Below are 72,089 nucleotides of genomic sequence, written 5' to 3'. Positions count from 1 at the left end.
GACGGGGGGCCCACCTGAACTGGGGGTGGGAATACACATGTCCTGTCAAGGTGAATTCTTTGAGGCATTGAAAGGATATAAACCAGTCTAGCAGGGCTGTGGGACCCTAAACAGCAGTGCGGCAATACAGAGGCTGGCACAGAAGTTCAAAACAATAATTTAAATAGACAGGGCAGGGAAGGATATGAGGGAAAATTGATGAATTAAATTGCATTTATATCAACACAATGGACTGGGCAGGTAAGGCAGATAAACTCAGGGCATGGATGGGGGCATGGGACTGGGATATCAAAGGTAATGCAGAAACACAGCTGAGGGAAAGAAAGGACTAGCAAGTCAATGCTGCAGGGGACAGTTGCTACAGGAAGGACAGAAGAGGAGGCAAGGTAGGAGGAGATAGGTATTTTTGAATTGGGAAAACATGACAACAGTGTTTACAGAGAATATTCCTGCGGTTTGCACATTGAAGCTACAAGTGTGGAACACAAAAAATAGAATGTGTGATCGCTTTGATGCAATTGTCCAACAGGACCCCAACAGTCGGTGAGAAAATGAGGAGCAAATATGTTGAGAGATCTTCGATAACTGTAACAATAATAAGGGTGTGATGGTAGGGGATTATAATTTTCCAAACCTAGGCTGGCACTTCAATAGTGTGAAGTGCTTTGATGGGAGGAATTTGTTAAGTGTGTTCAAGAAAACTCAAACAATCCGCAGATGGACCGAGGAGATGGAACAAAACCTGACGTCCACATGCGAAACAAGGTCGGGCAAGGGACTGAGGTGTTATCAGGGCAACACATGTTTGAAAATAGCTCTGGAAAACGATTGGCCTGGTCCACAAGCTAAAATTATAAATTGGGGATAGACCAATTTTGATGGTATTTGACAGGAATTTTCAAAAGATGATTGGGCAGACTATTTGCAGGTAAAGGGGCATCTGGCAAGTTGGGAGCTTTTAAAAGCAAGATAAAGAAAGAGGTCAGGGCCAGCATGTTCTTGTTAGTGTGACGGACAACGCTGACAAAAACAGGAAACACTGGATGTCTTGTGATAGAGGCGCCCTGGTCAAGAAAGAGGGGACAAGGCTGGGTCAATGCATCCCTTCAGGAATATGGGAGTGCAGGAATACACCTAATGAAGGAAATCCAGATGGCAAAAATGGGACGTGAAATAACAGTGTTGTGCCAACCTGTTATCCTACTGAGGTCAATCTACCCTGCACAGGCTACATTTTACAATCCTCCATTTGCCAATCCAAGAGTCAGTTAAAAGTCTCTAAAATATCTGACTCCACGACCATTGGTGGCAGTGCATTCCACATGCCAAACACTCTGTGTGAAGAATATCCAATTCAAATTTGAACTTATAAAATGAATCACTTGGTGCTTTTTTGGTTTGAATTCCATCTGCGACTTCTTTGCCCAACTCTGCATCCTGTCATTGTCCCATTGCAACCTACAATGCTGCCCACAACTCCACCATCAGCAAACTTACTAACCCCCACCCTTCCACCTCCTCATCCAAGTCATTCATAAAGATCACAAAGAGCAGAGGTCCCAAAACAGGTAAGAAGAAGCGAGGTGTTTGAGATCTTAAACAAGATTTCACGTCAGTGCTTACTGTGGAGAAGGACTCATAAATTCAGGGAAATAAAGAGCGATGCCTTGAAAAGAGTCCACACGACAGAAGAGTGCTGTTGGAGGTCAAGAAAAGCTTGAAGAAGTGTATCTGAGGACGTTTGGGAAATCAGGGATGAATTTGTTGTAACCCGGGCAGAGGAGGCTGTGGAGTGACCTTTTAGAGGTTTATGAATGCTTGAGCAACATATAAAAGGTGAAGAGACAAAGTCTTTGCTCCCAGACTAGGGGAGTCCAAAAGCATAAGCTTGAGTTGAGGGGAAAGATTTAAAACAGATCTGAGGGGTAACGTTTCCCACACAGAGAATGGTGCAAATATGGAACGAGATGCCACAGGAGGTGGTTGAGGTAAGTACAATTACAACAGTGAAAAGACATTGGGGCAGGTACACAGACAGGAAAGGTTTGTAAGGATGCAGGCCAAACGCAGGCAAATGTGACTTGTTCAGTTCGGGAAACCCGGTCAGCATGAGCAAGTTGGGCCAAAGGGTCTCTTTCCGTGCTTCACAACTCGATGACTCCAGTTACTGGAGGAGGAGGCTCCCGAGATAAGGCATATTGCACAGACCGAAGCAATTTACACAGATAGGGATGGTGGTCAGGATTGGAATATGTTTCAAATTTATGGAGGGATTGCAGAGAGGAAAGGTGGTGACAGAAATAGGAGTTAGAATGATTGAAGACACTGGTCCACAAGACATGACACAGACACAGTCATGGAGGGAAAGCACAGAACAGGAAGATCAGAGACAGCATTACCGCCCTATCGTGGGAGATTTGCTTTCACTTCTGTTGTGCTGATCCTCACAAAGACAGCACAGGCCTGGATTGATAACCGTGAACTTCCTCTGTCGTCTTCGGAAGGTACAGTATCTCAAAGCTGAAAGTAGGCTTCCCATGACAACTAATGATTGAGTCTGACTCAGTAATTAGGGGGGAAATTCTGCCATCTTCACTTGGTCAGGCCTACATGTGACTTCAGACCCACAGCAACGTGGTTGACACACAACTACACACTGAAATGGCACAGCAAGCCATTCAGTTCAAGGGTAGCTCGGGGTGGGTAATAAATGCTGGCCAGCCAGAGACACCCACATTTCATGAGTGAATAAATAATAACTGGAACCATGATGGGACCAGTGTCCTGGCCAATCATGTTATAATGTTTATGGACAGGGCTTTAAACTGACAGAGAGAATGTAGGGACAGGGTTCAGGGGAAAGGAGATGTCCAAACCCAAACAGAAAGAGTGAATGGAACAGCATGATGATGTGGCTGAAGACAAGCAGAAAGGGACAGGAAGCACAGAGTTTCACGAAAACTATGCATCAGTTTGTGACAGGACATTGTAGTATAAAGTGCATGATAATTTACTCCTTGGAATGGACAAAGTACGTGCAATAAAACAGTGGCATTTGAAGAGGAGCTCAAAGGATATTTCTGTCAGCATTTCTTTGAATAACATGTTGTGCAACTGGCTAGGGATGTAACTGTCCCAGACTGACTGTTGTGTGATGAAGCTGCGTGAATGAGTCATGTCATACTGAGATCCGAAGGGAAATTATGAAAAAGTGGAATTCAAAAGGGATCATGAAGTTTTAATGTGAGCATACAAAAAACAAGCAACAATTAGACACAGAAACAAAACCAATTGTATGACATTGAGAGGAGAAATGACCAGTGTAAACAGGTGAACAGACTGAAATGTATGGCTGTAAATGAACAGTGGAAATCATTTGAAGGAACACTGTAAAATATCCAACAAAGAAGGGCATTCCATTGACAAAAGCTCTGCAAAAAATTCCTACCTGTGACTTACTCAGGGTGTAAAGGAATATATTGAATTGAAAGAACCATAGAAGACCACACAAAAAACCCATCAGAACAAATCAGAAGAAAGAGACTGCTTAACAAAAGAGGGCTCCCAAAGTATGGACGCAGGTATTAAAGGGATTTCCTAGCAGAGAAATGCGGTAGGAACAGGAAACATTATCGGGATTTATTGAGATGATAGGAACAGGGAAAGTTGAAGGTGCTGGAGGTGATGAGAGTGTTACGGAAAGTGGCAAGGGCCTGAACGATGTTACAAATCCAGGAGGAATTGCTGAGCTGGAGGTGTCTGGAGAGGTAGGGAGGGAAATATGCACTTTTATTTATTCATTCATGGCATGAGGATGTCACGAGCTTGTCGAGCAATCGTTGCCTATCACTAACTGCCAGAGCACAGCTCAGAGTCAGCCAAATTGCTGTGGGTCTGAAATCACATGTCGGCTAGAGCAGCTAAGAATGTCAGATGTCCTTCCCTCAAGGACACAGGTAAACCAGATAAGTTTTTCCTGATAATTAAGAATGCTTTTTTGGTAGCCTCATCAATGTCCTGTACAGCCACAGCATGACGTCCCATTCTCTTATTAACAATGCTCAAACAACGAAAGCAAACTATGCCAAACATCACCTTCAAAACCCCGTCTAGTCTACCTGTGACGCCGCTTTCAGGGAACTATGGATCTGCACCCCTAAGTCTTTCTGTGTGACAACACCATCTCGTGCCTGAACGTAAGCTGTTTGTGTTCTGCTTTGGTTTGTCTTTCCAAGATTCATAATTCACATTTATCCACCTTAACCTCCATCTGCTGTTCCTCATCCCATCAACCTGATAGGTCAAGGTCTCATTGAATTCTTAGATAATCTCCTTTATTATCCACTATGCCACCAATTTTACTGTCACCCACAAACTTACTAACCATGACTCCTGTACTCTCATTCACATCATCAATATAAATGACACACAACATAACCGAACCTGGCAGCACATGCATAGGCCTCCAGGAAGAACAACAAACCTCAGGCAGCACCCACTGTCAAGCTCATCTTGTGCACAACTGGCAAGCTTTCTCAGGACGCCATGTGCTCTAACCTTTCTGAGAGCCACATACCAATCTGCCTTCATCTATCTCCTGGCTACCTTTGCAAAGCAAAATCAATCAACTTTCTGAGCCACGATTTTCCACACACGAAGCCGTGCTGACTAGCCTTAAATCACTCCTTGTCTTTCCAAATGCTTGAAGATCCAGTCACTCAGGATCTCCTCCAACAACGTACCCAACACTGATGTCAGTGTTAATGGGAACTGCAGATGCTGGAGAATTCAAGATAATAAAGTGTGAAGCTGGATGAACACAGGAGGCCTAGCAGCATCTCGGGAGCACAAAAGCTGACGTTTCAGGCCTAGACCCTTCATCAGAGAGGGGGATGGGGTGAGGGTTCTGGAATAAATAGGGAGACAGGGGGAGGCGGACCGAAGATGGAGAGAAAAGAAGATAGGTGGAGAGGAGAGTATAGCTGGGGAGGTAGGGAGGGGATAGGTCAGTCCAGGGAAGACGGACAGGTCTCGGAGTTGGGATGAGGTTAGTAGGTCGGAAATAGAGGTGCGGCTGGGGTGGGAGAAGGGATGGGTGAGAGGAAGAACAAGTTAGAGAGGCAGAGTCAGGCTGGGCTGGTTTTGAGATGCAGTCGGGGGAGGGGATGAACTGGGCTGGTTTTCAGATGCGGTGGGGGAAGGGGAGATTTTGAAGCTGGTGAAGTCCACAGTGATACCATTGGGCTGCAGGGTTCCCAAGCGGAATATGAGTTGCTGTTCCTGCAACCTTAGTGTGGCATCATTGTGGCACTGCAAGAGGCCCATGATGGACATATCATCTAACGAATGGGAGGGGGAGTGGAAATGGTTCGCGACTGGGAGGTGCAGTTGTTTATTGTGAACCGAGCAGAGGTGTTCGGCAAAGCGGTCCCCAAGCCTCCGCTTGGTTTCCCCAATGTAGCGGAAGCCACACCGGGTACAATGGATACAGTATACCACATTGGCAGATGTGCAGGTGAACCTCTGCTTAATGTTGAAAGTCATCTTGGGGCCTGGAATAGCGGTGAGGGAGGAGGTGTAGGGGCAAGTGTAGCATTTCCTGCAGTTGCAGGGGAAGGTGCCAGGTGTGGTGGGGCCATCTCCAGCACATCCTTCACCTTCCTGGACCTCTCAGTCCCCATCTCAGGCAACCAGCTTGTAACTGATGTCCATTTCAAGCCCACCTACTCCCACAGCTTGTAACTGATGTCCATTTCAAGCCCACCCGAATGTCAGTGTCACTGGTTTGTAGTATCCAATCTTTGCCTTGCGCCCCTTGAGTGATGCAACAACATTAGCCACCCTCCAGTCTTCTGACATCTCACCGTGGCTGTTGACGACTATAAATATCTTGCTAGAGCACCTCACAATTTCTTACCTAGCCTTCCACAATGTCCTGGGATAGACCTGATCAAGGCCTCAGGATTTATCTGCCTTTGTGCATTTTTAGACTCCTGGCACCTCATGCTCTCAGTTGTGGATTCTTTTCTAGTGATCACTATTTCTTTCACCAAGCTCCTGAGGTGCTGTGTTTTTCTCCACAGTAAATACTGAAGAGAAATACTTGTTTATGATTGCATCCATCTCTAGTTGTCCCACATATAATGGCTTTGTTGATCTTTACGAGGCCTTATTCACCCCCTAGATACTCTCCAGCCCCTGTTCAAACGCGTCATAGTGATTTTGAAAATTCAATTAACCATATGCCCCAATGCCAATCCCCTCCCTCACCTTATTTATTCTGCAATTGACAGCCACACCAAAAAAAGAATCGAACAGGATGATCAAAAAAATTTCCTTTCATCAACTCTGACATCTTCTGTTGTTTTGAAGGGTGCAATTATTGTTTGTTGTCATATCCTTTGTAATACTTGCACTTCAATAAGGCATTTGATAAGGTTCCCCATGGTCGGCTCATTCAGAAGGTCAGGCGGAATGGGATACAGGGGAACTTAGCTGCCTGGATACAGAATTGGCTGGCCAACAGAAGACAGCAAGTGGTAGTAGAAGGAAAATATTCTGCCTGGAAGTCAGTGGTGAGTGAGGTTCCACAGGGCTCTGTCCTTGGGCCTCTACTGTTTGTAATTTTTATTAATGACTTGGATGAGGGGATTGAAGGATGGGTCAGCAGGTTTGCAGACGACACAAAGGTTGGAGGTGTCGTTGACAGTATAGAGGGCTGTTGTAGGCTGCAGCGGGACACTGACAGGATGCAGAGGTGGGCTGAGAAGTGGCAGATGGAGTTCAACCTGGAGAAATGCGAGGTGATGCATTTTAGAAGGTCGAATTTGAAAGCTGAGTACAGGATTAACGATAGGATTCTTGGCAGTGTGGAGGAACAGAGGGATCTTGGTGTGCAGATACATAGATCCCTTAAAATGGCCACCCAAGTGGACAGGGTTGTTAAGAAAGCATATGGTTTTTTGGCTTTCATTAACAAGGGGATTGAGTTTAAGAGTCATGAGATCTTGTTGCAGCTCTATAAAACTTTGGTTAGACCACACTTGGAATACTGCACCCAGTTCTGGTCGCCCTCTTATAGGAAAGATGTGGATGCTTTGGAGAGGGTTCAGAGGAGGTTTACCAGGATGCTGCCTGGACTGGAGGGCTTATCTTATGAAGAGAGGTTGACTGAGCTCGGTCTCTTTTCATTGGAGAACAGGAGGAGGAGAGGGGACCTAATTGAGGTAGACAAGATAATGAGAGGCATAGATAGAGTTGATAGCCAGAGACTATTTCCCAGGGCAGAAATGGCTAACACAAGGGGTCATAGTTTTAAGCTGGTTGGAGGAAAGTATAGAGGGGATGTCAGAGGCGGGTTCTTTACACAGAGAGTTGTGAGAGCATGGAATGCGTTGCCAGCAGCAGTTGTGGAAGCAAGGTCATTGGGGTCATTAAAGAGACTGCTGGACATGCATATGGTCACAGAAATTTGAGGGTGCATACATGAGGATCAATAGTCGGCACAACATTGTGGGCTGAAGGGCCTGTTCTGTGCTGTACTGTTCTATGTTCTATGTTCTAATACAGGCCAGCACATTTCTAACTTACTGTCAGGCTCATAGTGTTGGTTTCAGACTGACTGCACAAAGGTTTTCGGGAATCCATAAGTATCAATCTGAAAAAGGGAGCTTACACGTTCAGCAGGTAATAGAGAAGGCAAATCAAATTCTGACAATTATTAAAAAGGGAATGAAGTTTTAAAATGGAGAATCTTTGCTAAAATAAATAAGGTGAGTCAGACTACACCAAGAATATTATGAACAGCAGGGCTACCCTTTGGAAAGATATTCTTGCATTTGCGAAAGGCCAGTGAAGTTTCACTCAGTTGATTGGGGGAATGGAGGGATTTTCGAATGAGGACAAGTTAATTGGTCTGAGCTTGTCCCATTGTCATTTTGAAGAATGAGGGAGAAATAATGAAATATCTAAGATTCTTAGTGCTCTGGATGCAAATTTGCTCACTGAGCTGGAAGGTTCGTTTTCAGACGTTTTGTCACCATTCTAGGGAACATCATCAGTGATCGTCTGGTGAAGCGCTGGTGTTATGTCCTGCTTCCTATTTGTCTGTTTCAGTTTCCTTGTGTTGGTGATGTCATTTCCTGTGTTGGTGATGTCATTTCCTGTTCTTTTTCTCAGAGGATGGTAGATTGGCTCCAAATCCATGTGTTTGTTGGTGGAATTCCGGTTAGAATGCCATGCTTCTCGGAATTCTCGTGCGTGTCTCTGTTTGGCTTGTCCAAGGATGGATGTGTTGTCCCAATCAAAGTGGTGTCCTTCCTCATCTGAATGTAAGGATACGAGTGATAGTGGTCGTGTCTTTTGTGGCTAGTTGATGTTCATGTATCCTGGTGGCTAGCTTTCTGCCTGTTTGTCCAACGTAGTGTTTGTCACAGTTCTTGCAAGGTATTTTGCAAATGACGTTCATTTTGCTTGTTGTCTGTATCGGGTTTTTTAAGTTCATTAGCTGCTGTTTTAGTGTGTTGGTGGTTTTGTGGGCTACCGTGATGCCAAGAGTTCCGAGTAGTCTGGCAGTCATTTCCAAAATGTCTTTGATGTAGAGGAGTGTGGTTATGGTTTCTGGGCACGTTTTGTCTGAACCCAAAAAAATTTACCTGCTTCAACCTCTGCGCCACCTGCATCCACTGTGTAAATACGAACACACTCACTGGGGAATCTCTATACACACTGACTCATTACCCCACAAATCACTTACAATTATGAACACACTCGCAAAAGGCACGAAATCCTGACACCGTCCTTGGGCACACCTGAAAATTACAATCAGTCACTGCAGACTCACTGTGGTCTCTCCGTGGAAGTCTGTTACACGGACACACTGCCCCCAGACCCATGTAAACGTGGACACCATCTTAAGTAAATGATGACACACTGTCAGCAGCATTCTGTGAAATACGCCCTGAGAGTGTCCTGGCAAATACTAACAATTTCCTTCGGAGAAGCCATAAAAACTGAGACACTTCGTGGTGATTCCTTTTAAACTCGACCACATTACATTGGAACACTTTTTTAAAAAATACTGACACATGCACAAAGATCCCCTGTAAATACTGACAGTCCCACTGAACTCAAACATCATCAGAGTCACGCTGGACCGGTTGTAAATGCTGACAGACTTACCCGCAGACCCACTGTAGATACTGTTGTATTCCCTCTTGAACACCCAGTGATTATTGACACATTCCCCTGGATTCTCTGCAGATACTGATATACTGCCCACAGGTACCTCAAAATTCGAACACATCGTGTGTGAATTCCCTGTCAACATTACTCACTCCCCAGGCCCTCCCATAAATAGTGAAACTCTCCCAGTCAGATTCCCAGAAATTGTTCGCACACTCCCGATGGATTTGTTGTAAATATTGATGCACTCTCCTGGGATTTCTGTAAAAGTCGGTCACGCTTCTTAGGAATGCCCTTTTAATATTGATGCCCTCCCCAGAAACACCCAGGAAATGCTGAAAATCCTCCCCGGGACATGCTGTAAATACTGATGCATCCCTTCTGGAACCCCTGTAAATATTAACACACTCATCCTGGATTCCCTGTGGATACTGCTTTTAGAGATACAGAGACACATATCTCAGAATTGGATTCTTCAGTCCAACCAGTCCATGCCGACCATAAACCCAAACTGAATTGGGGCCAAGCACAGGAAGGTGGGACATATCCCTCCAAATACTTCTTATTCATGTACTTACCCAATTGCCTTTTAAATGCTGTAACTGTACCCGCACCCAGTACTTCCTCCGGAAGTCCATCCCATACATGAATCCTATGTAAACAAAAACAAAATTCAATGCATTTATTATTAAAATCTTTCTCCTCTCACCTTCTGAGTATGCCCCAGCCTTGAAATCCCCACCCTCTTGAATTGAAATCTGCCATCCACCTTATCAATACCGCTTAGGATTTTTAAACCTCTGTCGTGTTACCCCTCAATCTGCTTTGCACGGGATCCAATAAAATGCTGGAACGATTCCCTGTAAATACTGACGCACTCCCCAGGGATACTGTATTAATATTGGCATTCTCCCTGAACACCCCCTGTAAATAGTGATACACGGCCAGGAAACCCCATGTAAATAATAACAAAGGCCCCCTGGACACACTGTATGTGTTGAAATGAATACCCCAGACAGACTGCCAATACTGTCACACTCCCCAAAGACACCTTAAATACCTTTCACTCACTGCAGTGAGGACAAACTCCCCAGCAACTCCCTGGGGTACTGAAATAGTTCCGAGTGATCATTCTGTAAATAGCACTCCACACCAATCACTGGAAAAAGTCTATAGATACTGAATCATTAACCACAGGCTCACTGTGAATACTGACACACTCACTGGGAAACCTGCACAAGTACTGATTCATGCAGGACTCCGTGAAGAAATAAAAAATCGCCAATAGTAAACCATTTTGATGAACCTTGTGTTGCAGTCCAGGATTCTGCCCATCCAAAACTATTCAAAGAGACAGTTGGACTGAGTCTGTGAAAAATACACAACACAATAATTATGCCTGGGAACGGAGGTTGCTGTGTGGGGTTATTGAGATAATAAGGCGTAGGGCTGGATGAACACAGTAGGCCAAGCATCATCAGAGGAGCAGGAAAGCTGACGTTTCATGGTTTGACCGTTCTTCAGAAAATTATTTTTAGTCCTGGAATCCCATTTTGCCCCTCTTCTCTTAAAGGACATCTGACCGAAACCAACTGACCCTGATCGATGAGATAGTAGGAACCGATCCAAGACAACTTTTACACCTCAGGTTACTCAGCACAGTCAGTCTGGAGCTGAAAGAGATACTCGACATTCAAATCCATTCAAACACACTCTAACCATCGGAAAGCTAATTAACCTCAGGGGAGAACATCAAGAGCAGAGTGAAAACTACAGATTGAAGATAATGGGACGCACAGTCAGTATAACTGCCAGCCCCGATCGTACGGGAGGAGGAATCTGAACAAAGTGCTTCCGAACACGGGTCTTTCTGAAACGAAAACACCAACAGCAAGAACCTGATCCAGACCATCCAAACCAGACACCGACAACATGATCAATCACTGACTTCAGCGAAGCCACGTGTCCTCAGTCACAACGTGAGGTGAAAACCCGTTCACAAACCCAAAGGTGAAGAGAATCGGGAACTCATCAAAACACACCTTAGCGCATCAGCTGACTCACCCAAACGTAAAAAACTCATACAGTCCAAATCCAGGCTCCAGGTGTGGTGATCCAGAATACCACTGGGACTTCAAAACCACATTCTGGGATGGGAGCATAAACCCCAAGATCCCAAACTCTAACATCGATAGCTGTACATTGGGACCCTATTGGGAGGAATTCAGGCAGACAGTGTAAATGAGATATAATGGGAACTGCAGATGCTGGAGAATTCCAAGATAATAAAATGTGATGCTGGATGAACACAGCAGGCCAAGCAGCATCGCAGGAGCACAAAAGCTGACGTTTCGGGACTAGACCCTTCATCAGAGAACAGTGTAAATGTTTGTTTTCTGTATGTCAGTAAATAATGTCTAATAGTGGTAATCTCTTTTCATAGTATATTGTGTTAACTTCATAGAATTTACTGAGGTACCCATTTCTCAAATTATAATTACCTCTATGCACTGAAATAAAGAGAGATTCCTTTGCCCTTAAATACCTGTCTAAAGTCTTCTCATTCGCATCCCCATAAGTAGGCCCAGTGTTCACAATCAAAGGTCTGGAAGGCGCTTAAAGATCAAAAAAGTAACCGCAAACCAGAATCCCATACTAATTCTCCAAAGGCACTCTGTAAATACTCTCACACTCACTGGGGACCCTTAATAAACACTGGCACCTTCTCCTAGGCGACGCCCCCACCTCCCGTAAACGCTGACACCTTCCTCTAGGCACATTCTGACCCTCACCGTAAACACTGACACATTTCCCCCTCAGAGTCCCCAGTAAACACTGACACATTTCCAAGGAGCTCCCTGTAAACACTGATATGATTCCTCAGAAACATCTCTCAGGGCTGACACATTCCAGCTCCCACTTCAAATGAAAACTACAGGCACATCTATAAATGATTAAAATGAACAATCCAAATAACAGTTCAATTCTGTATGTGAGAACTGTAACTACACTTCAAGCAGTCTCGACTTCCAGTGATTTTACCTGTTCCAACGATTCACTAACTAAATCTTGTGCTGGGACTGTTCTGAGAGAAAATGTGGATTGTCTCATATATAGGAAATGTTTCTACATCGAGATTCTCTGACTCAGAATCATGAAGCTGGGGTGTGATGAAGACAGGACTGTGTGAGTACAGTATGCCACATCTTGACTGTGTTAGTCACAAAAATAAATCTCTTGGTTTGAGCCCTGTTATGGTCAGTGAGGATCATTGTGATCTGATTCCTAGCATAGCAGAAAGTCTCCCTGTTCTTCAAAAAACAGTATTTTATGTTGACTATTGCAGTCTATCAGAACTCCCGCCCAGTCTCAGTGATGAGCAATAGACACCAATTTATCAACGAGACATAGAAAGTGTCCTTTCTACTTCAACAGCACAATCTCAGTGCCACTATCAAACAAATGGGGAGATCATTTCTCTGCAAAAGAATTTCAAAGACTGGGTCAGGTTTACATCATTTAGCACCTACAGCCTGACTTGCAGTTTAACAACATTGTTTGTTCTGAAGAGGAGGCACATCAGGCGTGAAACTTGAACTCTGTTTCTCTCTCCACAGATGCTGCTAGATTGGCTAGGTTTCTGCAGCATTTTTTGTTTTGTTTCAATTTGCCAGCATCCACAGTTCATTTCAGTGACATCATTGTTGACTTCTTAGCACTCATCCAGTTTTTGCAACATTTTTTGATCCCCTTAGCACAGCAAACATTGCAAGCCATTTTCTGGAATATAGTCAGTGATTCAGTCCTTGAGGTGGAAATGATCACAGATTCACAGGCATTTGCGTGCAGTCATTTCTGCTTATCTCAGTCACTCAGGCTGTTCTACCGCTGAGACTGATCCATTATTCTAGATTCCTATCAGCAAAGATAGCTGCCAACATTTATCCTGTCACTGTCTTTGGTAATAACATACAGTTCAAAGAGAACGCCTCTTTATTCCCTCGCAATGTCAGATATTTAAATCTAGCCAACTTGTCGCACCTCAGTATAATCCGCAGTTCCCAGAATAAGTCTGCTGCCCCGTGTTACAAACACTCGTATGCTAATGTGTGCTTCCTTCAGTGAGGAAAACAAATCTGCACACATACGTGTACCTCTGGCTTCAGGGGGCTCCACAAAGTGCATTGATGGAAGTCACACTGCAAGGAACACATCCTTTTCCCAGGTGTTCAAGTAACTTCATGCGTAATTTGTTGACAAAAGAAATCTTGTTCCAGGGAACATAATCCCATTAATGACAGGCTGTTGCACACAGCAACATGACCCTCTCACAAATACAAGCCATCGTCTTATGTTTTAAAATCAAAATATTAAGCAGAAAAAACGTCATGTTAAAAAAAACTCACTCCTGGTCCCTTTAATAAAAGAATTTGCTGATACGATAATGCTAAAAAAATGTATAATACGGTGATACGGGGGTACGTTACTGTGGCTAACTGGTGAGACTGGCTCATAACGGCTCTTAGACTGCACACAGTGAAGCAATAGATTTGTCAAATCATTGAGAAAAATAGCTCAGAAACAAAGGGTTGAATTCTCATAAAAGTGACAAACAAGATGTACCATCAGATTGACAGATAGAGATCGGAATTGTTCAGAAAATAACTTAGCAGGTACACTGATTGATGGTGCATGCTGGAAACCATTCTGAGTGAAATAACTTTAGCATCTACCACTTATTCACTAAGAAATGAATCTCTGCTTCACCTGAGAAAAGCAGGTGTGGGGTTTACTGGCTGCCTGATTTGCAGACAAAGGAAACTTGATCCCAGGACTCTCAGAGAAATTACACTGTTAGTGGCAGTCCATCACACACAAGAAGAGCCTCTTGCATGGAGAATGGAACAGATTATAGTTAAACAGACAAGAATCCCAACATGAAAATCTGCCACTTATTCTGAGGTCATCTGCAAACCTACCTCCGATATGCACATCCAAATCATTTATGTAAATGACAAAAAGCAGCATCCTTTTGTCCCCTAACCGGTTCTTCCTCTCTCCCATCCCTTCCTCCCACCCCAAGCCGCACCCCCAGCTACCTACTAACCTCATCCCACCTCCTTGACCTGTCCGTCTTCCCTGGACTGACCTATCCCCTCCCTACCTCCCCACCTACACCCTCTCCACCTATCTTCTTTACTCTCCATCTTCGGTCCGCCTCCCCCTCTCTCCCTATTTATTCCAGTTCCCTCCCCCCATCCCCCTCTCTGATGAAGGGTCTAGGCCCGAAACGTCAGCTTTTGTGCTCCTGAGATGCTGCTTGGCCTGCTGTGTTCATCCAGCCTCACATTTTATTATCTTGGAATCTCCAGCATCTGCAGTTCCCATTATCTCCTTTTGTCCCCGACTGTCCGTCCAAGGTTTAACTTTGATCCACATGTTGCCTGTTTGAACAACATGAACACGTGCCCAAACTACTCAGAATTTTAAACTGTCAGGTATAACTATGGATTCTTTCTTAATTCATTGGTCATTTGGCTTCCATGTATATTTCAAGCTGCTTTGATCTGCGGATGTATAATTAGCACCTGGGGGAAAATATCTCTTGAGTATTCTGTTGAATAAACACATGTACAACGTGTATGTCCCTTGGTCCAATTATCTGACCAAAATGTAAATATTTTAGCCAATTACAGTAATTGTCTTTTAAGTAGCTGATTCGTAATCACAAATTATTTTTTAATTATTCCTAGTACAGAACACCTTGTAAACTAAATTGTTTTTCTCATCACAGCCAATATTAGATATCTAACAGTTTAGAGTGCAGTCATCCAACCGTATGTCCAATTATTGTATTAGTCGATTATAACAGTAAAACTAAAACTAAAATCTATTTTTACTGACATCATTTCAATGCTGTATTCTTGAATTATAATGAATAGCGAAATATTTTACAAGCATTAAACAAGCTTGAATTTTCAATACAAGAATCAATGCAAATGATCACATTGCTTATCTCATGAATTGCAGTTAGTACCTGATGATTCTTTTGCTGTGATCACATCAATAACACTTCAATAATCAGTCTACTTTTCAGCTTTACAGACAGAGAAATTCAAAGTTATTATTAAGTGAAGTTTAAAAAGTCAAACTTTGTTCTTCTATATTCTGATAATCACAGAATATGTTTCATTATTATCAAATTCATGAATCAGAGTAAATATGTTTCACTGTACAATTTAATAGGCACCATGAATATCCATTCATTGTCTCAAGACCCCTCTTTTATATTTCTCCTCCGACAATATTAAACCAGTCAATGATCAGCTGTGTCGAATCTAATCATGCAAGTATGTTTAATATTTAGTACACTTTAGGGAGTCAGTAAACCCCAGAATAGCTCTTGGCAGTATAAAAAGTAACAAGAGGGAGAAGGGAATTGTGCTGAATTCAGTGGACAATTGATAGACCTAGTCCACACCTGGGAGGGGTTGGGCCACAAAACAGGACATCATGGTGGAAAATTGGGGCACGAGGTGGGGGGGGGGGCATAAGCGCAAGGCGGCCAAAATGGATTCTGAATGGGTCGTATCTACGGATGATTAAAAAAAAGAGGTCCAGAGGGGTGGTTGTTACAAATTGTACCGGATTTCAGAAAGAAACTGATCACGAAGATAATCAGGATGACCCAAACCCAAAGCAGAGAACCTGGTGGAATGGACAAAAAGAAAAATTGCAAATATGAGAAGGTGGCTGTAACTCTGACAGCCTCCATCAGAAATATGGCCAATGAGAAATGGGAACAAGCAAAGATGGCAGCTCTCACACGAGGGCTTAAAGCGAAAGAGCATGATGATACTTAGAGTAGGGGAAGCGCCGAGTGCCCTCGTCTTCTTAGAAGGCCGTGAGGACAATGACACTGACTCAAACGAGTTGGATGACAAAACACCCACTTAAGCGCAGATGGACAACAATGGGTGCGATGACCTGGAAGTATGAGAACGCAATGCCAATGGCACCGTTGTGGATCAAAGTTAAAGCTTGGACAGACAATAGGGGACAAAAGGACTTTGTTTTTTTGTCATTTACATAAGTGACGTGCACGTGAATAGAGGAGGTATGTTTGCAGATAACATCAAAAGTAGTGGTGCAATGGAAAGTGAAGGAGTTTATTTCGAGAGTACAATAAGACCCTCATCACATGGGCCAATGAGCTGAGGGGTGGCAGATGGAGGTTAATTTGGATTAATGTGAAATATTTCGTTTTAGGAAGGCAAATCAATGCAGAAGTTATGGACTCAATCGGAAGGCCCTGGGAGTGTTACCACTTAAAGAGAACTTGGAGTGCAAATTCATAGTTTCTTGAAAGTGGAGTTGCAGGTAGACAAGGGAGTGAGGAAGGTATTTGGTACGTTTGCCTTTACAGGTCAGTGCCTTGAATCTAGGAGTTAGTGTGTCATGTTGCAGACACACTGGACATCGGTTAGGCCACTTTTAGAATAGTGCATTCAATTCTGATCTCCCTGTTACAGGAAGGATGTTGTGAAATTTGAAAGGTTCAGAAAAATATTTACAAGGACGTTGCCATGATTGGCAGGTTTGATCTGAAGGGAGAAGCTGAATAGGTTGGGGCTATTTCCCCTGGAATGTTGTACGCTGGGGGGTTGGGGGGGGGCGCTTACGGAGGCTTATACTGTCATGACAAACATGCATTGGGTGAATAGTCAAGATCTTGTTCCAAGGGTTTGGAGTCCAAAACTGGAGGGAATAGGTTTAAGGTGAGGGGGAAAGATTTAAAAGGGATCTAAGGGGCGACATTTTCACGCAGAGGGTGGTGCATATATGTAATGAGCTGCCAGAGGAAGTGGTAAGATGCTAGCTCAATTACAACATTTAGAAGTCATCTGAATGGGTATATGACTAGGAGGGGTTTAAGGCGACATGGGCGAAATGCTGGCACATGGGATGAGATTAATTTAGGATGTTTGCTTGGCATGAACGACTTGGACTGAAGGGTCTATTTCCATGCTGCACATCTCTATGATTCTGTGACAATTGACGGAATCAAATACCAACATAACCATATAGATGTGACCCTCACCACCCCAACCACTGCAATGAAAGGAGCTGCAGGAGGAACTGAGGAAGCGAGATGAAGTGAACCTTTTCAGATGCACGTTTGGAATGTGACGTGTGTGAAAATGAGATAAGGATAATTCTGGGAGTTGATCTTTGAAAACAACAAGGAACATCTTACGCTGTAGAAACCCGAACTATGACGGCCAGGACAGGGGCAGGAGGAAAAAGACAGGCTGCATCTCCAGAGTACCTACACTGTCGGGAGACTGGGACAGTCAGGCAATCTGGGGAGTTACACCTGGGACCCACTCTCAAACAGGAATATGGGTTATTATCTGTAAACCCTGTAAAAGATCAAGGGCCCTCTCATTCCACCACACAAACAGTACCCCATCAAAGCTGGGGCTGAGGAGGCAGTAATTGTGATCATGAACAACTGGATGAAGGAGGTCAGAGTCAGACTGACAGCATCCCAAACTAATTCACTGAAGCCTGATGACTCAGATTGCCTCCCTATTGATTATACCTCCCTGAACACATCTGTCACTGAAGAGTATCCTACAGTAGCAAAAGCACACTGTACATAATGGGCTGAAATCGCAACAGGGTACTATCTCAGTCCAGGTCCGTACCTGTGGACCTGGAATCCCAGAACAGCTGTTGTTTATTCTGAGGAAAACAGTATACATGGTCACAGTTGTTTCAGCAATTCCACAATGGACCAGTCATATTCCACCAACATATGGCTCATGGAATTAGCCAAATTGATCTTACCAAGACCTCATCACCTCAGTCGGTCAGAAAGAACATATCCGGATCTTCAACAGAGAATTGAATCACATCAGCCAGGCAGGGCTTAAAATTAAACCACAGAAAGTGCAGTTGGGCCAACAGGGAGGAGGGTATCTGGGATATCGTCAGGTAGGGATTTAGGATAGTCCCAGGGGGATGAAAGAATGCGATTTTAAACTACCCAGTCACTGACCGTGAAAGGAGTAAGACCATCTTGAGGGTTGTTTAATTATTGTGGGAGTTATGCAGAAAAGTTTTAGAACTAGCAGAACCATTAAAAACCCTGACATCAGCCAGGAGCCAGTGAGTCAACATATACACTGACATGCCTTATGTCTTTGGTACAGTTCATGGCCATATATTGGCCTGGCCTCAGCAAGGGTACGTCACCTTGTCTGGGGGGGCACATACAGCACGAAGAACGGATTAAAGAGTTGAGGGAAGCAGCTAATTTTGTGACTGAAGCAGCAGTAATGAAGATTAGAGCTCACAGGAAAGGAGAAACCCCACAACAACAGGGCAATGAGTATGCGGGTCAGGCAGCTAAAATACTTACTGAAACAGTACAGATATTTGAGGAAGTGGCAGTGGCAGCAGTTACTGGAGGAAGAGAAGTAAGTTTGACGACATTTCAAGAAACAGCCCCACAACACGAGAAATGTGAATGGGAAAAGGGTGGGGCAATGAGAGAGCAAGATGGAGTCCGGAAGATGAAGGATCAGATCGTGCCACCACATATCCTCGGCTGGCCCATACTGGGTGGGATAAAATGCAATATCAGACGACTCGTTGTTGGTGGTGGCCTGGAGTAGGGAACGATATAATAAAGTGTGATCAAAGACATGGAGTCTGTGCACACAGAGTCAGGGAAAACAATCAAGATTAAATGCAGACAGCAGCCATAACCCAGGGGGCTCATGGGAACAATTGCGGATGGATTCTTTGGGCTCCTTACCCCCAAAAAAATGCTGAATGGGCTAAATATATAGAAACAAAAAAGTAGGAGGCGGCTATTTGGCCCTTTGAGCCTGCACAACCATACAATATGATCATGACTGATTGTGTAATCTCAGTAACCCATTCCTGCCATCGCTCCATACTCCTCCTTCCCTTTAGCCACAACGGAAACGACCAGCTCCCTCTCGAATAAATCTAATTAATTGGCCCCAACATCTTCTGTGGGAGAGAATTCCACAGGATCACACTCGGTGAAGAAATTCTTCCTCATCTCAGTCCTGAATGTTTTTTTCTTGGATTGTGACCCGCCCAGTTTTCTAGATTTCCTGATCATCCGGAACATTCTTTCTGCATCTAGCCCATCCAGGGTCATTAGAATTTTATGTTTCTATGCCGTCCCCCCCCCCAACCGACCCATTCTACTAAATTCAATGAGTACACACCCAGTCGATCCAGTCTCTAACCCTGCTGATCCAGTCTTTCCTCAGATCATAGATTTATAGAACACCTACATTCAGGATGGGTCATTCAGCCCATCAAGGCCACACTGACGCTTTGAAGAGGGACCCAGTCCACCCTATGCCTGTAAGCCCACGATTACCACATCAACCGATTGAGACTGCACATCCCTATCAGTAATTTAGCATGGTCGCTTCACCTGAGACTTACTGGGTGGGTGGAAGCATTTCCCTGCAGATTCTGAAAAAGGGACTCATTTTACAGGGAAAGAAATTAAACAGGTACGTGTGCTGTTTGGTACTGAAAACAAAATCCATCTCCCATACCAGCCCAAAAGTTCAAGGAGAACAAATTAACCGAACACTGAAAACTGGTCGAAGGCCCTGAAAGAGACAAGGCAAGATTGGTTTAGTGTACACCCCACCATTCTCATCAAACTGAGGTTAACCCCGGCAAAGCGAACGAGACTGACCCCTTGTGAATGTGTGACTGGACAGGCTATGCAGCTGCGAGAGGACATGGTAGGAGAACAGACAGATATGTGCAATGGAAATGATAGGGTGAAACGATCTGTGAAAGAACTGGCAAAACAGCTACATGAGCTGAGAGGGGAAGTTGCAGACGGACAGGGAATCAGAGATTGGGAAAAGGAGCTTAGAAACATCTGAGCTGGTATTCTTAATCCAGGAGATCAGGTCCTGGTGAAAATATGATCTGATCGTGTGGCACTGCACCATGATGGGTCAGACCCTACTCGGTGATAATTACAGGTGAAATGTGCACTCTTGTTGATATTAAAGCGGGGTCCAAAATGGAAGCAATGGTCCCAACTGAAGTGATGCAAAGTCCAAACATGATCATGAACCATTTCGGCAAGTTGTGTTGGGTTCCTGTCCTTTACAGGCTGGTGGTCACCTCCATCACCCACTTTGGGAATTATTCCTGGATTCTGAAAGCAACTGAACCAGAGGGAGGGAAGTTTGATTGTATATGTGGCTATGTAATGGGAATGTTAAATTGTGAATCCTGTGCAGGGCATGACCCTGGGAGCGATAGTGATGGAAATGTGTTTTATGGCAGTATGGAAAGGGAAGGGGTGAAGCTGGCTGTGGCAGGCACGCAGCGAACTGAAATAAGAATGAAAGCAAATCGATTAATATGGACACCAATAAGTATTCCATATAATCAAGCCTGAATTATGGGATTAGGACAAAGACCAGTCAGGTTTGTGTGCGGACAAAGTGGAATGGCAATATGCTTTATGTGTCCAGAGTACTTTATGTTACCTGCAAACTGTATGCTCATGTATCGCAATGGATTTAGTGTAGGTATGAGCCTGAAAGGGGAAGAATTGAATTTGTTAGTAATTGGTTTAAACAGGCTGCGTGGTGGCATACTTTACACAGGGTCTAAGGATTCTCACCAAGTGTTACCAATGTCACCATTACAAGGCAAAATGTGACCATGACTCCAAGCCCGGAGACTGTAACTTTCACCTCTGAACCAAAACATTGCGAAGGCCAGCAGGATCTCTGGTCTGGGACAGTAATGGAACATACAGGACAAAGTGTGACTGTTGTGCATGGATATAAGCTTGTGCATGTCGGTTTTGACCTGACAGGAAGTACAAGTGCTCGAGTGGTGTTCTACTACCACAGAACAATTGTCTTCCAAGCTCTTACGATTACAGCTGGGTAGGAGACGGTTTAAATCTGAGAAAGGTCTGCAGGCTTTAAAAGAAAGGATAATTGGAAATAGCAAGAGCAGGTGATAGTGACAGTAAACACATTAGATAGAGAGCTACAATAGATGAGCAGTTTCAGAGTCTGCAGAAAATGCACAGAATTGTAGATAGAGGTTATAAAGATCAGTCTAAAACAGGTCATCTCGACAGAAAGACTTCCCACATTATATTAGATGCCTTTGAAATTTTGAAGCCTCTGTAAAATATGACCAATTCAATCAATGACCGACTGGCTAACACATCTCAGGAAGAACATATCATGCAGACATGCACAACCTACGGCAGCTGGCTGTTGACAATGATCAGTACGAATCTGATGAAATTGGACATGCACCAAATCGCCAACTGGGTGACCAATGAGCAACTGTGAGAATGGGTAGGACAGAACATATTCCTGGCACACCTTTGGTGTTTCACCCTTGCCAGCAGATTATTGGGCACGCAGGCCATTGATGAGGAGGAATATTGTATCAGGGTAATGTTACACATCCCCAAACATGGGTCAATCAAAAAGTACCCCTAAAGAAGGTCAACAATATTAGGAGATACCATGAAGGGACTTGGATATCACGAAAAGACACTCCCACTCACATGGTTATCATAATAAAATGAAAAAGGGAATTGACTAAACGAGGCGTCACCAAGGAGGGGATCACTGGTCATGTCGGGATGAAATGACGAAAGATTTACAGCTTGTGGTTTTGTAAGTTATGGCAACTGTCCACAATCTATTATTTGCTGGTGATCAACTGGTCCTTCTTGTAGTACACCCTGGTCAGATCGATGTATTATCTAGTGATGGCAGCCAGCTATTAAAGGAAGGATCCAAGCCATGCAAGGTCAATGTTGCTGTCAACACCCAACAAAGAACATTACCATCAGTGGATAGACCGGGCCTAAGCCGGTGAGACAGGCAGTGATTCATCTTACCAACCAGCAACATGAAGTGGATTGAGATTCATTACAGTCCATGGTGACGGATTTACCACTGATTCCACATGTGACTGCAGATTGGTTAAAGGCTGTGGAAGGAGCTGAAGAAGTTATTCAATGATCTGAACAAACAAAAGATTTGAACTCCTGCAGCTCAAGCAGACAGGGAATTAAAACAACAGAACTGGATAAATCAGACAAAGGACAGGGGACTGATTACCCAAATACACACCCATGATCCAGATCATATCCCATGTACTAGAAGGAATACAATTCAATGTTTTGATTGTGTTCATAACACTGGTGTGTAAGAATAATGATGTACCAAAGGGCCAGAGCACAGGGAAACATGGGCGCTGAAGGATTTCCCCATCAGGTAAAACACCAGGGAGAGTGAATATATCCCATAAGTTACATAGGCCTGCTTAGCATTTAAGTCAAGTGCTTAGAGGAGCGAGTTGCTGGTGCAGCCAATGATTAAAGTTGACTAAAAATGGCTGTTCGGGGATTTTAGCTGTCATAAAATGGTCAAAAGGGATTTCCAGATGTGCATCACAGATTTTCTCAGCTCGACCTGTACTCTCCATACAGAGATACCGTATAAGATTCTCTGTAATTTCTGTCAACAGGTAGTTCTAAACGTGCAAGCATTTTAATTGGGGACATTTTTGAAAAGCTAAGCTAAGCCACAGTCCCAAGTTTGTTATTTAGTAAAATTTAAAAAGAAAAGTCTGATCCTACAGCATTCTGAACTTTTTCGTTAGTTGTAAATCAGAAAGGCAAACAAAAAACTAGTGTCAAAGAGTTACCTAAGCTTCTGTGAGTAAATGTTTGTAGGCACTGAAATGAGGCCTATTTCATTGCAGGAAAGATAAAGTATTAAATGGTGTAAACAGAACATCGAAAAAGCAACATAGCCAGGAGTGGGGACGAATGACGGCTGTAAAAATGCAGTAATTAGGACTGCAGAGAGCGAACCATCCAGTGATCAGTGGAAAAGTGACAGAGACAAATTACAAAATAGAGTGAAAATGCAGTTATGTCACCTAGAAATTTGAAAAATATAAACAAGTTTCTTTTAATGACTCGGTAAATTTGTGAAGAGATTAAATTTCACTTATCTGTGTAATTCGAATAGAGGCTGTCTCACTAAGTAAAGAAAATTAGTGATGCAGAGTGTTTAGAGAAGAGACAGTAAAGATTTATCCATGAGTTACATACTGATTCAAAACTCACTGGCCGATCTGTCAGCTCTCACAGAACTGTCGTAACCTTAAATTAGAGTTTATTTTAAAGAACTTACAATAAGTAGTAGAAATTGATATCATTTCTAATCTTATGAATTCGGGTCAACTGTGAAAATAAAGCCCAACACAAAATTTGGAAGAGTCCTCAGTGATAAGGGAGTATTGAGGTTATTGGTAATTAATGTGGTGCAGTTGGTAAATGTTTGGGAAGGAGTATAAAACTGTCAGGATTGAAATGTGATTTAACAACAGGTATTCTAAAGGCAAATAATAAAGGAATCAGGTAAACATCAACAGACTGTGGGAGCACCAAGTTCTGTAGAGCCATTAGCCATGTGTTTACTGGACTGGATGCATCGATTCGGCAAATGTGGCTAACAGTTACACTACACGTTACAGTAATGACATACAATGTCAATGTAAAAGAATGCTGCACTTGGTTTGAGGATGGGGGAGTGATAGTGCACCAGAAACTCTCCCACAATGCATTGTAAAGGAGCTGCGCATTAAGGTTGCTTGTGCTGCTCAACACAAAACACAAGGCTTCTGTTTGATATTTCACCTGTCAACAGTTGTGGAGTGTATTTTTCTGACTGGAGATCAGGGGCTAGTGCTGTCCCACAACGATCAGAGCTGAGACCATACATACACGCGCACGTAACTATGAGGTCATGCATTCTGGGAGGCCAATTGCAAGGGGAGTGTAGACAAAAAATGGAAGAACCCTGAGTAGCACTGATATACAGACGTATCTTCAGGTCTAAGTCCATAGCTCTCTGATAGTGGCAGCGCATGTGCATAAAGTGGTAATGGAGGATGACAGCATGCTTGCTTTCTTCTGTCAGAGGGCTGAACATAAAGTTGTAATTCAGCCACCTTTGGAGTGACGTGTGCAGTTTCGATCACTACGTTACAGGAAGGGCGCAGAGGCTTTGGAGAGGTTGCAGAAGAGGTTTACCAGGATTTTGCCCAGCTTGGACAAACTTGGATCGTTATCACTGCACAGAGTCAACGGCTGATGGGCGACCTGAGAGGGAGCGAGTGGACAGTCTGAGCCTTTTGACAAAGGTGAAAAATGACAAATTCTGAGGGCAATACGATGAAGGTGAGAGGGGGGAAAGTTTAAAGGTGGTGTGTGTGGCACGTTTCTTATACAGAAGGTGATAGGTGGCCACAATGTACTCTCTTGGGAGGTGATAGAAGCAGAAACGATCAATCACAACATTTAAGAGGCATTTAGGCAGACATATGAACAGGCAGGGAAGAGAGGGATATAGATCACGTACAGGCAGGTTGCCATTCTGAAGTAATACATCAGTATTAGAATAGACGTGGTGGGCCAAAGGGCTTCTTCCGGTGATGTACTGTCCTGTTGACTGCATGGCAGGAATAGTCGAGCTGCAGTTAATATTTTGAGTAGAAAACATCTCTTCTTTAGAACACACTGAGTTTATGCATTTTGAGGGAAACAACGTGGAAGGGGAATGTATATTTGAATGGCTCAAATGCAAAGAACAGGGAGCGGGAACTTACTATGTGCAAATCTTTAATCGGAGAGAGAATATAATCAAAATGCATTGAGAAAACTGTATGGGATCTTGGGCTTCATTAATGGAACCAGCAGCTTCATCAGAGTCCGACATGTGTTCAGCTCTACAACGCAACAGGATCAGTCAGATAGTTGAGTGACTGTTAGGATAAGTAAGAATGTCTCCAGAATTATTGTTGTAGGGGGCTGTCCTGTCAGAGGCTTAAACAGGAGATTCTGTGGCAGTGAGTGTAAGTTTAGGATGGTTTGTTAATTGCCTGGTGCTAGAATTAAGGATGTCTCTAAACATTTCAAGTCTCTTGTGGAAGGTCAGATTGAGAGGCCAGAAATTATTGTACATATTGATAGCAATGACATTTTTCAGGGAAAAGATTAAAAGCAGTGAATTTGGCACGTTAGGTGATTTTTTTTTAAAAACTTGACAATTAGTACTTTCTTGTTTACTCCCAGTGCCAAACGAGGTAGGGGGAACAAGGTTAAAGGAGACAAAGTCATGGTGAGGAGCTGGTGTATTGTCCAGGGAATCAGCTTTTTGGATAATTCAAATGGCTTTTGGGATAGAAAAGACATGTTCCAAAAGAATGGGTCCGACATAAACTGTAAAGGGATCAATATCTTAGCAAGGAATTTTGCTCATTCAATTGAAGGACACTTTATACTGACAGAGATGGGGAGTGGGGGAATTATACGTAGCAGCGTAAACAGGTGATTGATGAGGAAGGTTCTGAATGCAAGGAGAGCACATCAATTACAAAAGAAAGAGGAGAGATTCAGAATATGCAGTAACTCTGAAGAACTTTTCTTTTCAATGCAAGGAGTCTTAAAGGTAAAGCTTATGAACTCATGGCTATGGCAGAAACTTGTCTGTGAGATGGACAAAACAAGCACCGATGTATGGCTCATGGAATTAGTCAAATTGATCTTACCAAGACCTCATCACCTCAGTTGGTCAGAAAGAGCACATCTGGATCTTCAATAGAGTATTGAGTCACATCAGCCAGGCAGGGCTTAAAATTAAACCACAGAAAGCATGTTGGGATGACAGGGAGTGACGTGTCTGGGATATCAGTCAGGTAGGGGCAGAGGATAGTCCCGAAAAAACAAAAGAATGCGATTTTAAACTACCGAGTCACACACTGGGAAAGGAGTAAGTCAAGCTTTAGGAATGTTTAATTATTGCAGGAATTATGTGGAAAATTTTCAGAACTGGCACAACTATTAAAAGCTCTGACATCAGCCAGGAGCCAGAGAGTCAACATATACACAGACAGTCCTGATGTCTTTGGTATAGTTCATGGTCATATATTGGCCTGGCCTCAGCGAGGGTACGTCACCTTGTCTGGGGGCCACATACAGCACGAAGACCAGATTAAAGAGTTGATGGAAGCAGCTAATTTTGTGACAGAAGCAGCAGTAATGAAGATTAGAGCTCACAGGAAAACGAAAACCCCACAACAACAGGGCAATGAGTATGCCGGTCAGGCAGCTAAATAATAACTACTTATGCACTAAAAATGTTATTGCTATCAATATGTCCATTAATTTCTGGCCTCTCAATCTCACCTTTCACAACAGACTTGAGATGTTTAGAAACATCCTTAATCCTAGCACCAGGCAATTAACAAACCATCCTGAACTTACACTCACTGCCACAAAATCTCCTGTTTAGGCCTCTGACAGGACAGTCCCCTACAACAATAATTCCATTAAATCTTGTGAAATGCTGCGTAACACAAGAATCATTCCAAGTGTCCAAAAAGCGAGTGGTCTTTCCATTTCCTCAGAGAGACTCCGTCCTTCAACAGTCCCAAAAGCTGAATATCTGGCAGAGAGATAGCCGCTGGAGACAGTCACACGTCTATCCTAACTGTGCTGGGTCATAGAGCTGAACACGTCTGGCTCTGATGAAACTGCTGGTTCCATTAATGAAGCCCAAGGTCCCATCCTATCTCCTCAATGCATTCTGGTTCTGTTCTCTCTCCAATAAAGATTTGTACATAGTAACTCCCCGCTCCCTGCTCTTTGCATCTGTGCCATTCAAATATATATTTCCCTTCCACGTTGTTTCCCTCAAAATGCATAAACTCACTGTGTGCTCTAAAGAAGAGATGTTTTCTATTCAAAATATTAATTATAGCCCCACAATTCCTGCCACGTAGAAAACAGTGCAGTACAGCAGCAGCAGAAGCCCTTTGGCTCATCACGTCTATTATCATATTGATGCCATTCTGAAGTAATACAATCTGCCTGGACATGATCTATATCCCTCTCTTCCCTGCCTGTTCCTATGTCTGCCTAACTGCCTCTTAAATGTCGTGATTGATCGTTTCTGCTTCTATCACCTCCCAAGAGAGTACATTATGGCCGCCTGTCACTTTCTGTATAAGAAATGTGCCTCATACAACTCTTTTTAACTTTCCGCCTCTAACCTTAATCCATTTGCCCCTAGAATTTGTCATTTTCACCTGAGGAGAAAGGCTCAGACTGTCCACTGGCTCCCTCTCAGGTCGCCCTTCAGCCATTGACTTTGTGTAGTGATAATAACCCAAGTTTGTCCAAGCTGGGCAAAATCCTGGTTAACCTCTTCTGCAACCTCTCCAAAGCCTCCGCACCCTTCCTGTAATGTCGTGATCGAAACTGCACGCGTCACTCCAAAGGTGGCCGAATTACAACTTTATATTCAGCCCTCTGACAGAAGAAAGCAAGCATGCCATAGTCCTCCTCTACCACTTTATGCGCATGCGCTGCCACGATCAGAGCGCTCTCGACTTGCACTTGAAGATCCGTCTGTCTGTCAGTGCTATCTTCCATTTATTGTTTACATTCCCCTTGCAATTGGCCTCCCAGAATGCATGACCTCATAGGTACGTGTGCGTGTGTGTATGGTCTCAGCTCTGATCATTGTGGGACAGCACTAGCCCCAAACTCCAGTCAGAAAAATACACTCCACAATTGTGGACGGGTGAAATATCAAACAGGAGTGTTGTGTTCTGTGTTCAGCAGCGCGGGCAACCTTTATCCGGAGCTCCTTTGCAATGCATTGTGGGAGATTTTCTGGTGCTGTCTCACTTCCCCCCCCCACCAAGTGCAGCATTTTTATACATTTCATATGACAATAGTGACATACAATGTCAATGTAATTGTTAGCCATATTTGCCTAATCGATGCATCCAGTCCAGTAAACACATGGCTAATGGCTCTACAGAACTTGGTGCTCCCACAGTCTGTTGATGTTTACCTGATTCCTTTATTATTTGCCTTTAGAATACCTGTTGTTAAATCACATTTCAATCCTGACAGTTTTATACTCCTTCCCAAACATTTATCAGCTGCACCACATTAATTACCAATAACCTCAATACGCCCTTATCACTGAGGACTCTTCCAAATTTTGTGTTGGGCTTTATTTTCGCTGTTAACCAGAATTCATGACATTAGAAATGATATCAATTTCTACTACTTATTGTAAGTTCTTTAAAATAAACTCTAATTTAAGGTTACTACAGTTCTGTGACAGCTGATAGATTGGGAGCGGCCCCTCTCTCACTTGGCCTGAGAAATCAAACAAAGTCTCTCCGACTTGCAGTTCTAGTTTAAAGTCCTCGCACTCAGATGCGGCCAATGAGTTTGGAACCAGTATTTAATTCATGGATAAATCTTTAATGTCTCTTCTCTAAACACTCTACGTCTCTAATTTTCTTCACTGAGTGAGACAGCATCTATTCGAATTACATAGATGAGAGTGAAATTCAATCTCTTTACAAATTTACTGGGTCATTAAAATAAACTTGTTTATATTCTTCAAATTTTGAGGTGAGATAACCACAACTTCGCTCTATTTTGTAATCTGTCTGTCACTTTTCCGTCGGTCACTGGATGGTTATCTCTCTACAGTCATATTTACTGTGTTTTTACAGCCGTCTTTTGTCCCCACTCCCAGCTATGGTGCTTTTTCGATGTTCTGTTGACACCATTTAATATGTTAGCCAGTCGGTCAATGAGGGAATTGGTCATGTTTTACAGAGGCTTCAAAATTTCAATAGCATCAAATATAATGTGGGAAATTTTTCTGTCTGGCTGACCTGTTTTAGCCTGAGCTTGATAACTTCTGTCCACAATTCTATGCATTTTCTGCAGACTCTGAAACTGCTCATCGATTGTAGTTCTCTATCTAATGTGTTTCCTGTCACTATCACCTGCTCTTGCTATTTCCAGTGATCCTTTCTTTGAAGGCCTGCAGACCTTTCTCAGAGTTAAACTCCCTCCTACCCAGCTGTAATCGTAAGAGCTTGGAAGACAATTGTTTCGTGGTAGTGGAACAACAATCGAGCACTTGTACTTCCTGTCAGGCCAAAATCTACATGCACAAGCTTATATCCTGGCACAACAGTCACACTTTTTCCTAGACATTCCACGACTGACCCAGCCCAGAGATCCTGCTGGCCTTCACAATGTTTTGGTTCAGAGGTGAAAAGTTACAGTCTCCGGGCTTGGGGTCATGGTCACATTTTGCCTTGTAATGGTGACATTGGTAACACATGTTGAGAATCCCAAGACCCTATGTAAAGTGGGCCACCACGCAGCCTGTTTAAATCAATTACTAGCAATTTCAATTCTTCCCCTTTCAGGCTCATACCTACACTAAATCCATAGCGATACATGAGCATACAGTTTGCAGGTAACATAGATACTGTGGTCACATAAATCATATTGCCATTCCACTTTGCCCACACAGAAACCTCACTGGTCTTTGTTCTAATCCCATAATTCAGACGTGATTATATGTAATACTTATTGAGGTCCATATTAATCAATTCGCTTTCATTCTTATTTCAGTTCACTGCGTGCCTGCCACAGCCAGCTTCACCCCTTCCCTTTCCATACTGCCATAAAACACATTTCCATCACTATCACTCCCAGGGTTATGTCCTGAACATGATTCACAATTTAACCTTCCCATTACAATGTCATATATGCAGTCAAACGTCCCTTCCTCTGGTTCAGTTGCTTTTAGAATGCATGACTAACTCCCAAAGTGGGCGATGACGGTTTTCCACCAGCCTGTAAAGAACAGGAACCCAACACAACTTGCCGAAAGGGTTAATGATCATGTTTGGCCTTTGTATGCTTTCAAATGGGACCATTGCTTCTACTTTGGCCCCCACTTTAACATCGACAAAAGTGCATATTTCATCTGTAATAATCACCTACTCGGGTCTGACCCATCATGGTCACAGTGCCACACGATCAAGTAATATTTTCATCAGGACCTGATTTCCTGGATTAGGAATGCCAGCTTGGATGTTTCTATGCTCCCTTTCCCAATCTCTGATTCCCTGTCCATCTGCAACTTTCCCTCTCAGCTCATGCAGATGCTTTGCCAGTTCCCTCTCAAATTGTTTCACCCTATCTGTTCCGTAGCACATTTCCGGCCGTTCTCCTACTGCGTCCTCCTGCAGCTGCATAGCCTGCCTAGTCGCAATTCAAAAGGTGTTCACTTTGCTGGGGATAACCTCAGTTTCATTAGAATGGTGGGGTGTACTCCAAACCAATCTTGCCTTGTCTCTGTCAGGGCCTTTGACCAGTTTTCAGTGTTCGGTTAAATTGTCCTACCTGAACTTTGGGGCTGGTATGGGAGATGGAATCTCTGTTCAGTTCCTAACAGTACGCAGGCCTGTTTAATTTCTGTCCCTGTACAATGTGTCCTTTTCCAGAAACGGCAGGGGAATGCTTCCACCCACCCATTAAATCTCAAGTGAAGCGATCATGCTAAATTAGTGACAGTGCGCAGGGATGTGCAGGCTCAATCAGTTAACTGGGTAATTGTGGGGTTACAGTGATAGGGTGGACTGGGTCCGTCCTCAAAGGGTCAATGTGGACTTGATGGACTAAATGACCCATCCTGAATGTAGGGAGTCTATAATCTGTGATCTGAAGTAAGACTGGATGAGCTGGGTCAGAGACTGTATCAACTGGGCATGTACTCTCTAGAATTTAGGAGAATGAGTGGGGGATGGCAGAGAAACATAAAATTCTGATGAGCCTGGATGGGCTATATGGAGGAAGAGTAATCCAGATGATGAGGAAATCTCGATCTAGGGGTCACAGCCTTAGAGTAAACCATTCAGGACTGAGATGACGAAGAAATTCTTCACCCAGAGTGCCAACCTGTAGAATTCTCTCCCAAACAAGGCTGCTGGGGCCAATTAATTTGATATAGTAGAGATGGAGCTGGTTGTTTCCCTTGCGGCTAAAGGGAGGAAGGAGTATGGAGAGAGGGCAGGACTGGGATAATGAGATTACAAAATCAGTCGTGATCATATTGAATGGTTGTGCAGGCTCAAAGGGCCAAATAGCCTACTCCTGCATCTATTTTCCTTTTTTCTACATGTGTAGACCATTCAGCATTTTTTTTCTCGGTCAGGGGCCTGTACAATCCATCTGCAATTGTTGCCATGAGCCCCCTGGGTTATGACTGCTGACTGCATTTAATCTTGATTGTTTTCCCTGACTCTGTGTGTCCAGACTACATGCCTTTGATAACATTTTATTAAATCGCTCCCTATTCCACGTCACCACCAGCAACGCCACCATCTGATATTGCATGTTTAGGGAAAAGGTTAAACCAGTACAAAGTGAATTTGATCGGTTAGGTAAAATGTTTAAAAAGAAACCTGACAAGTTGTGCTTTCTTGTTTACTCCCAATGCCAAACGAGGTAGGGAGAACAAGGTTAAAGGAGGCAAATCGATGGTGAAAATCTGGTGTATTGTTCAGGGATTCAGGTTTTTGGATAATTGGAATGCCTTTTTGGGATAGAAAAGACATGTTCCAAAAGAATGGGTCTAATGTAAACTGGAAAGGGATCAATATCTCAGCAAGGAGCTTTGTTCATTCCATTAAAGGAGACTTTATACTGACAGAGAGGGGGAGTGGGGGAATTATACGTAGCAGTGTAAACAGAAGGATTTATGGGGAAGGTTCTGAATGTGAGGAGAGCACATCAATTCCAAAAGAAAGATGAGAGAGTCAAAATATGTAGTAACGCTGAAGAATTTTTCAATGCAAGGAGTCTTAAAGGTAAAGCTGATGAACTCATAGCTATGACAGAAACTTGTCTGTGAGATGGACAAAACCGGCAGCTCAATGTTCCAGGTTTTAGGTGATGTAGGAACAATAGAAAAGGGGTGTGTGTGTGTGTGTGTGTGTGTGTGTGTGTGTGTGTGTGTGTGTGTGTGCGTGTGTGTTTTATTAAGGAATACACAACTGCTTTAACTAGGGAAAATATTTTTGAAAAATTGTCCACTCCCACACAGAATGAATGAAGAAAGGGAAGATCACTTTGATGGGATTGAACTCTCAGCTCACCAATAGTAAGAGAGAAATTGAGAAACAAATATGTCGACAGATCTCAGATTATATGGATTCTCTTACAAGAAAAGGAGTAAAACTGGACTTCTTTTGGACAGTAAGGCAGGGAAAGTTACTGAAATGAATGTGGCAGAACACTTTGGGTCTAGTGATCATAATTCTGTTAGTTTCAAAATGGTCATGGGAAAGGATAAGCCTTCCATAAGTGTTAGAGTTTTGAACTGGAGTAAGGCAAATTTCAATGGTATGAGACAAGAACTTACAAAAGTTGATTGGAGTAGACTGTTGGCAGGCAAAAGGGCATTTGACAAGTGGGAGACCTTCAAGAGTGTGATGACGTGAGTTCCTGTTAGAGTGCTGGGTAAGGCTGGTAAGATTAAGGAACAATGGATGAATAAGGATGTTGAAGTTCTAGTCGAGAATAAAACAGAACTTTATTTCTGACATAGACAAGTTGATTCAATTGAATCTCTTAATCAATATAGTGCGCGGCATTGTTAAGAGACAAATCAAGGAGACAAAGAGGGAATATGAGATAAATTTGTAAAGGTAAAGGATTAATCCAGAAAGATTCTACAAATACTTTAAGAGCAAGAAGGTAACCAGAGAGGGGGCAGGGCCTTTTAAAGATCAAATACATCATCTTTGTCTTGAACCCCAGGAGATGGGAGAGATACAAAATGTATATTTCTTGTCAGCTTTTACTGTGGAGAAAGAAATGGTGTCTGGAGAATGCAGAGAAATAAACTTTGATGTTCTCAAAAAAACTTCATGTGAAAAAAAGGGGAAGTTTGGGAGCTCATGGAGAATATAAAGGTCAACAAATCTCTGGGACTGGATCTAATGTATCCCAGAATGTGTGGGAAATAAGGGAGGAAATTATTAGATTCTTGGCAAAAATATTTGCATCATCTGTAACTACAGGTGAAGTACCTGATGACTGGAGGGTGGTTAATGTTCAATCTTTCTTTAAGAAAGATGGTATGGTGAAACTGGGGAACTATAGACCTGCGAGACTGACTTAAGTTGTGGGTGAATTGTTGAAAGTGAATATAAAGGACAGGATTCATGGACATTTAGAGGCAAAAATTGATTAGGGGTAGTCAGCATGGTATTTTCTGAGGAAAATCATGATCTCAAACTTGATTGTATTTTTTGAGGAGGGTACCAAAACAATGGTTAATGGCAGAGCAGTAAACAAGGTTCTGCATGGTAGACTAATTAGTAAAGTTAGGATTCATGGTGACCTTGTCAATTGAATATGGAACTGGCTTAACGGCAGGAGCCAGACAGTAATGGCGGAGGTAACAAAGTGTGAAACTGGATGAACACAGCAGGACAAACAGCATCTCAGGAGCACAAAAGCTGACGGTTCGGGCCTACACTCTTCATCAGAGAGGGGGATGGGGAGAGGGTTCTGAAATAAATAGGGAGCGAGGGGGAGGCGGACCGAAGATGGAGAGAGGAGAAGATAGGTGGAGAGGAGAGTATAGGTGGGGAGTTAGGGAAGGGATAGGTCGGTCCAGGGAGGACGGCGGAGGGTTGTCTTTCAGACTGGAGGCCTGTGATCAGGAGGGTTCCACCAGGATCAGTTCTGGGTTATCTTTTGTCATTTCATATAAATGATTTGGATGAGAATATAGAAGGAATGGTTAGTAAGTTTATGGGTTACACCAAAATAGTGGCATAATAGACAGTGAAGCAGGTTATCTTAGATTACAAAGGGATCTTGATTAAATGGGCTTAAAAACTGGCATATTGTATTCAGTCTGAATAAATGTGAGGTGTTGAATTTTGATGCAACAAACAAGGGCAGGACTTATACAATGAATGGAAGGGCCTTAGGTAGTGTTTGACAACAGGGGACCTAGGGGTGCAGGTACATTTCTTTTTAAAAGATTGCAACATATATACCCACAGGGTGGTTAAAAAGGCATTTGGCATTCTTGCCTTCATTGCTCAGTCCTTTGATTATGAGTTGGGATGTTATCTTGAGGTTGCACAGGTCATTGGTGAGGCCTTTTCCGGAATACTGTGTCCAGTTCTGGGTGCCCAGTTATAGGAAGGATATTATCAAACTGTACACTGTTCAGAACAGACTTACCACGATGTTGCCTGGCATGGGAGGTTTGACTTATAAAGTTAGGCGTGCACCTTCTTCATTGAAGTGTAGGAGGCTGAAAGGCGATCTAATAGAAGTTTATGAAATAATGAGAGCTACAGATAGAGTTGATGGTAGTTGTCTTTAGATGGGGAATTTCAAAACCAGGGGACACACTTTTAAAGTGAGAGGAGAAAGATGTCAAAAAGAAAAATGTCATGAGGCATTTTTTTAATACATAGAGGGTGGTTTGTGTGTGGAATGAACTTCCTAAGGATGTGGTGGATGCAAGTATAATTACAACATTGAAAAGGCATTTGGATAGGTGTATGAATGGGAAAAGTTTGAAGGGATAATGGGTCAGGAGCAGGCCAGTGGAACTAGTTCAGTTTGGGGTAATGGTCAGCATGGACTGGCTGGACTGAAGAGTCTGTTTCTATGCTGTATGACTCTGAATTTAAGAAGTAATAGAGGTAATGAGCATACACTCACAGAAAAGATGCTGAACCTTGATAAAGCTCGGGTGAGGTCAGTCAATTATCGCATCCAACTCTGGTCAGGAAGGATACGAGGGCTCTTGAAAGTGTGGAGTACACATTTACTATAGTAGTTCATTGAAAAAGAAAACATCTCCAACCCCCAGGTGCTCAGTGAAAAGCAGGGACCATTCTGTCCTCAACACGTGGGACATTGGGGCCAATATTCTGGCGGTAAGCTGGGCCTCTCGCCGTCTGAAACCTGCATCCCTTTTCAGTTTACTGCAAAATGCATGAACAAGAAGTTCTAATTCGGATCTACAGTTGTACACAAGTGGTGATAAAGCCTCCCAGACCACACACACCTTCATCCCAGGTCCCAAGATGACTTTCCATATTAAGCAGAGGTTCACCTGCACATCTGCCAATGTGGTATACTGTATCCATTGTACCCAGTGTGGCTTCCTCTACATTGGGGAAACCAAGCGGAGGCTTGGAGGCCGCTTTGCAGAACACTTCCGCTCGGTTCGCAATAAACAACTGCACCTCCCAGTCGCAAACCATTTCAACTCCCCCTCCCATTCTATAGATGACATGTCCATCATGGGCCTCCTGCAGTGCCACAATGATGCCACCCGAAGGTGGCAGGAACAGCAACTCATATTCTGCTTGGGAACCCTGCAGTCCAATGGTATCAATGAGGACTTCACCAGCTTCAAAATCTCCCCTTCCCCCACCGCATCACACAACCAGGCCAGCTTATCCCCTCCCCCCACTTCACCCCAAAACCAGTCCAGCCTGTCTCTGCCTCCCTAATCTGTTCTTCGTCTCACCCATCCCTTCCTCCAACCCCAAGCCGCACCTCCATCTCCTACCTACTAACCTCATCCCACGTCCTTGACCTGTCCGTCTTCCCTGGACTGACCTATCCCCTCCCTAGCACCCCACCTACACTCTCTCCACCTATCTTCTTTAGTCTCCATCTTCGGTCCGCCTCCCCCTGTCTCCCTATTTATTCCAGAACCCTCACCCCATCCCCCTCTCTGATGAAGGGTCTAGGCCCGAAACGTCAGCTTTTGTGTTCCTGAGATGCTGCTTGGCCTGCTGTGTTCATCCAGCTTCACACTTTGTTATCTTCATTATTTCCCCGATGTCCTTGTCCTTTGTTCCTTTACGTGCTCCGACAAAACCTGCAATCACCCGCTTACGTCAGTCAAAATGACGCTGCGCCTGCGTGCAAACACCAGCCGGAACGTTACTGCTCTGAGGAAGGGACACCGGACACGAAACGTTAACTCTGTTTTGTTTTCTTCACAGCTGCTGCCAAACCTGCTGAGCTTTTCCAGCAACTTCTGTTTTTGTTCTTAATTTACAGCATTCGCAGTTGTTTCAATTCAGACTAATCTCTTGTCGGCGCTCAGCCCCACCCCTTGCTGTTTCCGATTGGGTGGAGGACCGACCACGCCAACTTGGTCCTCCAGTCCCGCCCCTTCCTTTCTATTGGCGCAAACCCGCTGTCAATCACGCGTGCGTGGCGTATGGGTAGGGGAGAAGTCACCTTCCTGTTTCCCGTTTCCCCTGCTGTTGCTCAGCTTCAGGAGTGAGAGGGTTCACTGTGAGGTGGTGAAGGAACGTGTCTCAGCTGCTCTCGATGGTTCACAGCTCCTAGACTCGGAACATAAGCTCCTTTACATTTTTGCAGTCAGTTAGAACAAAGGAAATGCTGAAAACGCGCTGGCATGATGAAGTTGTATCAGAGATATTGGGAACTGCAGATGCTGGAGAATCCAAGATAATAAAATGTGAGGCTGGATGAACACAGCAGGCCAAGCAGCATCTCAGGAGCACAAAAGCTGACGTTTCGGGCCTAGACCCTTCATCAGAGAGGGGGATGGGGTGAGGGTTCTGGAATAAATAGGGAGAGAGGGAGAGGCGGAACGAAGATGGAGACTAAAGAAGATAGGTGGAGAGAGTTTAGGTGGGGAGGTAGGGAGGGGATAGGTCAGTCCAGGGAAGACGGACAGGTCAAGGAGGTGGGATGAGGTTAGTAGGTAGATGGGGGTGCGGCTTGGGGTGGGAGGAAGGGATGGGTGAGAGGAAGAACAGGTGAGGGAGGCAGAGACAGGTTGGACTGGTTTTGGGATGCAGTGGGTGGAGGGGAAGAGCTGGGCTGGTTGTGTGGTGTAGTGGGGGGAGGGGACGAACTGGGCTGGTTTAGGGATGCGGTGGGGGAAGGGGAGATTTTGAAGCTGCTGAAGTCCACATTGATACCATTAGGCTGCAGGGTTCCCAAGCGGAATATGAGTTGCTGTTCCTGCAACCTTCGGGTGGCATCATTGTGGCACTGCAGGAGGCCCATGATGGATATGTCATCTAAAGAATGGGAGGGGGAGTGGAAGTGGTTGGCGACTGGGAGGTGCAGTTGTTTGTTGCAAACTATGCGGAGGTGTTCTGCAAAGCGGTCCGCAACACATCCTACCTCACACCCCGCCCCCGTCACAACCACCCAAAGAGGATCCCCCTCGTTCTCACACACCACCCTACCAACCTCTGGATACAACGCATCATCCTCCGACACTTCCGCCATCTACAATCCGACCCCACCACCCAAGAATTTTTTCCATCCCCACCCCTGTGTGCTTTCCGGAGAGATCACTCTCTCCATGACTCCCTTGTTCGCTCCACACTGCCCTCCTACCCCACCACACCCAGCACCTTCCCCTGCAACCGCAGGAAATGGTACACGTGCCCGCACACCTCCTCCCTCACCCCTATCCCAGGTCCCAAGATGACATTCCACATTAAGCAGAGGTTCACCTGCACATCTGCCAATGTGGTATACTGCATCCACTGTACCTGGTGTGGCTCCCTCTACATTGGGGAAACCAAGCGGAGGCTTGGGGACCGCTTTGCAGAACACCTCCGCTCAGTTCGCAACCAACAACTGCACCTCCCAGTCGCAAACCATTTCCACTCCCCCTCCCATTCTTTAGATGACATGTCCATCATGGGCCTCCTGCAGTGCCACAATGATGCCACCCGAAGGTTGCAGGAACAGCAACTCATATTCCGCTTGGGAACCCTGCAGCCATATGGTATCAATGTGGACTTCACCAGCTTCAAAATCTCCCCTTCCCCCACCGCATCCCTAAACCAGCCCAGTTTGTGCCCTCCCCCCACTGCACCACACAACCAGCCCAGCTCTGCCCCTCCAACCACTGCATCCCAAAACCAGTCCAACCTGTCTCTGCCTCCCTAACCTGTTCTTCCTCTCACCCATCCCTTCCTCCCACCCCAAGCCGCACCCCCATCTACCTACTAACCTCATCCCACCTCCCTGACCTGTCCGTCTTCCCTGGACTGACCTATCCCCTCCGCACCTCCCCACCTAAACTCTCTCCACCTATCTTCTTTTCTCTCCATCTTCGGTCCGCCTCCCCCTCTCTCCCTATTTATTCCAGAACCCTCACCCCATCCCCCTCTCTGATGAAGGGTCTAGGCCCGAAACATCAGCTTTTGTGCTCCTGAGATACTGCTTGGCCTGCTGTGTTCATCCAGCCTCACATTTTATTATCTGGCATGATGAAGTTTCCAATTTGAAAATGATTGTGGCCGTGATGGTCCGAGAATGTAAAGCCTTAGAGTGATAATCCTGTTCCACTCAATGTAAGCCAATAACAGCAATGATTTGCATTTGTGTGGACCGTTTTAGATATTCATCAAACTAAAATGTTTCAAACATTGGTGAAAAAAGTTTATTTTACATTGAATATCTTAAAGAAGGTTAGAGAGGTTTAAGGAGGCAATTCCGGATCTTGTTGGCTCACCAGCTGAAAATGGTGAATGCTGTGTTGCGTGGGGTTTCGGAAAACGTTTGTAGCAAGTGAAGATTACCTACATTGTGGAAATAGGCCCTTCGGCCCTGCAAGTCTACACAGCCCCTTGAAGCATCCCACTCAGACCCATCCCCCTGTAACCCACACACCCCTGAACACTACAGGCAATTTAGCATAGCCCATCCACCTACCTGCGCAGCTTCGGACTGAGGGAGGAAACCAGAGCACACCCACACAGACACAGGGAGAATGTGCAAACTCCAGACAGACATTTGCCGGAGGCTGGAATCGAACCTGTGTCCCTGGTGCTGTAAGGCTGCAGTTCTAGCCACTGAGCCACCATGCTGCCCTAGATCTTAAGACTGGAAGAGTTTAGAGGAACTGTAACAGACAGCACCACAGCTGTACAAGAGGTGTCTGCTGTTGGAAACAATGTAATGAATACTGTTCGGAGGACAGGTCAGCCGAACCAAAACTTTAACCATGATTTCGGTCTACAGATGTTGTCAGATCTGCTGAACTTTTACCAGAAAATTCTGTTGTTGCGTTAATAATAGATACTGTATCATGCCCTTACAAACTGTCATTGATATCTGGCAAAGAGGTCTTGGTCTGCTCGATCGTTACTGGTGTTCCAGAACAAGGTGTTGACCTGGGCACAGCGTTGTAGCCAGGCACATTCAAGGTCTAGGACTTCATGATGAAGACTCTGTAAAGCTTGGGGGAAATTGCTGCCAAGGTGCAGTGGGCAAAGGCCAGTGTACAAAGCTTCCTGTCAAAGTTAATTGGGTGTCCATTCAGTTATTGGACCTCCTGGTGCCTGGAATGCATGTAAATACAGGTTGGGTGAAGTAAATTATGTCTTTGGTTTGTTTGGTTTGTCTTTGGATGCAGACATAGAGTTGTACTGCGTGGACACAGACCCTTCAATCAACCCATCCATGCCAATCAGATATCCTAAATTAAGCTACCCCCATTTGGCCCACAACAAAACACTTACTCCTTATGTACCCATCCAGATGCCTTTTGAATGCACTTGCTTCAGCTTCTAGCATGTCCCTGCTAGCTCATTTCATACACGCACCACTTTCCACATGAAAACATTGCCCTAAGCCCCATATATTTACTTTCCCTTCACCTTAAACATATAGACCTCTATAAGGTCACCCCTCAGCCTTTGACGCCTCTCTGACAAATATACCCCTCCCCAACTCAGGCTAATCAGTCTCTCCCTATAGCTTATACCTAGCAACTGTGGGAATATTATTGCAATTTTTTTCTCAACCCTTTCAAGTTTCGCTCAACACCCTGATGGTAGCAGGGAGAACAAAAGTGCACACTGCATTCCAAAAGTAGACTAACCAATGTGCTGTGAAGCAACAACATGACCTCCCAAATCTTATATTCAATGCAACGACCAATAAAAGCAAGTCTAGCAAATACCTTCTGCCCTATACTGCCCTTTGGTTCATCTGAAGCAATTGTCTCAGCAATTGGTCTTCAAAATTACGAACCTCATCTTTAATGTCAAGTATGGTCCAGCCACTTGTTAGCTTAATCCTTTATCATCATAAATTTCAGTTTTACTGGTGTTCCATGATGTCATGCAAATTCAAGTGAATCCCATTTTGTGATATCACACCACAGTCTTGTGCCAAACGTCAACATGATTTGGCGTACATACCCTTGAGTTTAAGGTTAATTTCAGTATGGCACCTCGGAATTCAAATTGCTTTTGCAAAGTTAATTGTAATTCATAATTCACAAAGAATGTAAAAAGCATGTGAATGATTGGTATCCAACAATCTTAATTATTAAATACTCACATTCCAATTTTTCACGCTATTTTATCAAATGTATTATCAGGTATGAAGTTGCAACATTAATGTTGGAAATTTGTCAAATGCAGAGCCTGATTAAAGTCGTAGCAGCTGAAGGTGTGTGGGCTGAAGACTCTACGCCGCAGAATTCTTGCAGTGATATCCAGGCGCTGAGACGATTGCACTCCAGTAAGTACAATTATCTTCCTTTTTTCTTCAGGAGTACTCCAACCAGTGTAATATTTTCACACTAATTCAAATTTTGGTCCTTGATGCGACTCTCTATCTAATGCTTCCTTGATATCACAGGCAAACATTTCCCAGCTTGCTCTAGGTCTTTCAACAAGGGTATGCAGTGAGTTGAAATGAAAGTTTGAACCCAGTCCTGCAGCCAGAGTACCTGGATGGTCTCTCCCGATTGTGAAAGTTCTGGTGCATCTGCAGATTGACTCACTGTGACTCCTTCCCTGCAGTCAAATCAGAGCTTCGGCTGGAACTAGGTCAGTGAATTCCCAGTTCAGACCAGAATGCAAATCTCTTTCCACATTTCTCACGTTTCCATGGTTTCTCTAAATCAACAATACATTTATTTCTGATCAGCTGAATCCTTGTCCAAACACAGAACATGGTAATGTCTGCTCTCTATAGTGAACAGTGATATTTCCTTTAATGTTCAAAACCCAGGTATATTCAGATAACTATGAACTAGCGATCTGTCAGATTCTGATTTGCTGTTTGGGTTGAGTTTCCCAACTGCACATCCAATCATGGAATCCTGACATTGCAGAATGAGGCCATTTGGCCAATCAAATTTGTCCAACCAATGAGAAGCATCCGACCCAGATACACCTCCTTACCTCTTCACATAGCCCTCCATTTCCCGTGGTTAAAACACCTAACCTATACATCCCTGGAAGCAACGTGCAATTTAGCATGGCCAATCCACTGACCTGCACATTTTTGATCTGTGGGAAGAACCCACGCAGGCACGGGCTCAGTGTAATAATTCCATACAGTCAGCTGAGTTCAGAATCGGCCATCCAAGGCAGCAGGGCGAAGCATTGAAACACCTTGCTGCCCCCCTCTAATATTCTGTGCAGCCTATTCATCTGAAATTTAAAGAAACAACTGGGAAAAAGTGCAAGCGAACACAAAAGCACAAGGGCAGGTTGTGAAATGGAGCTGAATGAAACTGGAAATTTTTGGGGCTGCCATGGGAGAAAGTTGTCACGAAAGCTGCTGGATTCTCATTATAAACACAGCTTGTTCACTCCCATTAGTTGGAGGACCAGCGACTCCCGCTCTGTCCTACAGTCCCACCCATCGTTCTCTCCCATTGGTTGGGCTAATTGATTGATGGCCTTCTCTGCCGATTCAGCGGCAAGGTTTGCAATCGTTATGAGCATGCTCCAACCATAAGTGAACGCGACGACGGCACTTAGAGCGGTTGCCATAACTTTTGGAATTGTGGGTATGTCCACAGTCAAGAGCGAGTCTGTCTCGTATTTGCATCTCAGTTTAGAAAGCGGATCGAGAGAGCAATATTCAGGTGAAGGTCACTCTGCAACTGACAGCATTTATGGAGCTGTTAGCCAATTATCAACAATAGAGCAAACGTTTTCCTGGAACAGAAAAATAATTTGCTGGAGAAATGCAGGAGGTGTGACAGCATCAAACAGAGAAAGCAGTTACGATTTCAAATTCAGTGGCTCTTTGTCAGAAATGAAGTTGTTTCAGTTTATTGTATTAGCTCCAGTTTGTATTTTGAATAGAAGTTCGGAATAGTGCTCGAATTTTTTTCAATGAATTCCACACGCAACAAGATGCCATCTAACCTCCGCCATCTGTCTTCATTAGCAGCATACCAATCCACTTAGATATTTCACATTTTGAAAAGCATTGTCCATCCATACTGACCCTTTCTCTGGTCAACAGATGTGAAACGTTAACTCTGACTCTTCTTCACAGATGTTGCCAAACTTGCTGAGGTTTTCCGGCAAATTCTGTTTTTGTTCCTGATTTATGGCATCCACAGTTCTTTAGATTTTTATGGCAGCGTCACTGGACCTGAAGCATTAATTCTGATTTCTTTTTCTTCCTCACAGATGCTGTCAGGCTTGCTGACTATTCCAGCAACTTTTGTTTTTGCTCCTGATACACACCATCCAAAATTCTTCAGGTTTTTAAAAATTATTTTGCATTATGTCTGTTCTCCATCTGTCTTCTACCCTCCACACCGTTTCCATTGATGTTTACTGAGGATTTCCTATTAGTACCAAGGACTGTGATTGAATCGGGGAGGTGGTTACATTGCAACTACATCTGAATCTTCTCCCAACTGAGAAAGAGCTCGAAAATTAATCACAGTTTCTGAGTAGGCTATAAATTGCACATGAATTGAATGATTTCGGCCATCTGTTGGGATGAGAGAACTGAAAAACACAGCCAATGGTTTAAATCTAAAAGACAAATAGTGAACTTGAGTGACAATCAGCAAATCAGGACATAGTCTGATGCACCCCGCCACTAAGCCCCCAACGAAATCGCCAGAGGAATGGGAAGGAAATTGCTTCATTAAACTGGGAGACACGGACAACTGCAGGAGGTTGGAATCACTGGGAAGGGAGCAATGGGAAAAAAAAGATACATCATTGGGTCAGAGAAAGATGACCTACAGTGAGGTACTGAGTTACTCACCTTGAACTATCCCACTCCTGTGCCTGGATGGGTTAACGACCAGGAAGCTGTGAGATGGAAGTTTGCTCTGAAATGGGCGTGAATTCGGGTGTGAGTGACAGGCATGTCGGGATATCAACCATGGGGTTTCGAATTGGTGAGTGTTTCTGAGTTTTCTGGCCCTATACTAGTCGTGTTGATGGGTTTCAGTTCTCTGCTAGTGTTACATGTTTTCGTTCCCCATTTTTCTCGATCTTTCTCCCATTCCCACTCCCAGAATGCAGGCTCTGGGGCCTCTCGTGAATGAGGGACCAGGGTCTACTTCAGCATTGATTTGGGTGTGCAGAAAATATTTGGTGGAAATAGCAGGAACTCCACCCCAGAATTTCTGGCAGGGGAGAATCTATTTTCTCTCCATCAGCAGGGAAGCACACAGCCCGCAAAGTCTGGGGTGAGCGAGAACATTTTTGAGGTATGTAGAAATGATGAGGGACATAGAAAGAAGAGGCATCACGCATAATTCCCCTTGTTGGATGGATCAATGACCGGGGGCATGAACCAAAGTAAAGGACAGAAAGTTTAGTACAAATTGGAGATTTTTTTCACCCGAAATATAGTGGGAAAATGGAACTCACTGCCTGTAAGTGTGGTACGTGCAGAAATCCTCAGAAAACTTATGATGTATTTAGATAAGTACTTGCAATGCCAAAATATTGGGCATGGGCCACGTGCTGGAAAAGGGATTAGAGCAGTTAGTCTCTTGTTATTTTGACTGGGACAAACTCAATGGGTCGAGGTGTCTCTTTCGTGGCTCTGGACGTGTGGACCCTGAATCCAGTCATGTCTGTGGGGACAGAAATCAGGTGAACTTTCTGACCAGTGGGGAAGGGTGGGGGTGACAGAATGAGTGGGTGAAGCACGGGAAACATTCACTGACAAAAGGGCTCATGTTGCGATATCAGAGGGTGTTGTGGTGGAGAAGTAAAGAGATTTTTTTGTTTAAAAGTGTCCAGATGAAGTATGAAATGTCGCAAGAAATCTGAAATGCAAAGTAAAGACAATCAGTGAGAAGCATAAAGAAAAGAATCAAATGAAAACCATTTAGGCTGAATAGAGATGATTTTCTTTTAACTCACAGAGTGGCGAACATGTGGAATTCTTTGCAAAGGAAGTGGCTGAGTCAAATACATTCACTGTTTTCCAGGAGGAGTTCGATATAGTTCTGAGGGCCAAAGAGATAAAATGATGTGGGGTCCCTGAGCTGGATGATCAGCCGTGATTAATTTGAAGATCAGAACAGGCAAGAAAGGATGAGTGGACGATTCTTACTCCAATTTTTGAAGTTTCCACCATTACCAGAGAAATGGAAAGGATTGACGAGGATAAAGTGAGAGCCAGGAATAACAGCACAATGTATAAATCACTGCGAATGGAGAAATGGAATAAAGACCTGGGATGGATTCAGAGAATGAGTACAGAACAGAAAGGTGCTGTTCTGCACCATATCTGCCACAGTAATGAGGCACACCAAGGTCCATCAACTATCTACAATCTGCGTTTACAAGGCTATGGGATGGTTATGGAGGAACAAGTTGAGATGCAAAACAGGGCCGGAGATCATCCATCACCGCCCTCACCCTCAACCCTTACAGATTACAGAGGTTCATCTTGGCCTGTCCCACTATTTGGCGGGACTGGGTCCAGCTTCACGAAGCTGCCAGCTGATAGTCAGCTGTGTCAACTTGGCCGGGTTGGAATGTTTCAAGGAACAGATCATGGGCGATATCGGAGCAGGCACCTTCTCTGCTCCTCTTCATCCTCCTGTTGTGGCTCTTTTACTGGAGCTCTGTTGGTGACCGTTTCTAAACTCTTATCTCCACATCCTCGTATTGTACGTGTAGGTGGCTATGGTGAGCACTCGAATTTTTAAAAGGTCAATGTCTTATCAGTGTTACTTATGCATTTGTTGGAACATTTTTTAAAATTCATAGAGAACCGCTAAATCCATTTTGCCCCTCCAGTTGTTTTTACATAAAACTCCATTCTTGGATGTGAACAAATTTAAGTAGTGTCAAACAGGAAATATTGCCAAACCGCAGCAGTCTGTTGAGCAAGTAGGAGTGGACCATGTGAACCACGAGAATCCCTATGCTTTCTTTCTGAGAATTCTCACGCTGAGATGAGGAATGAACGCAGATAGTTGTAGAAGTCAAGAAACACAATTGACATTTGTGTTGCATTATCACTATAATGAAATGTTCACTAGAATTTCAGAGATATTATATTACAAGATTTATCACAAAGAGACATAATACTGATGATCAAGAGTGTTGCAAAATGTATCAGCTTGAAGGGCAATTTTGAAAAGGAGAGAGTCAGAGATGTTTGAAGCGGGAACTACAGAACTTGAGGCCAATTATTGAGGTTATTAATCGATGGAAAAGGACAATTTCAGATGCTGCCAGGATTGCTGAGTACTTACCGCACTTTCTTTCTGCATCTGTTCTTAGTTCTGAGGACTCAAGGGATCAAATTGTTTGAGGATAAAGGTCCTTCACTCGCAAATCTCCAACCTCAGTAGTTCACTGCAAACAGTGACTGATTTTAACGGTAGTCAACTATTTTATGTGGTAATTTTTCTCCCAAGTCTTGACTTCACAATTGTCCAGATTAATTTCTCTCAATTTAACAACCTGCGTATCTTCTCTTTTCTCCTTTCTTTTCCTGTTTTGAAAGATTGATTTGCAACTTGAGGTGCAGATGAAACCATATCCAGATCTGACAGCCACTCTCTTCATCATAACCAAATTGTCAAAACGTTTTGAACATTGAAGAAAAAATACCACTCATACTGGAGAGGAACACACTTTCTCTCTGTGTGGAAGTGTCTGTGAAGATTCATCTAAAAGGTCAAAACACCAGAGCAGTCATATTAGAGACAGTGTGGAAATGTGGGGATTGTGGGAAGTCTTTTTTTAAAAGAATCATCACAGCTGAAAGCTCACCAACTCAGTCTGTTAAAAAATTGTGTTGAGTAATCGTGAATTGGAAGGCAGGAAGCGAGAATTTGTTTGTAAAATAACATTCAGGGACAAGATTGTATGGTACCTTGAAGGGATAGTGCTTTTCTAAGCCTAGGGATTTATACTGAGAGAGAAAAAAAAGTGTCTGCATATAGCTGAAGGTGTACAGCCCGTTCTAAAATTGAAACACGTATCAATTGGCTGTGTGAACGGAAACCTTGTTTTGGTGTTTTGGCAATGAGCTGGAATCAGCCAATTTGTCTCATCCAAGCATTAGCAATTCAAAGACAATTGAATTTAAACCTGGTGGTTTTGATAGTTTAGCATGAATGCTATTGTAATAAAATTGACATGTCATCCCAGTAGATAACGAGAGATTTTGAAAATCAGTGTGAGAATGAATGGTCATCTGAGAAGTAATCATCTATCTCTCACAAGCAATCACTGAGGTCTCTAAGAAAGCACCTGTATCCATAAAAGTCACCATGGTATTTCTAGTTAAGAGCCCTCACAAAGTACTTCACAGAGAAAACATCCCTGACACCCGGATCCGTGGAATAAAGGCATTTATGACGTGAGAGCAGCAGAAATAAAGCGCGTAGACTTTGAGAGACTAAGATTTTATTTTCTTGTCTTACTACTTGGATTATATAAGTGGGACTTATGTTTATTGGAATAGCGTACCAGTAGAACTTAGTCCATTTAGGGAATAGTTAGTAGTTATTGGAAATTGTTCAGTTTGCTTGTAATTGTTTCATTTTGTTCACTATTATTTTTATTAAAAAATAAATGTTTACTTTTTACTTATACAGTGAATACGAGGGACTTTCTTTCATTTAACCTTCCTTTCTCTATAACAAGTCATATTGGGGAGAAACTGTTCACTTGCTCTGTGTGTGGGAAGGTATTCATTCCGTCATTCCTCCCAATGAGAGACCAGCAAATTCACACTGGAGAGAGTCCATTCATCTGTTGTGAACGTGGGAAAGCATTAACTCAATCTCACACTGGAATCAGACCATTCACTTGACCTATTTGAGGGCAAGTGTTTACTCAGTCATCCCACCTGCTGAGACACTAGAGAATTCACAAATAACCAGAGTTTTTTTTTAACTTACTGACACCAAGAAACAAACAGTGACAAAAACAAATGCTGGAACGGCTCAACAGGTCGGCAACATCTGTGCAGCGAAGTCAGAGAACGTTTCAGTTCGAGTGACCCTCAGAACTGAAGGTAGCTCAGAAAGTAAGAGTTTGTATGTAGAGTGTGGAATGGCGGGGGGTGGCGGTAATGAGTAAATTATAGGAGGGGCTGGAGCCCAAATATAGAGAAGAACTGTTGGACAGACAAAGGAATGATTAACAATCAGGAACGTCGCCAGGCATGCCTAAAAATTAGGTGTCATACTGATGAATCAACCGAACAGGACTTCTTGCATGGCACTTCACCAGTTTCAAAATCTCCCCTTCCCCTACTGCATCCCTAAACCAGCCTAGTTCGTCCCCTCCCCCGACTGCACCACACAACCAGCCCAGCTCTTCCCCCCGCACACCCTGCATCCCAAAACCAGTCCAACCTGTCTCTGCCTCCCTAACCGGTTCTTCCTCTCACCCATCCCTTCCTCCCACCGCAAGCCGCACCCCCAGCTACCTACGAACCTCATCCCACCTCCTTGACCTGTCCGTCTTCCCTGGACTGACCTATCCCCTCCCTACCTCCCCACCTATACTCTCCTCTCCACCTATCTTCTTTTCTCTCCATCTTCGGTCCGCCTCCCCCTCTCTCCCTATTTATTCCAGTTCCCTCACCCCATCCCCCTCTCTGATGAAGGGTCTCGGCCCGAAACGTCAGCTTTTGTGCTCCTGAGTTGCTGCTTGGCCTGCTGTGTTCATCCAGCCTCACATTTTATTATCTTGCACAGTGTGAGTGGAAAGTGACTGACAGAGATACATGAAGTTGCAGAGCTCGCTGAGCTGGTGAGTTTGATGCAAATGTTTTGTCACCCGACTAGGTAACATCTTCAGTGCACCTCCAGTGAAGCACAGGTATTCTGTCCCTTTTGTTAGTTATATGCCTCAGTTTGCTCGGCTGGTTGTTATTACTTCCGGTTCTGTTTTTCAATGGTTTGTACAAAGGCTCTTGTTCAATGTGTTTTTGCCAGAGTTCCAGTTGGAATATCAGGCCTGCAGAAATGCCCGGGCATGTCTCTTTTTGACTTGTGTGATGATGGATGTGTTGCCCCAGGCGAATTTGTGTCCCTCATCGTCTGTGTGCAGTGAGACAGGTGAGAATTGGTCATGTCTCTTGATGGCTAGTTGGCGTTTGTGTGTCCGTATTGCCAGTTTTCTTCTGGTTTGACCTGTGCAGTATTTCTCACAGCCCTTGATGGTATTTTGTATAATACACTGGTTTTGCTAGTTTTGGGTATGTGATCCCTTATGTTCGTCGGTAGCTATCGCAGTGTGGTTGTCAGATTGTGGGCTATTCTGATACATCGGGAACTGAGTAGTCTTGTGGTCATTTCTGAAACTTCCTTCATATATGGTAGGCTGATTAGTGCGGCTGGTTGTGTTGTGTTTTCTTGATGTCTTCTGTCTCAGAGACAATGGCGGATTGCGCTTTTTTGGCACCCATTCAATGCACCACCCTGTTCCTTTGCCAACATGTCAGTCCGCTGGCTTGCTGCAGTGTTCCAGCGAAGCTCAATGCAAGTTGGAAGAACAATACCTCATTTTCGGCTTGGGGACCCTGCAGCCCTCCATACTCAACACTGAGTTCAATAATTTTAGGGCCTAAGCTCTCCCATGTCCCAGGCTCTTAGCCCACAAGCCAGGCCTTGTTATAACGTAGCCTGCCATTACACACTGCTTGTTTCAGTCACTAGCAGTCCCCATTAACAACTATTCACCCTCCCAATCTGATTATTATCAACTGTTTGTCTGTCCAACTGCTCTTTTCACCCTTTATACTCTATCCTATCGTTTACTCCCTACCCCATTCCTCTCCCCTTTGTTTTCTGCGTAAAAACTGGCGTTATCCCAGCCAGCATCAGTTCTGAGGAAGGGTCACCAGATCCGAAATGTTAACTCTGTTTTCCCCTTCACAGATGCTACCAGACCTGCTGAGTTTTTCAAGCAAATTTGTTTTTGTAATACCTCTACTAGATTCACTGAACTCGAACAGAGACAAGTCTCGCTTTCTCTTTCTTAGTCATGAATACTGTAGCCATTTCAGCACGTTTCTACACTTTTTAAAACAGTCTCTGCAGAATGGACTAATGTGGGCCCAACCCATTATTCAGCAATTCATCCCTGCCACTTTGTCAAACTCTCACACAACTGTGTCTGCTTCTATTTTACTGTTTTATTATTTCCCAGTCCATTGTTCTTTTTCTACTTCACACTTCGCTTGAGATTTCTGGGAGTATTTGTTTGCTTTTTTTTCTCTTATTTGCTTCTTTTTTGCACTTATTTATGCATGATAACACAGGGGCTCACAGCCTTCCTCTTTTTTAAAATTTTACTCATGATTTTGCCGAGACTCTCAGTCCTCCCTTTTCTCCTATTTTGCATGCTTGGCCTCACAACCCCCTCTTCCTTATTTCAGGCCCTTGCACTATTTCGCATGCTCTTGCACTGTTCGGCACATTCTCATGTTATTTCAAATGTTCTCGTGTTCTGTTGCATTTTCGCATTAGTTCACATGCTCTCACACCGGGATCCCCTTCCACTATTTTGCGTGTTCTCTCAAAATATTGGAAGGGGTCCTGGCTTACAGAATAAATCCACCAATTGCCAAGCTAGCTAGAAAGGATGGTCAAGAAAGATACTCGCCCAGATCGTGGCCCAACGTTACCCTGCTCTAGGCAGCAAACTGTAGGAGCATTTATCCAGAGCAGGGACAAAAACTCAGGAGGCAGGCAGGATTCAAGCAAGGGCAAGATGTTTCCTCCAACTTAAACTGGTGTATGGAGGGAGAGAGCCTAAGCATGTTTGCAGAATCTGGATTTGGAGGATGGATCAGTGACACAATCTTTGCTTTTATAAAGAATTACAGCATTTTTATAGATCCTGTGTTGCAGTAATCAAATGCAATGTATTCACTGTCCTTCCCCTTAATCTAAACACTTGGGACACCTCGTGGTCACTTCGAGAGGCAGTCCCAGGTTTCATGATCATATGCTCTGAACTAGACATTGTCTTCTTTTGGCTTGAGGATGTTTCTGTGCATCCCATTCATTCACATTCAAAAAAGTAAAATGATTGTACACTTTCGGGACTTTCACAGACTTTTATTTTATCTATAAAGACAGCTCGAATTCTATCATCACATTCAGTTACTCCTTTTATTTTCCCATTCTCCAATTACATAACGTAATAACAAAAAGTCAGTTAGGTTTACCGAACCTATTCTACGAGGTTAACTTCTGTTATAAAGTTAATTAAAAGAGTAACATTGTACCACTACTTCTACAGTCAGCATTTTATAATTTATGGGTTGTGAGGGCAAAAGAGAAGGCATCTCAGAAGGCGTCTCAGAAGGCTATTTAACCTTCACATCTAAACCTAAATGTTCTTTCAGAATGTATTACATTCTGGTTGCGTATTGAAACCAACTTATATGATTAGACCAGTTTTAGCTCGAAACTCTTGAATATTGCTGGTAACTTCAAAGAGACAAGTATTTATGAGGAAATAACTTTTGCTGTTATCCTTGTAGCTGCTTCAGGACCGAATCTATCGCCGAACGTTATTCATTTACTGGAACAACCATTCTCTATTTATTAAAGCTGGAAATGGTCATTTTTCTGTCCTGAGGCGTCCTTCTATCAGAACTGTCTGGGATGGCAACATAGAACGTCCTTTTACCGACCTTCGAGCAGTTTTATTCAAAGATACAAGTATACTTCACTGTGTGAACAGGCTGCTTAATTTTTTCTTAGCTTCTGTCTACCATCTTGTTGGTAGGCCTGGGCAGCTCGGAGTGGTCTGGTATAAGTCACCTTACATAGCCAGTACAAGTCACCCCTACACCTGGTCAGAAAGTGTGAGGGCCAGAGAGACACAGATAGATAGAGAGAGGGCCAACGATATATGGCTAAAGAGACAAACAAAAAAAGAGAATTTTGCTGAGTGAGACAGAGAGAGGGACAGGGGCTAAGTGAGACAGAAAGAGAGAGAGGGACCAAGTGAGAGGGTTACATAGAGAAATAATGAGACAGTTGCAAAGGGTGTGAGGCAGAGAATAGGCTTAGAGGGGCAGAGAGGGAGGGGAGCAGAGGAAAATAGTGAGTGGATGACATATGAGGGAGTGAGAGTGTGGGCAGAGGGAGGGAGAGATAGATAGAGACCAACAGAGGGCGGAAGAGAGGGGCAGAAGGAAAGAAGGAGATACAGGAAAAGGACCATTGTTGGGGGCGGGGAGTGCAGACAGAGATGGATAAAGAAGAAGAGGAGGATAGAAGGGGAGAAAGACCATGGAGATGGAATGGGGGAACGGGGAGAAGGGCAGACAGAGACAGCCAGGAACAGATGAGGAGAGAAGGATAGACAGGGACAGGGACAGAGGGAGAGAGACAGAGAGATGGAGAGAGAGATGGTAGTCTAAGGGAGGGAGACAGAAAGGGGACACAGAGGAAGAGAGGGACAAAGAGAGTGAGGGACAGAGAGAGAGGTAGGGTAAAGGATATATTAGAGATAGGGACAGGCAGAGTGGATGGCACAGAGATGGACAGAGAGAGGAATGGCGGGAGAGTAATGAGAGAAATAGTGGGAAAGGAAGTGAAGAATTGAAAGTGGGAGGGGGACAGTGAGTGTAAGTAAGAGTGTTACAGATGTGTGAGGCGTGTGTGAGAGACAGGGATGATAGAGGGAGAATATGAGTGAGCGGAGCAGACGGAGAGAGATACAGAGAGAGGGGCAGGGAAGTGGGAAAGGGATGGGACAGTGGGACAGAAAGAGAGGTGTGATGGGGAAAGAGAAGGGAGAGGGCAAAGAGGTAGAGGATAGATGTGGAGAAACTGATAGTCAGGGGTGGGGGGGAGAGAGAGAGGGCCTGAGGCAAAGAAAGAGAGGGAAATGGAAGGGGAGAGAGAGGGGGTAGAGGGAGAGGAGGACAGAGGGAGAGCGAGGGACCAGAGGCAGGGAGAGGAACAGATAGAGACATTGGGAGAGATAGAGAGAGATGGAAGGAGAGGGGCAGATATATAGAGAGGGGTGGGTACAGACTGGGATACAGAGAGAGAGGGGGGGCAGGCAGAGACAAAAAAAGGACAGCGAGAGAGATAGAACATAACAGTAGAAAAGTACAGAGCAGGAGCGGGCCCTTCAGCCCATGATGTTGCACCAACATGGCGTCAAATTAAGCTAATGCCTTATGCCTGCCCCTGGAGCATTTCCCTCCATTTCTTGCACAACCATGTGCATATGTAATATTCTCTTAAACACCCCGATCTTGTCTGCCTCTATGACAACACTTGCCTGAGTGTTCCACACTCCTACCGTACTCTGTAAAAACGTGCCTCTCACTTCTCCTTTGAACATGCCTCCCCACTTTCAACAAACCATAAAAACATGTCTCCTAGTTTTCAACTCTGGGAAAAATATTCCGGTTGTCAAATCTACCTATGTATCCCATAATTTTACAGACTTCTATCAAGTCTCCCCTGAGTTCTACTGCTTCAGAGAAAACAATCCATGTTTACCTACAGGTGAAAGAGAAAATTGCTGGAAAATCTCAGCAGAACTAGCAGTATCTGTGAAGAGAAATCAGAGACAACGTTTTGGATCCAGTGTCTCTTCCACAAAACTGATGGCAGTCAGGAAACTGAGTCTTTCTAGCCTCTCCATAGAGGTCATACTCTCTAATCCAGCCACTGTCTTGATAAAACTAGCAAACCTGGAAAAGGAACAACAAAGCATCTTCTTCCTGAGAAGTTGAGGAAATGGCTTAGGAGATTTAGCACGTCTGCACCATAGAAAACATTCTATCCAGGTACAGCAACTGCTGGTCCGGACTGTAAGAAACTACTGAAGGTTGAAGGCCAGATCATCACAGAAGCCACCCTTCCATTCATGAACGCCGTTACACATCTTGTTGCCAAGAAAACCTGCCAATATAATCGAAGGCCCACCCCAAATGCTAAGGCTCTACTACATCCTCTTCCATCAGGCAGAGTATACAGACGTTTGAACACACACACTGGCCCCTAATTTGACAGAAACATTGAAATGTACCACAGTAAACCCCAGTGGGATAAGGTTGGAAAAACCAACACTACCCTCAGTTTGCTACCAGAGCGACATGGTGCTTTATTGCTGCAACATTGAACTGAAATCAGAAAACCTTGGATGGACTGATTAATGATTGAATTTGATTGATTGATCAATTTGGATAAAGAGATATTTGAGCACATTCTTTAGCTGCTGCCTAAACTTAGTCTGGGTCACGGCATAAATCGCAGTGTTTGTGCAGCAACTGAGGAGCTGCAGCATGAAGCCTAATTCCTGCACAAACATATCTAGATACACAGAATTATGTCCAAAGTACCACACCCGATTCCACATAGAATACACCATTAACAGTGACCATAACATGATGAAATTGGCCGAGATCACAAACAGTAAAATGATGGATTTTTTTCGATTTTGCATTTCTGTGTCACACTGACCGTCCCCATTTGTGTGAGCCCGGAGTCTCCTGCGGGCTCTGCTGGTCACTAAAATGTGTCTGACGGTGAAAACATTGAGCAGCAGAATCAGGAGAAATGGGAGAGTCGGGGTTAGAATGTGATGGAGGAACTCGATTGTGACCCAGACACGAGAGTCATAAACATCAGTTCTTATGTCACAAAACCAGGGTTGGTTCCTCAGCCAATACCAACCCGTGAGCATAAAATACCAGAAAATGTTCTTTAAACAGCTCATCACAGTCACTGTTCCCAGAACCACAGCCGCCGTTTTCTCACTGCAATATTTACTTTTCAGCTTCTGGCAACAAATGGCCACAAATCGATCAAAGGTGAAAGTGACGGTGAACCAGACAGAACAGTCAGTGGCTGCATAAAGCAGGACGGCGTGGATATTACACACGGGGATGTACCACAGGAAATAAAACTGTTCCTTATAAACAATGGGAATATGTCTCAGTATCAGGTCAAGAATAATGAGCAGTAGATCCGCCGCTGCCATGGCCACTAGGTAACGACGGACGCATGGAGACAATCCACAATCTTTATAAAGCAGGATGTAGATCGTCGCAACGTTTACTGTGGAAAAAAAAAACAAATTGTGCATCAGCCTGGAGGTAGAATTACCAGTTTTCCTGAGGAACCAGTGAAGTTTTCAAATATGTCACTGTATTCAGAGATTTATTGAAGTATTTGGGGCTGAAATAGCAAATGGTAGGTTCTGAATTACTTACAAATATGTGACATTAAGCATAAAAAACACTCTCTCTCCAAACACACAGGCACTCATCCATAACATCAGATGGTTTCTAGAATGTTTCCACACAATTGATTGCTCATGAGCAGGCAGAGTTCACGCCTTTGCAGTTTCTAATACAGAGGGTAAAAACATTGCTGTGCCAAAAGAAAATTGAAGAAAAGATGTGGTTGGAAATTTCTGTCTTTTGGTCTAAACAGTGGTCGATCCTCCGTAATGAAGAAATGTAAAAAAGGGAAAACTTATTCACCTCTTTAACTTCCCAGGGGGACTTCAAAACAACGTTTCCTTCCACTCCCTGGAATGCGATCTCTTCCGTCAGGCACTTATCTGGGTGTTCACAGGTAATGCAAGTTCCAGAATGCTTTGAGGAATGGTGCTTATGGAATATTCCGAGGAATGTCAATTGTATCATGTTCCAGAGATTGTCAGTTATAGAATTTTCTGTAGAAGGTTGGTTATAGAATGTTCCAGAAAATGCCAGGTACAAAATGAGAGAGAGTCATAAAGACCCATATCACAAGGGCCTTCGGTCCACAAGATCTGGTGAAATCCACTCAGCCTCACAGTGATAATCTCTCATCAAAATCAGCTCAACACCCTCTCTCTTGCCTTTGCAATACCCCCATATGGACATAGAATCTTCTGGAGAGAGTCAGTTGTGGAATGTTCCAGAGAATGCCACTTTTAGAATTTTCTGAATGAGGGTCGAGCTGTGGATGTGGTTTATATGGACTTCAGTGAGGCATTTGATAAGGTTCACCATGGTAGGTTCATTCAGAAGGTCAGGAGGAATGGGATACAGGGGAACTTAGCTGCCTGGATACAGAATTGGCTGGCCAACAGAAGACAGCGAGTGGTAGTAGAAGGAAAATATTCTCCGGGAAGTCAGTGGTGAGTGGTGTTCCAGAGGGCTCTGTCCTTGGGCCTCTACTGTTTGTAATTTTTATTAATGACTTGGATGATGGATTGAAGGATGGGTCAGCAAGTTTGCAGACGACACAAAGTTTGGAGGTGTTGTTGACAGTATATTGGGCTGTTGTAGGCTGCAGCGGGACATTGACAGGATGCAGAGATGGGCTGAGAGGTGGCAGATGGAGTTCAACCTGGATAAATGCGAGGTGATGCATTTTGGAAGGTCGAATTTGAAAGCTGAGTACATGATTAACGATAGGATTCTTGGCAGTGTGGAGGAACAGAGGGATCTTGGTGTGCAGATACAAAGATCCCTTAAAATGGCCCCCCAAGTGGAGAGGTTTGTTAAGAAAGCATATGGTGTTTTGGCTTTCATGAACAGGGGGATTGAGTTGAAGAGTCGTGAGATCTTGTTGCAGCTCTATAAAACTTTGGTTAGACCGCACTTGGAATACTGCGTCCAGTTCTGGTCGCCCTATTATAGGAAAGATGTGGATGCTTTGGAGAGGGTTCAGAGGAGGTTTACCAGGATGCTGCCTGGACTGGAGAGCTTATGTTATGAAGAGAGGTTGACTGAGCTCGGACTTTTTTTCATTGGAGAAAAGGAGGAGGAGAGGGGACCTATTGAAGTATACAAGATAATGAGAGGCATAGATAGAGTTGATAGCCAGAGACTATTTCCCAGGGCAGAAATGGCTAACATGAGGGGTCATGGTTTTAAGCTGGTTGGAGGAAAGTATAGAGGGGATGTTAGAGGCGGGTTCTTTACACAGAGAGTTGTGAGAGCATGGAATGCGTTGCCAGCAGCAGTTGTGGAAGCAAGGTCATTGGGGTCATTAAAGAGACTGCTGGGCATGCATAAGGTCACAGAAATTTGAGGGTGCATACATGAGGATCAATGGTTGGCACAACATCGTGGGCTGAAGGGCCTGTTCTGTGCTGTACTGTTCTATGTTCTATGTTCTCTGTCGTCGTTTATTGCAGTTTCCAGATAACGTTCTGGGCAACTCGCAGTTTCAGAATAACGTTGGTCCCCTGGTATGTAACACATAAGGGGAATAAGCAGAGCTATATGTTTTATTTTTCAAATCACATGTGAATCACCTCCATCCCGAGATCATTCAGCCTGTTAAATCTGCTCCACCTTTATATAAATTCGGGATTGATCTGATGGTGCCCTGTGATCCATGTCACAGGTACTTTCAATTTATCAATCTCTTGTCTCATTGTACAATTAGAGATCCTGCGTAGGGAATATTAGGAATTTGGAACAAAATTAAAGAGCTGGACCTCAACTGTTACAATCATGGGGTTATTACCCGAGCCACGTGTAAATTGGTACAAAAAAAAGACAACTTAGGAAGTAAGTTTACCATGAAAGGAGTGGTGCAGGAAGGAAGGGTTCCATTTACAGTGGCACTTGTATCGGTTTTGGGTCAGGAAGGAACTGAATCTTTGAGATAGACTGCACCTGAACTGTTCCGCAACCAGGATCTGAGTCGGATGTTGAAATACTGTGATCACAAGGACTGGAAACTCGTAGAGGTTGAGAGAAGTAAAGGAGAGGTCAGGGATTTACCAGGGACTTGAGATAGCTTTAGAACCAGGGTTAACAAGAATTCAGGGAGGTTCTACAAATTTGTTAACAACGAAACAGTAACAATGGAGAGAATAGGGCCCGTTAAAGATCAACAAGGCTGTCTATCTATGGACCCACAGGAGAAAGATAAGATACTAAACAAGTGTTTTGCATCAGATAATGTGTGGAGTAGGATATGTAAGCTTGAAAACTTGGAGAAATACATTATAATGTCTTGAAAAGTGTCCATACTACAGACGCGGAGATGCTGGACATCTTGAAATGCATAAAGATCTGTAAATTCCTGGGAAATTAGCAGTTGTATCCCAGAACACTGTGGGAAACTGGGGAAGTGATTGTTGGGTTCCTTGCTGAGATATTTATTAACTATAACCATGGGTAAAGTGTTAGAAGACAGGACGATGGTAATGCGGTGCCATTATTTAGGAAAGGGGTAGAAAAAAGCCAGGGAATTATGCATCAGTGAACCCTATATCAATGGTGGCTAAATTGTTCGAGGGGCCTCTAAGGAACAGGACATACATATGAGGAAAGATAAGGACTGATTAGAGATATTCAATACGACTTTGTGCGTTGGAAATCATGTCTCACTAATTTGATCGAATATTTTAAAGAAGTGACAATGAAGATTGATGAAGGCAGAGCAGTAGAAATTGACTACATGGACTTCAGCAAGGGATGCAGCAAGGTTCCACGTGGCTTGCTACGCACAGAAATATATGAATACGTTTCAGGAGTGGGCCATTCAATCCTGATCCCCCATTCAATAAGATCATGTCTGATCTAATTGTGATTCCTCATTCCATTTTTTTCACTCATTTCCACCTGTGCAGCCTCTGCTCTGTTTGCTGGCCATGTTACAGACACGGACGCTTTAACTGCAGCCATTATGATTCATCTAGCATGGGTCACCCAAGCGTCTGGTCTTCCTGAATGCCCACAGAAGCTTAAAGCACAACCTCCAGGAAACTATCTCCAGCATTTCCACGAACTTCCCAACAAGAATTAAGTGAAACACCACTTAACTCCAAGTTTGAAGCCAGGTATGAATCAACAACAGTCGGGGAATTCTTGAACACATGATTAGCAGAGAGACACTAACACAGATGTTCAGTAGACAGACACAGAATAAGTTACAAATGTGTATGCCATAGCTGTTCAATATCTCCTGCCCAACCTGGAGCACCACACAGGACACTGGGAATCGATAGAAAGTAAGAGCTGTACTTTTTCAAAAATGGTTTGTGAGTTTATTTATGATGAACTAAATGCTCTCGAGTGAACAACGCAATAGGTCAGTGAGGACACGGGACATCAATTCAGGTAAACTGCACAATTACTTATTGGGCAACTAGATGCAGAAATCAGAGTGTAGACAGCGGAATGGGACTCGTCCGAGGAGTCAGACTTTGGAGGGCGCAATCATAAGAATGAGAGCATAAAATAATGGAGCAGCCAGATAGCTAAAATTGTTAGATATATCAATCCAATTTTCAATCCAATTCTCAATCCAATTCCGGCCCAGACACCATAAACCCAGATAAGATATCTGTTCAGCATCGAACACTGTGCAAACCAGGATAGTGTACAGCTCGAACTAAGCTGGCAATCTATCCAGTGTGGAACACTGTTTACATCAAACCAGAGCGCTGGCCTATAAACCCGGACTAGACATCTGTCCACCACCAGGAGCTTAAAGGACCACAGCAGTGAACTGTCCTGTAAACCCAGAGAAGATACATGTGCAGCATGGGGAGCTGAGGAAACCATGGCAGTGCAGTGATTTCTAAATTTAAACGATACATCTGTCTCCTTGTCGAGCTGAGCAAACCACCCCAGTGCATTGCTCGGTAACACTGCCTAGATCGCTGCTCAGATGGGGGAGCCCTGCAGCCTATGCTGGAAGTGACAGGATGTGAGGGTCCCACCCATTTATAGCTCCATATCTCCAATGTGCCATGACAAGGGGTGCCATGGGTGTGAAAATCACTGCCAGAGAGAGACGGTGGGGAATCCCACAAAAACAAGGGGTTCAGAAAATAGACAGAGAAAGGGAAACTGACAGACAATGTCATGGAAGGATGTGTTCATGGGTTTCAGAATGGTGAACTGAAAATATTTCAACAGCATCTTGTAACATGGGCCAATGTTTCCAGGAATGAAGGGTGAATGGAATTTTGGTGTGAGTTCAGTTGATGGAGGCTGTTGGATGACCATTTGTTCTGTAGCTTTGTAACTCGCAGTGGCAACAGCAGGGCCTTCGACTCATTGGGCTCAATCTTGCAATAATTTGTCTCAGTGTCAATTTCATTGAGTTTGACAGAGGAACGTCTGCATGAGGCTGAGGTTATTTTCTGTTACTATCTCATTAATTACCTTCTCCACCCCATACCGTCTGTCTCATTCAATGTTATCCCATCTCTCCTCTTCATCATGGCTAATGGTACGCATCATTGCCTGGATGCCCACGGATATTCTGTGATCCCTGGCACTGGTGCTATCTTTAAAAGGCTAATGGGCACATGATGCGGTTTTCTTAGTGTGGACCTGCCCAGCACTGTGTATAGCGAGCATGGCAGATCAGGAGCTATTGCGTCACAATTTTTTGACAGCGGCCTCGAGGCCCTAGTGAATGGGTTCGTACAGAAGAAGACTATTCTCTTTCCAGGGGAGGCCATAACACCAGGCACACTGAGCATGATCGAGCTCACTGACCGCTTCAGCCCAGTATCTGCAGGATGAAGAAATGCCCAGCAATACAGGGGTAAGTGTCAAACCCTTCCCTGTTTTGCTCGGATAAGTGCCACCATATTCTCTCCGCTCTGTCACACTTAATGTACTTCTTTCATAGCATTGACCTTCGAACAAGATTCATGAGCTGACATTCTGGGTGCATGCAGGATCTTTCCTCTCTCTCTGTCTTGCCTCCACTATAAGCCCCACACTAATAACACTGCAGGGATTCAAAATTCGACCGACTCACACCAGACACATCAGTATTTACCCCCTACCTCCAACAGCACTAGCAGCAGTATCACCCACTTCCATCCTCCCTTCCTCCCTCACTCCCTTTCTATCACTCCAGGAGAACAAGCGTGTAATGGCGCAGAAAGTGTGAAGTCGGTTGGTGGAGGGCCCAGCATCCGTTCCCTCACACCTTTCTCCCACCCTGCGCCATATGGACAGGACCCAGAGAGGACCAGGATGACTTGTGTCGAGGTTCAGAAACATCCATATCCCACCAACTGAGGAAGAAGCAATAGTCAGTGATGAACAATTCTCATTTTAAACATACTGTCAGTTATTTTTTTCACCTGGCATAACTTAGATGCTGTGGCCTCCTCTACATCGAGGAAACCAAGCGGAGGCTTGGGGATGGCTTTGCAGAACACCTACGCTCGGTTCGTAATAAACAACTGCACCTCCCAGTTGCGAACCATTTAACTCCCCATCCTATTCTTTAGACGACATGTCCATCCTGGGCCTCCTGCAGTGCCACAACGATGCCACCCGAAGGTTGCAGGAACAGCAACTCATATTCCACTTTGGGAGCCCTGCAGTGCAATGGTATCAATGTGGACTTCACAAGATTCAAAATCTCCCCCCACCACTGCGTCCCAAAACCAGCTAAGCTTGTCCCCGCCTCCCTAAACTATTCTTCCTCCCACCTATCTCCTCCTCCCATTTCCTCCTGACGAACCTCATCCTGTCCCCTTGACCTATCTGTCCTCCCTGCACTGACCTATTCCCTCCCTACCTCCCCACCTACACTCACCTTCACTGGCTCCATCCCCACCCCTTTAAAATGCCTGTCTCCTCTCCACCAATCTCTTCCTCTCTCCATCTTCAATCCGCCTCCCACTCTCTCCTTATTTATTTCAGAACCCTCTCCCCATCGCCTTTTCTGATGAAGGGTCCAGGCCCGAAACGTCAGCCTTTGTGCTCCTAGGATGCTGCTTGGCCTGCTGTGTTCATCCAGCTCCATACTTCGCTCTCTCTTAGCCCTGAAAGCCATCTCTCTTTTGTGTTGAGTCAGTACAAACGGAATCTCCACGGTCTTATTGAGTCATAACACATCATCTCCATCACCTCCTGGGAAAAGAACTTGGAGGGTCCCTCCTAAACTTCTCCTTCAAAAAGCTCAGGCATTGAATCAAATTTGTAATATTCACTTCCCTCCACAATTATCCTGACATCTTTAATAATCTGAGCTCATAAGCACTCAGGACCCTTTTGCTGCTCTACCCCCTTTGTGACTGTACAGACTATGGATGTGAGTTTGCACGCTGAGCTGGAAGGTTAGTTTTCAGACGTTTCATCACCATTCTAGATAACACAATCAGATAGCCTCCAATGAAGCGCTGGTGTTATGTCCCACTTTCTATTTATCTGTTGAGGTTTCCTTGGGTTGGTGATGACAATTCCTGCGTTGGTGATGTGATTTCCTGTTCTTTTTCTCAGAGGATGGTAGATTGGCTCCAAATCAATGTGTTTGTTGATGGAGTTCCGGTTGGAATGCCATGCCTCGAGGAATTCTCATGCGTGTCTCTGTTTGGCTTGTCCGAGGATGGATGTGTTGTCCCAATCAAAGTGGTGTACTTGGTCATCTGTATGTAAGGATACTAGTGATAGTGGGTCATGTCATTTTGTGGCTACTTGATGTTCATGTATCCTGGTGGCGAGCTTTCTGCCTGTTTGTCCAATGTAGTGTTTGTCACAGTTTTTGCAAGGTATTTTGCAAATGACGTTCGTTTCGCTTGTTGTCTGTATAGGGTCTTTTATGTTCATTAGCTGCTGTTTTAGTGTGTTGGTGGGTTTGTGGGCTACCCTGATGCCAAGAGGTCCGAGTAGTCTGGCAGTCATTTTGGAAATGTCTTTGATATAGGGGAGAGTGGTTATGGTTTCTGAGCCCGTTTTGCCTGTTTCGTTTGGTTTTGTTGCTGAGAAATCAGCGGACTGTGTTCATATGGTGCCCATTCTTTTTGAATACGCTGTGTAGGTGATTTTCCTCTGCTCTGCGTAGTTCCTCTGTGCTGCAGTGTGTGGTGGCTCGTTGGAATAATGTTCTAATGCAGCTTCGTTTGTGGGTGTTGGGATGGTTGCTCCTGTATTTCAGTATTTGGTCCGTATGTCTTGTTTTCCTGTAGATGCTGGTTTGAAGTTCCCCATTGGCTGTTCGCTCTACTGTGGCATCTAGGAATGGCAGTTTGCTGTTGTTTTCCTCCTCTTTTGTGAATGTTGTGCCAGTAAGGGTATTATCGATGGTCTTGAAGGTTTCCTCTAATTTGTTTCGTTTAGTGATGACAAAGGTGTCATCCACGTAGCAGACCCAAAGTTTGGGTTGGCTGATTGGCAGAGCTGTTTGTTCGAGTCTCTGCATTACTGCCTCTGCTAAGAACCCTGATATCGGAGATCCCATGGGTGTACCGTTGGTTTGTCTGTAGGCTTTGTTATTGAAAGTGAAGTGGGTGGTGAGGCATAGGTCCACTAGCTTGATGATGTTGTCCTTGCTGATGATGCTGGTGGTGTCCAGTGTATGTGTCTTTGGTTCTTCTCATAATAGTGTAGTCAGTGTTTCTTTTGACAGGTGGATGTTGATGGATGTGAACAGGGCTGTTATGTAAAGGGAGAAGGAAAGCAGCACCCCGATTCCAGGTGACGGGAGGCGTCCTGAGGCTCCCTCTGACACCCAGCCACGCGCCGCTGAGGCCCTGGAGGTACCCCCAGAACCTTCAGGCGGGAAGCAGGAAACAGCGTGTCCCCAGCCTGACCCAGAGCCGGACTCCCCTGCCTCCGTACCCCCGACGGGGAGATGCCACCCGGAAGGCAGCACGGACGGTTTCCTGAGCCCAGAGAGCATCAAGCAGTTCGCCCGGGCAATGGGCATGAAGGGACAGATGGAGGGGCTGGACCTTAGACTCGGGGAGGGTACTGCGGTCACTGCCCACAATGACGGTACGAGTTGCGAGCATTAATGTGCGCAGTGTCAAGTCCACTGCAAGATGTGTGTCCACGTTGGCCTACCTGACCACCGTCAAGGCGGACCTCCTGTTTCTGCAGGAGTGTGGGATACCGCACCTCAGCAGGTACGGGAAATGGTCGGGCGCCTGGACCTTTGGGCCTTAGATCTGGTCGGGGGATAACGACTGTGTCTCCTCGCGCCTGGCTATTCTGCTGTGGGGGCGCAACTTCACCATCTCTCAAGTTCAGGAGGTGGTGGGGGGCTCCTCCTAGTGGCTGATGTCACCAACAGGAGCGCTCCCCTGAGGCTGATCAACGTGTACGCCCCTGCGGTACGGAGTGAGCGGTTGGCCATCCTGCAGCGGCTTCCACCCCTGCTGGCTAGATCCAGGCTGATCATCCTCGGCGGAAACTTCAACCGCATCATCGATGCAGGTGGAAGATCCGGCGTGGGGACAGCGGGTGGGGGGAGTCAACTGGACGTCACGTCCAGATTCCTGATGGGCACGGTGAAGGACGCCAAGCTGCTCGACGTCTTCAGCATCCTTGCAGAGGGAGCGCAGCGGAGGTACACTTGGTCACGGCCAGACTGGTCTATTCGCTCAAGGATAGACTTCCTGTTTGTGTCACGAGCGTTCTCGGTCATCTCCACCGGTGTCGAGCCGGTGTTCTTCTCTGACCACTGCCTCCTGCTGTCTGACTGTCACTTACAGGATGACCAGCCGGCCGGCAAGGGGACATGGAAGCTCAACACGACTCTGTTGACCCCAGAGAATGTCGAGGAGCTTAAGAGGGAGTAAGCTGTTTGGAGAACCGTAAAACCCCTCTTTGAGTCTCTGGGCGACTGGTGGGAGACGGTGAAGGAGAACATCAAGAGTTTCTTTGTCCACAAAGGTGTTCGGAAGGCGAGTGAGAGGCGGGGAAAGCTGCCACAACTCCAGAAAAGGGTGCAAAATCTGCTCCATCTGCAGTTGATGGGGGCGATGTCATTGAGGAACTCCGGCAGATGAGGGGCCAGCAAGCCTCACTCTTTGCCGCGGAGGCCTCCAGGATAATCTTCCAGGGTGCACTGCGTGAAGCAGGACGCGACGTGCTCGCGTTTCTTCTTTCAGAAGGTGCAAAAAGAAAGCTCTGTGCTTAGCCGGCTGAAGGAGGATGACGGCTCGGTGACGTCGTCTCGGCCCGATATTTTGAGGATCAGCAGATCCTTCTATGCTGGACTGTACCACGCAAAGCCCACGGACAGCACCGCCTCTGAGTCGTTCCTGTCGTCTATCACGGAGATCTTAGACAACAGCACGAGGGAGCGGCTGGGCCGGACGATATCCCTGGACGAGCTGACCAGAGCCCTCAAGTCCTTGGAGATGAATAAAACTCCCCGGAGCAACGGTTACCGGTCGAGCTGTATTCCGCTCTGCGGGACCTGGTCGGCCAGGACCTGCTGGAAGTGTACGATAGTGCGCTTCAGGCAGGGCAAATGCGCAAGTCCATGAGGAAGGGCATCATCATCCTTATTTACAAGAGGAAGGGGGAGAGGGAAGAAATTAAGAAATGGCGTCCCATTTCATTATTGAACGTGGACGACAAAATCGTGGCCAAGGTCAAAGCCAACCGGGTCAGGTCTGTCTGGAGTCGCTGATTCACCCTGACCAAACCTGTGCTGTGCCAGCCAGGAAGATCGCTGAGAGCCTCGCGCTCATCAGGGATACAATCGCCTACGTACAGGACAGGCGGGTGGACACCTGGCTCGTCAGCCTGGACCAGGAGAAGGCCTTCGACAGGGTCTCTCATGCTTACATGAGGGATGTGCTCTCCAAATTGGGGTTCGGGGAGGGCATCCGCAAATGGATCCGGCTGCTCTACACCAACGTCGTTGGCGCAGTCTCAATCAACGGGTGGGAATTGGACAGTTTTCCCGTCAGATCTGGAGTCAGGCAAGGTTGCCCGCGCTCTCCTGCCTTGTTAATGTGCTGTGTGGAGCCCTTCGCCGCATACATCAGGAAGGACGTGAGCCTGAAGTGCGTGACTATCCCAGGCAGCGGAGGCCTCCAGGTCAAGACCTCCCTGTACATGGACGATGTCGCTGTCTTCTGCACCATTCGTCGGTCGGTAAGTAGGCTGTTGTACATCTGCGGCCAGTTTGAGCTGGCCTCGGGTGTCAAAGTCAATAGGGGTAAGAGCGAGGCCATGTTCTTCGGGAACTGGGACGACCGCTCCTTTATCCCCTTCACCGTCAGGGCAGACTACCTGAAGGTGCTGGGTGTTTGGTTCGGTGGAGCTGGGGCGTGCACTAAGACTTGGGAGGAGCGTATCGCCAAACTGAAGCAGACGCTGGGCAGGTGGACGCTCCCGTCCCTCTCCATCGCGGGTAAGAACCTGGTTGTCAGGTGCGAGGGGCTTTTGGTACTGTTGTATGTGGCACAGGCCTGGCCTTTTCCTTGGACCTGCGCCTCTGCGGTCACCTGGGCCATCTTCCACTTCATTTGGGAGTCGAGGATGGACCGGGTCCACGGGAACACCATGTACAAAGACGTGGAAAATGGGGGAAAGGGCATACCGAACGCCACCCTCACCCTGATGGCTACCTTTGTGTGCGGCTACATGAAGCTGTGCGTAGATCCTCAGTACGCAAACACCAAGTGTCACTACTTACTGAGGTTCTACCTGTCCCCGGTGTTGCGAACGATGGGCCTGGCCTCGTTGCCGCGGAACGCTCCTAGTTGGACCGTCCCGTACAACCTGTCCTTCATGGAGAAATTTTTGAAGAGAAACACCTTTGACCACAAGGCCGTCAGGCAGTGGTCAGCATGTAGTATCTTTGAGACCCTTCGGGCAAAGGACAGGGCGGATCCCGTCGTGTGGTTCCCCACGCAGACTGCCAAAGTCGTTTCGCAGAATGCCTCATCGCCAGAACTTTCAAACAAGCACAAGGACATTGCTTGGCTGGCGGTGAGAGTGGCTCTGCCAGTGAGATCCTTTATGCATGCCCGGAATCTCTGTGCCAACGCACGCTGCCCTCGAGGTGGCTGCGGGGGTGCGGGGAGGAGACTGTCGATCACCTCCTTCTGGAGTGTGCCTACGCGCAGGAGGTCTGGAGGGGGATGCAGTGGTATTTGTCGAGGTTCGTCCCGAGCAGCTCCGTGACGCGGGATTCCGTGCTCTACGGGCTGTTTCCCGGGACGCACACCGAGACCAACATCAACTGCGCCTGGAGGACCATCAATGCGGTGAAAGACGCTCTTTGGTCTGCCCGCAACTTGCTGGTCTGCCAGCTGAAAGAACTGACCCCAACCGAGTGTTGCAGACTGGCGCACTCCAAGGTCCAGGACTACGTGCTGAGGGATGCTCTAAAACTTGGGACAGCTGCTGCCAAGGTGCGGTGGGGAAAGACTACCATATGAAACCCCTCGTCCAGAATGGTACAAAAGGGCCCTATCTGGTAACTGGGCCCAGCTGGCGCCTTCCCCAACTGGTCAGGGGGCCAACGGGGACTGTGCGGGGAGACGACTGCCGGGGTATTTTCTTTGCTTTGTTTTTTTTCTTTGTTTTGTTTTTTTTCCTTTAGTTGGTGTACGTACCCCCTGGGTAACCCGGAGCGGCTTGCATGACTGGGTAGGTGTACAAATATGTTTTATTATTTGTACATCTTATGAATAAAGTATATTTTTTAAAAGAAAGAAAAAAAAGGTGATGAAACATCTGAAAACTAACCTTCCAGCTCAGCGAGCAAACTCACATCCAGTACCTCAACCTGAGCTACAAACCTTCTCAAAACTCGCTTGTACAGACTATTTTACATAGTCTTTCAGTGTGATTTCGACAAATCTACATCACCTCACACAAAGGTATTATTTAAAAAACGACACAGTCATGTAATGTGAGAGATTTACAAGCTTCATTATTTTCTGGGGAAAAAGCCGACAGCTTTTGCAGTGGTGCAGGGAGACCAGCAGAGGGTAGCATTGTAGTATTTTAAACAAAAGAGCAAATGCAGATTTGCAGGGGGTGTTGGTGTTCGACCCCATTTCAATGGATACACCCCAAAATAACAGAAATCTCAGTACAGATAGAATGCAGACACAATATTATGCACAAACCTGTAAATACATAATACTGTAGTAATTCACACAACGACACAGAGATTGATGAAAACATGCGGTCAAAAATTGAGACAAACACAGAAACGTACAAACTGACATACACATGGGGCCACACATGGACACAGGCACTCAAATACAAATGTAAATGTTTACACAAATGCACACAGACATGAAAGCATGCAGAGCCAATTGTATCTTCAAGACACAGGCACAACTGTTTGATTGATGAGACGACCAAGAGTTAAAGGAAGAATGCGGGAGAATAGGTTTGAGAAACATATCAGGCATGATCGAACAGCAAAGCAGACTGTGGGGGACGAATGGCCTATTTCTGCTCTAATTTCTTACATTTTCATGACCTTATCCTATTTGTAATCTATCTTCCCGAAAGAGCACTGGAGGCTGAGCTTGATAAATGTTTGATTGAAAAGTCTTAATGGTAAAATGGGGGGGTGGGGGGCGGAGTTGGCTTGAGGTCTATGCCTGTTATTAATTGGTTGTATCCTTCAAACTCCGAAGAGATGGTGACATGGTGTGAGATTAACACATTTAAAAAATAAGGGCACTCTCATTTAAGACTAGTACAAAGGTATTCTCTTTTCTTCGTGTTGTGCTGTCTATTCTCACCTCCAGGTCAGTGAAGACTTGGTTTTTGAAGATGTTCAATGCTGAGCTCGACTGATTTTTGATGAAAAGGGGAGTCATTTTTTATACGAACAAACAGGAAAGGCGTTTTCAGACACATTCGGATTAAGAATATGCTTTGGCATGATTCAACTCAGACAGGGAGAAAATGTAACCTTCCTGAGAAGCGATGGCTTGTTGCCCCAATCTCTGTCTGTCTGTCTGTCTGTCCGTCCGTCCATCTGTCCGTCTGTCTGTCTATCTATCTATCTATCTATCTATTTATCTATCTCGTTCTCCTCACAGCGATGTGTATGAATGGAAAGCCCCCTCAGTCATCTTTATTACATGAGGAGGATTCCTGTTGAGGATACATTGAAGTTTCCAAACTTCCTGAAGCAAAGTGAATTAAACTAAATCCAACTTTTCCAATTAGAAACCCAACTGCCAGCAGCTTGTGTGACCAGAATGACTTTGGAGCGGAATAACATTTGAGACAATCTACTTTTTGCTTGTGTCAGGAGTTTCACTTTTTTTTCAGAAAGCTCTTTCAAACTGATATTCTGCAGTGATTTTTTCTTTCCATTTGTCTTCACACGTGTGTATGTGTGTGCATGACTCTGTGTGTGTGTGCGCGCGCGATTGTAACAGTCTCTGTATATGCTTATCTTTATGTGTCTCAGTATTTATAGATCAATAAATACGATGTACATATTTTCAGTGCTCAGACTGTTTGCCATTTATCCATCCATCATAGCTTGAGTAACATTGCTTTGTTTATAGCTTAGTTGTTTTTAGTAAATGTAAGATGTCTATTCGACTTGTGCCTAACGCTGAACGTAGCCCAGTCTGAGACCTGCGTAATTAGCCATATCACCAACATGGTTGCAAATAAAATTTGTCATGAGTAGGACTACAAAAGGAAACAATGACCCTCCATTCTCTTTCTAAACAGGAGTGAGCAGAAATTCTCAGGGTCATTTGAGTGAGAATTCTCTTCCCCAGAAGTCTGGGTGCCTGCATGTTTGTATTGATTCAAAGCAGTGTTAGTGAGATATTTGAAAGCAGTGTGATCCAAGGGTAACGAACTACAGTTAGGAAAGTACGACTGAGGCCGCAACCAGATCAGCCACAATCTTCGTGTCTGGAAGAGCGGAGTCAAAGTGTCTAATGACCCAGCCCTGGTCCTCAGTCCTATGTTCCTCTGTCCCATTCGGTTTCTCAAATCTGCCACACTAAAGCTGTAGAAAGCCACTTGCTCCAGCTACCTCATGCACAGAAACCCATTAGGACTGTCATACACCATCTGATGCATGTTGGATAATGTTTTTGGTGGAAAACGTGGGTACCAGTGTGAAACAGCCCCAAACTATCCTCACAGATGTTTCCCAGTATCCATTAATTGGTCGTGGTCTAGACCTAGATTCACTGTAAAAACAGCCCCCATACTGATCACTGAGATCAGTGACAAAATCCTCTGGTCTTCCTAACTGCAACATTCCAAAGCATGAAAGGACGTAAGAAACAGAAGTAGATCTTTCAGCCCTTCAAGCCTGCCTTCCTCTTCAATGTGGCCATGGCTAATCGGCTGTTGGCCTCAATTCCACTTTCATGTCCAATTCCTTGTAGCTCTCAAATCTCTGATGTGTCAAAACCTCAACCACTTCCAAACATTTCAGTGATCTATCTCTCCATACTCTCTGGAATTGAGAAGTTCCGACAGTCACTACTCTCTGTAAGAAGGAAACGGTCCCCGCACATACAGCATAACCTATTAACATTAACAAAAAATACAAACACGATGTAAATGTGATGGGCACAGATTGCAAGGCAGCATTTGAGTCACAATGGTATCAATGAAACCAAACGAAATTAGAGTAATAAGGAATCAGTGTAAACTCTTCATTGGGTGGAGACATTCATAGCATAGTGTGGTTGTTAGACATCGATCATCTCAGTCCCGGGGTATCATTGCAGGAGATCTTCAAGGTAGCTTCCTCGACATAAACATTTTCAGCTGTTTTATCAATGTCTTAACCCCTTAATAGGATTAGAAATTGGGATTTCACTGAAGATGACAAAATGAGCACAACTTGTCAGGCCTCAGTTCCTGAAGCAGTCTGTGTCAGTGTGTAGCAAGAACTGGGAAACATTCAAACTTGAAATATGGAAGTGTGGGTAACATTCATGTCACAGCACTACAAGACACAGAACATATCTGTAGTAAAAGGAAAAGCTCATTCAGCCCCATGAGATCATTTCACAGGAGTATAAGAAAGTCTTTCAGTCCATGGAGATTTTGGAGAGCAAGTGGCACGGCCCATTCAGCCATTCCTGCCTATTACATCAGAAGAGAGTGTGTCTTGTCAGCACATCAAACTTTTAAACTGGACTCAGAGGTTGCCTAATCTGGCCCAGGAGCCTCTTCCATGGAATGAGGAAGATGCCATTCAGCCCTTCGAACCACTTACACAGAAATAGGAGGACATTATTGCCGGCCCAACATGACTAATCAATGAAGCACAGACTGCACAGATAGACTGTCCCATGTTGCTCCTTCTGGCTGCATAGCTAATGGTACTTTCATGTAATTTGCTGATTGTGAGAAGGGAAAGTGGATCGGTTATGCCACCCTCAAAGATACGTCTTCCATCTCCGAGAATACAAATTGGTTTTCTATATGGAGGTCAGAAACTGGAAGCGATGGCAAACTCCGTCTGATGTAGGGCACTGTGGTGCCTGACAGGTTTGTGAACAACATGAGAATCAGTGCAGGGTCACACACCAACTGCCAAATAAAGTGGTGAGAGTTCATTGAGAGCCTGGAGCCCTCTTAACCTGAAGATGAGGTGTCAACTTGGCGAAGCTACCAAAGAGGACTATTTGTATGTCAACAGCATAAGCTGCAAGTGATGGAGCGAAGCAATTTCACAGCAAATGGGTCAGATCTCAGCCCTGCAGCCCTGGTACATCCACTTGTGTATGATGGTGGAGAATCAAACAATGCACTGGAGGAGGAGGCTCCACAAATATTCCCATCCGCAATGATGGAAGAGCCCAGCACATCAGTGCAAAAGGTAAGGCTGAAGCTTTGGCTGCTATCTTCAGCCAGAAATGCCATGTGGATGATCCATTTTGGCTTCCTCCACCAGTCCCCGCCATGACAGATACCAGTCTTCAGCAAAATCTATTCATTCTCTGTGATACCAAGAAATGTTTGGAGACACTGAATACTGAAAAGGCTACAGGCCCAGATAACATTCTGGCATAATATTGAAGTCTTATGCTCTAGAACATGCCATTCCCCTAACCAAGCTGTTCCAGGCAGTTACAACACTGGGAACTACCTGGCAACATATAAAATTGGCCAGGTAGTTTCTGTACGTGAAAACCAGGACAACTCTTACCTGAATAATTAATGTCCCATCCGTCAACTTTCTATCACCAATAAAGTGGTGGGTGGTATCCTCAATAGCACTATTGAACAGCACCTTGTAATCAATTACTTGCTCAGTGAAGTCCAGTTTGGGTTTCACTGGGGTCATTCAACTCGTGACCTCATTAAAGCCTTGGTTCAAACATGGACAAAAGCGCTGAATTCATGAGCTGAAATGAGAGTGACAGTGCTTGGCCTGAAGGCTGCATTCGACTGAGTGTGGCATCAAGGAGCCTGATTAAAAATGGAATAAATTGGTATCGGGGCACACTCTTGAGTGATTAGACATATACTTGGCACAAAGAGCGATGGCCATGGCTGTTGGAGGTTAGCCAACATATCTCCTTGACATCACAGCATAAGCTCTGCAAGGTAGTTTCGAATGCCCAACATTCCCTCCAGCATCAATTCAGAGGTGAGGATATTGATTGATGAATGCATAATGTTCAACACCATTCACAAGTCATCGGATATCAAAACAGTCCATATTCTAATGCAACAAGATCTGAACAGCATCCAGGCTTGGGCGAAAGGATTTGCCCCAGACAAATGCCAGGCTATGGCCATCGCCAATAAGAAACATTCCAACCACGGCCCCTTGACATTCAATGGTGTTACCATCACTGAATCCCCCTCTTTATCATTCTGGGAGCTATCGTTGATCAGAAACACAGCTGGACTCACCACAGAAATGCAGAGTCTACAAAAGCAGGCCAGAAGCGAAGAATACTTTGGCAAGGAATTCAGATCCTGACTCCTCAAA

General features: G+C 44.7%; 1 long non-coding RNA gene across 1 annotated transcript; it reads left to right on the top strand.

The window, feature by feature from the left end:
* The first annotated feature begins 42,013 nt into the window (after positions 1-42,013).
* LOC132207757 (uncharacterized) lies at positions 42,014-44,640 on the top strand. The gene is made up of 3 exons (XR_009443781.1): positions 42,014-42,095; positions 42,652-43,379; positions 44,427-44,640. It is a non-coding gene; the product is annotated as an uncharacterized LOC132207757 (long non-coding RNA).
* The last annotated feature ends 27,449 nt before the right edge of the window (positions 44,641-72,089 follow it).

Source organism: Stegostoma tigrinum, unplaced genomic scaffold (genome assembly GCF_030684315.1).
Source record: "Stegostoma tigrinum isolate sSteTig4 unplaced genomic scaffold, sSteTig4.hap1 scaffold_148, whole genome shotgun sequence".
NCBI lineage: Eukaryota > Metazoa > Chordata > Chondrichthyes > Orectolobiformes > Stegostomatidae > Stegostoma > Stegostoma tigrinum.
The sequence above is the reverse complement of the archived record's forward strand: the minus strand, read 5'-3'. Positions and strand labels throughout refer to the sequence as shown.